The sequence below is a fragment of the Myodes glareolus genome, chromosome 1 (genome assembly GCF_982192425.1).
Source record: "Myodes glareolus chromosome 1, mMyoGla1.1, whole genome shotgun sequence".
Lineage (NCBI taxonomy): Eukaryota > Metazoa > Chordata > Mammalia > Rodentia > Cricetidae > Myodes > Myodes glareolus.
Window position 1 is genome coordinate 48,042,269 of NC_142026.1, and position 71,362 is coordinate 48,113,630.

At 48.3% G+C, this 71,362-nt stretch overlaps 1 protein-coding gene across 3 annotated transcripts; it reads right to left on the reverse strand.

Moving 5' to 3' along the window:
- Positions 1–14,797: 14,797 nt before the first annotated feature.
- On the reverse strand, positions 14,798–46,011 carry Vstm2b (V-set and transmembrane domain containing 2B). Of its 3 annotated transcripts, XM_048442081.3 has the most exons (6): positions 45,496–46,007; positions 44,481–45,091; positions 43,755–43,939; positions 42,707–42,736; positions 41,088–41,565; positions 14,798–15,469 (listed from the first exon to the last, which is right to left on the reverse strand). In XM_048442081.3, the coding sequence occupies exons 2-6, from the start codon at positions 44,560–44,562 to the stop codon at positions 15,381–15,383; spliced, it is 864 nt and encodes a 287-aa protein (XP_048298038.1). In that variant the 5' UTR covers positions 44,563–45,091; positions 45,496–46,007; the 3' UTR covers positions 14,798–15,380. The 3 variants fall into 3 exon arrangements, with proteins under 3 accessions (XP_048298038.1, XP_085551831.1, XP_087762227.1); XM_085695705.2 differs by lacking the exon at positions 42,707–42,736 and having other exon boundaries at positions 45,496–46,011; XM_087906101.1 differs by lacking the exon at positions 45,496–46,007 and having other exon boundaries at positions 44,481–45,160.
- Between the last annotated feature and the right edge of the window lie 25,351 nt (positions 46,012–71,362).

Genomic DNA, 71,362 nt, shown 5'->3' on the forward strand with positions numbered 1-71,362 from the left:
ATGGATAAAATCCGGAAATGGATAAACAGAACTGTTAAATCTTGCCAAGACAGGGTAAGATGGTTTTGAAAAATCTCTTGCCTGTTAAAAATAATCTGTCAGTTATTCTAGGCCTTAGTCAAAGTTGGTTGCTTCAATGCTGCAAACAGGTCTTTGGTGATTGCCCAGGTAGCCAGTTGTCTCTGTGATTTGTTGCATGATTTGGAAGTTCTTTGATTGCACTTCCTAATTACTCAGGTAACATTATTTCCCTTCTCGGATCTTCTATAGGGTTGAAGACTAGATAAATGTAGCTACTTTCCTCTCATGACTTGGCCAAGTTATTTATTATACAAGACTTTAGCTAGTTAGAATAGGATATTTGTACTTATTGTATATAATTGTGTAGGTTTGTACTTACTGTATACAATTTTGTAGTAGGCTTAGAACTCTCTTACTTAAACAAAAGGGGGAGATGCTGCGGGAGTACTTTCTGCTGCTTCAGCCAATAGTCGCTGAAGCAGGAGCCCACAGTGCTGCGGGAGCGTCTTTCGCTCTGTCAGCCAATAGCCGCTGAAATACCAGCTCACTGGGGCGTGGTATATTTCTCTTTAAAAGAAGAGTGGTAAGCCTCGGCTTGGCCTCTTGGTTCCAGCACTTGGTTCCAGCTCCTGCTCCCGGCTCCTGCTCCAGTGACTAGGCTCCCTTGCTGACGGTTTATGGTGTATGTAAGTTTTACCCCCCAAAATAAATACCCCTTTAAAACATAACTGGTGTGGGATTGATTCGCCTTTACCTGCCTTTACTGATACCCTCTTGACCAGACCCGTGAATAAGAGTGCCACAGTTTCATGGCCACTGTGGTTCCGTTTGATACATAAATCAAGTATGATGGTTTGAATGAGAACCGTCCCCCCAGGCTCATGAATTTGAATGTTTGGTTCCAGCTGATGGAGCTGTTTGAGAAGGTTTAGGAGATGTGCTCTTGTTGCACGAGGTGTGCCACCACGGGTGGCTTTGAGGTTTCAGAAGACTCTTGTCAGTTCCATGCTTGGTCTCTGACTCACGACTGTGAATCAAGATTTGAGTTGTCAGGTGTTCCTTTGCCATCACAGACTCCAACCCTCTGAAACCACGAGTCAAATTAAACACTTTCTTTTATAAATGGCCTTGGTCATGATAATTTGTCACTGTGATAGAATAGTAACTAAGACACAGGATAGACTTGAAGGCAGCAGGAACCTGTGGCGGAGGCTTCACCTGCTAAGTCCTTCAATAGCACCATCAGCTGGGGAACAGAGATTCAGAAAGTGAGCCTGGAGGAGACATTTCAAAGTCAAACCATCGCAGACGCCATTTTGTCAGTCACAGGCTTTAGGTCAAGCTTCAGGGAAGAAGTGGCCCCTGGCTGCCTGCTGCCAAACTAATGGGAGGTGATTCTGGAGCCACCTAGGGATGTGCCTATAAGCCATGACTTCCAGGAATGCAAGAGTGGAGATGGAGGAAGAATCACTGTTGATAAAATTGGTTCTGCCTCTATCCAATCATGCCCGAGTTCCTCAGTCATGTGAATTGTATTTCTGTTACTTATTGTTGATCTGGTCCTGGGGAAGGTGCTGAGTTCAGGGGAGGCTCTTCAGGAACACAGGGCTCCCTTCTCAGAAGCTGCACCCCTACTGGATTTTGCAGTGAAGCTACGGAGAAATGTGGCTGCTGAGAAGTTTGGATACTGAGAAGGATGCCACAGTTTGAGGATCAAGCTCATGTAAAAATAAAACTCAGGGACGCCACAGGCTCTGCCTGGGTCCCAGTTCTGAGTCTGGGTGGTATTGTAAGCTTACTTTCCTAGAAGAGATGTGTACAGAGAGGTCCGACAGAAAAGTAGGGTTGAATGACTTGTGGGATAATCAGTATCAGGACCGTCTGCTCTGATGTGACACCCCTTCTCTGAAATAATGCTATGTGGCCCTCCCCAAACCCAGTGTCTGCTTCTGAGGGTGGGAGGAAGTGTCATATTCTCTCTTACCGTTTGCTAGCATCACTCTTTTAAGACTCGACTGAGATTGTACTGGAGCTCCAAATGGGTGCTGCTCATACCTTGAGAGTTGGATTGAGCAGCACCCGCACCCTTGGCTAGTAAGAAGAGAAAAGCTCAGCAGGGTATGACTGGCCACATCCATGAGAGCCCTTGAAATAGGACAGTTTGGGACCTAGGAAAAAACCCATCCTGAGTCAGGTAACCCAGACTCAGAAAGATAAACACAGTATGTACTCACTCATTGAATAAAAGCAAAGGATAACGAAACTACAATCCACAGCTCCAGAGAAGCTAGGTAACGAGGAAGATCATCCTGGGAAGGGAAATTAGAGATCTCCTGGGTAAACTGGGGGTGGGGGGCAGTAAGGGGGAGGGGATGAGGGATGCGATCATGAGGGAAAGAGATGGTCGAACAGGGAGAGGGATGGAGTGGGAGTGCAGTGAAAGGGAGATCTTGATAGGGCCACCATGGGGTTAAGGAAAAACCTGGTGCTAGGGAAATTCCCAAGAATCCACAAGGACGACCCCAGCTAAGACTCCTAGGAGAGGGTGCCTGAACTGACCTTCCTCTATAATCAAATTGGTGAATACTCAGACAGTCATCTTAGAGCCTTCATCCATTAACTGATGGAACCAGATGCAGAAACTCACAAACAAGCACCTGGTCAAGCTCTGGGAATCCAATCAAAGAGAGGGAGAAGGAAATATATGGGCAAGGAAGGTCAAGATCTTGATGGAGAAATCTACAGGACAGCTGAACCAAGGTCATAGAAATTCACGAACTGTAGACCGATAGCTGTGGAGTCTTCATGGGACAGAACTAGGCCCTCTGTATGTGGGAAACAGTGGTGAAGCTGGACTGAGGGGCTCCTGGCAGTAGGACCAGGATCTATCCCTGGTGCAAGAGCTAGCTTGTTGGAGCCCATTCCTTATGGTGGGATGTCATGTTCAGCCTTAATGCAGCGGGGGAGGGGCTTGGTCCTGTTCCAACTTAATATGCTAGACTTTATTGACTCCCCATGGGAGCCCTTACCCATTGGAAGGCATGAATGGGGATGGGCTGGAGGGGAGGAGAAGGAAGAAGGAAGAGGAGTGAAAGGGATAACTGTGGTTGGAATGTAAAATAAAGTAAAATAATAGAAAAGAAAGAAATAGGACAGTCTGGAGCCGATGACAGTTGAGGCAGTGCATAGCACAAGGTATAACAGAACAGGTGAGGAGTAGGGTTCAGGGGAGTATGCAAGGATATCAGGCGTGGGTGTGACTGTGGACCAGAATCCATCACAAGATGCAGGCTGGACAGGGAAGAGGCTAGGAGTCCAGGGTGGAAAACTGATGACCATCTGGGAACGAGGCAAGGAGGGGACAGCTGAAACAGCCCGCTCTGATGCGGCCAACTGAAGTGGTTGAGCCAGAAGTGCTGCGTCAAGATGTAGAAAGGCATCTTTTAATTAACCAGTGATGTTACCATCATGCTCTATGGCAGATGATGGGGCGAGTCTCAGGGCTGGGATCTGATTTGATCGCTGCTTGCTAAAAGCAATTACTTGACTGCAAGTTTAATGGTTTGGTTTGTAGGCTGTGTTAAATGTCCCCGAGTTTAAAAAAAGCCCCATCAAAATGCCATTGACAACTCACTCCTTATCACATCTCAACCAGAGCAAAGTCTTCCTTTTAATCTTTGCTGTTAAACAAATAGGTTCTCTTGTCGGGCAAAGGGAGGGATGGGTGGCTTAGTCAGAAAACCTAAAAGGAGGTTAAGCATGACTTATTAGACAATCTTGTAATTCCCTGCAACTGAGCATCTGCATGACTGTGTTAATATGTCCTGGGAGTCTGTTAGAGATTCAGGTTCTCAAACTTGACCCTGGGAAGCACAACTCAGTGTAATTCTGAGTGGTGCAAGCGTGTATGGAGATGCTTGAGAAGCACTGCTAGGATGGGTGCCCAGGCCAAGTGGATACCACTGGATTCCTTTATGAGTATCACGGTAGTGGAGCTGGCACCTTTGTTATGGTAAAGTGAGTTAGGGAGGGAGAAACAGAGGAGGGGAAGAAGGGAAGGAGAGAGGAAGAAAGAAGTGCTGGAGCGAAAGAGGGAGAGAGGTACAAAGCATGCTTTCCTTAGGCAGCTGGGTATGAGATCAATACCAAGCCTGCTAGACCCCATGGGAAGCAATGAACAGAGAGAGAGGATTTATGGGGAGGGGGGTTAGAATTATAGGAATGGGCCATCAAGATGGCCCCGTGGGTTATGGTGCCTATCACCAAACCTGATGACCAGTCCCTGGGACTTACTTGGTAGACAGAGAGAGCCCACACCCACAAGTTGTTCTCTGATCTCCACAGACTTGTAGTATGTAGCTCCCAAAAAATGAGATAAAAATTGTGCTGAATTTTTTAATAAATCTTTTTAAAGAGTCGTTTTAGTTTTAGTCATGTGTGTATAGCTATGTGGGTGTATGCCCATGAGTGCATCTGCCTAAGGAAGCCAAAGGTGTCAGACCCTTGGAGCTGGAGTTACAATTGGATGTGAGTTGCCCAAGCTGGGTACTGGGAACTGAACTTGGGTCCTTTGGGAGATCAGTAAATATTCATAACTTTAGAGTCATCCCTCCAACTCTCCCTAAAGATACCTTTGAAAGTATAGAAACGATGTTTGAGTCCATCTGAAGAGTTACAGCAAGTGATAGAACTGGAGGGCACCCACCAACTCTGTCCAGCTTATAAAAGCCATTTGCTCACCTTCTAGAGACTGGAAAGCCCAAGGAAAGGGCAGGGGAGGATTTGGTGTCTGGCAAACCTCTTACTGGTTCAGTGGTAGCACCTTCATATGGAGCAAGGATACAAATCTCTCTGGCATCACTGCTACAGGACTAAATATCTGAAGAGAGCCCTCATGATATATTCACTCCACAGGCATCCAATCTAAAACCATCACCTGAAGTCCTAAGATTTCACATTTGAATTTTGGAAGAATGCCAAACACCCAGATCCCACCAGGTAACCAGACTCTCTCTTCGGCTCTCCCTGTCCTATGACAGATGAAATCTCACCCTTGGCTGCCATGAAGGTACCACTGTCCTGATGAAGACCAAGATAACTGTCATTTGTTGGGATGGGGTCCACTGTCCCTGTACAGAGCCTGGCTCTCTGCTAAGCTACGGACAATGTCTATTAACGGGAGTCAGAATCCAGAGCTCATAGGGGTGGCACTGAGGAAGTTGAGTGAGTCAGATTGAAGAAGCCACGGTCGGGGCTGTAGAGAAGAACAGTCTGGTAAATGGGCTATTCTTTACCAGCAAGGCATTCTCTTCATTCTTGCAAACTCCAGCAGTGCCGGGTAACTCGGACTTTTATGATTACTTGTCTCTGAAATGGGAAAAGGGGTATAGTCACACTGGCATCCTGATTGTGGATCCATCTCCGACTTAGCTGAAGAAAACAAAATCATAGTAAATACTCAAGGAAGTTTCTCTTGTGGCCCTCTCTTTGTCTGATGGGGCATATGGCTTAGAGGAGACCCTGAAGAGGAAAGCTGAGAGACAGCAAGTGTATCTGAGTAATCTTTTTCTTATGTACAGAGATTTGCTCTATGCTCTAGAAGCTTCTATTCCCACAAGACTCCAGTCAAAGATGCCGTACACCCACAAGAAACGTCTGTTGCAGCTGCAGCACATCTCAAGGGCGAGTCTCTGCCTTCCAGATTCTGGAGTCTGTAGACTCCCAGGGGTTTAGTGGATGCCTTGAAGGGGTGTCCTTATCTCAAGGTCATTTGTATATGACCTTCTATCAAAATTTCCCCTTTGAATCTTTTTTTGTTATTTTTGTTTTTTGAAGTTTTTGAGACCAGATCTTGGTATGTATTTGTAGTCCATGCTATCCTAGAACTCATAGCAATCCTCCTGCCTTAGGCTCCTGAGTGCTGTAACTGGAGGCATTCGTAACCACACCTAGCCTGCTCTTTTATGCGAGAAATTAATTGAGGTGACTGGACAGCTTAGGCACAAGCTAGGACAGAGGCTTCTGTCTTGATCTGTTCTATGAGTTTCATTCTCTGATTTCTATTTTGTAGCAAGTGTCACTGTAACATTCAGGCACCATACATCTGCTTAATAAAGAATAAACAATTGCTGAAAGTACTTCCCATTTGATAGGCCATTTCCTTGTCATTGGCTAATAAAATTTAGGGAGGAAATGGCAAATATCTCATTTGTTTGACTGATTCTAGTTTTCCACACAATCAATGAAGGCATCCTTGAAACTCAGATTGCTCCGGTTCTTTGCAGAATCTTCATACAGCAGCCTGCCGATGTTCCCTTGTCTCCTGTGAATCTCGGTGCACAGTGCAACCTGGCTTTGACAGGGAGAAGACCTGGTTTGTTTCGGAGCTTTTCTTGTTATTTCTGATCTGTGGTATACACTCCATACCCACACATATGTCTCTGTCCAGCGGGACAGGTGCCCTGTGGTTCAGGTGGCACCATCTCTTCCAGGATGCTGGAACCGCTCAGCACACACAACTCTCCATGGTTGACTCAACTGAGCATATGCTGCATGTCACACCCTTGTCCGGCAGTTTATTCATGTTCTTGATCTGCTTCCTAGACTCCTACACAGGCTGCCTTTGGCTCAGACAACCCAAGATTTTCTGGGCTTTGTCTCCACATTTCAAGACACCTCAGAAAGCAATCCATAAGGCTGCCCCTTCTGGTGACAGCCACTTGTGAAAAAGCATTGGGTTTTGCCCAAGTGACAGCAGCTTTGGTTGTAGGGAAAGCTGGCTGCCTGTGTGTCTAACAGAACTCTCAAAATGGGGAGAGGATGGTGGCTTGTGATGGCACATCATCTCAAATGCCACTTTAGCTAAGTCTCTAGGTGAGCACTGTTGTCCTTTCTCTCCAGGGACCCCATCACAATGAATTAGTTCTCCAGAACTCAATTCTGAACTCGTTACTACATTCACTGCACTTCAGCTTGAATTCCAGAGAACTGCATTTCTTCCTCTTCACAGATCCCCAGCTTCTTCTTTCACAGCAGGGAGGGGAGGTGTCTCACAGTTGCCATGTTTCCTGTTCAGGAAGTCATAATCTGTGGGATGGATGAATGCATATAGCTCTGCCCAGCCCTCCCCAGCCTTGTGTGTCCATGTCTTCCATATTGACACCCCTCCAGTTCTCAGACCACGGTTTGAAAGGATGGTGTTGTCGGGGATCACCAATCACAGATAATACCCCAGCCTCCCCACTTAAGAGATCTGCTTGGTGCTACACTGAGCCACCCAGGAAGTGGAATTCAAAGTGCTGCTCCTAGACAGTGTCTCCCCTAGAGTAAGCATGCTTCTGACAGCAGGTGGAGAGGGGAAGCTTTACAAATTAGATCCTCTATTTGGGGGGATATGAAATGTCCTTTTAGAATTAATTTTATTGTTTTCATATTATTCCAGAAATAGTAAATGCTTTTTACAGAATAGGTAGACCTGAACCAGTCATAAAGTCCATATGACCCCATCTGCCTGCAAAACATAACTTTTTACTTTTCTTTGCAGTGCTGGGACTAGAAGCCAAGGACTTGTATATACTAGGAAGGTGTTCTACCATTGACCAACAATCCTAGTGCAGGACAAAACAGTTTTAACACCTTGGTTATAGACTTGCAAATCTCTCTCTCTCTCTCTCTCTCTCTCTCTCTCTCTCTCTCTCTCCTCTCTGCTTGTGTGTGTGTGTGTGTGTGTGTGTGTGTGTGTGTGTGTGTGGTGTGTGTGTCAGAAGAACTGTGGAGCAAATCCTTTGGGAGAGCAATAAATCTCAGATTTATTTGTGCTATTGGTTCAAGTAAGATCATTAACTATTTGCAGGATTGGCTGGAGCTGAAATTTTCTGTAACTCTGTCTCTTTTTCCTTCTATTCACCCATCTCCCCACCCGTTTGCTCCTATCCATCCCTACCCAACTACCCACCTACTCACCCCACCTATCTACCGATCTCTCCACCCACCCACCCCCACCCATTGATAATGTGCGCATCCATCCATGCCCTCCAGGCATCAATCAGTTGGTCTATCAGCCTACTCATGTGCCCATCAAGCCATGCATTCATCCATCAGTTATCACTTATTAGCTGGTCATGTATTTCCTAATTGAGTATTGAGAGACTGACATGAAAATCCCCCGAGAAAAGGCAGGCTGACTGATTGAGAGCCTCCTCGGGGAGTCTCCCACATGCAGCGTGCATATTTACAGCATTCACCAAGGACCAGATTACACAGTAAAAGATTAACATCCCTGCTACACAAATTAAAAATCCTCTATTATGTGCAGCATGGACTAAGCCAGCGGAAGATCAGGCATCTTCTCTTTGAACAACATAATTGAATACCTCTCAGCCTGAGCCCCTTGCTGTATTGATTTGAATTAATTATTTGTGCATTTGTACTCTCCTGGCTTCCCCTGTTCTGGAGTGTCCCACAGTGCAACAGTGCACAGCCACCACGTCTCCAGCCAACATCCCGAATCTGAAAGTGTTAACACTTCTAACCACAATCAGTCAATCCAATGGAATCTGATTTTCTGATAGAGAGACTTGCTTGTAAAACTGACATTCTATTTGATGGGAATTAGCATTCTGAAACATGAGTGCCTTAGCTAAAAGCACCCATTCATTAGATTAGGGTTTGGAGAAGCTGCAGGAGGTGGCCGTGGGAGGTGCTGAGGGCTGAGGAAGCCAGCTCTGCTAACCACTGCCTAGTCTTTTGCTATTTAGAGAACAGAAATCTGCTGAACTGCACTTGGGAAGTCCACCAGCTCAGTAGATACACTAGCAGATTGTGTTGAAGACACGCTTTCTGCAGTCTTTTTTTTTCAAAGCCAAACAGGAAAAAAAAAATTGTATTCTGTAATTTACCCAAAGAATTATGTAGGGAAAAAAAATAAGTCAATATGTTTAAGGAAAAAGGAAATCTAGGTCATCTGTCATCCAGTTTAATTTTGTTGGTATCTTCTTAAAGGGAAAACAGGACACATGTTATTCTGAAAGCATCAGTTACCTGGTTCGGCCTGGGAGTTAACTTAAACCTTTGACTCCAGCCCTCTTGGAGAACTCTGATTGGCTGCCCTGTCTCCTGACCCTGGAAAGCCACTAGAAGGGCCACAGCCAGCAGGGACTGTGGGGGTGAAAGATGGATTGGAAACGGGTCAAAGTACAAGCTCTCATGCCCACAGGTGCTGGGACCATGTGCCTGAATGAGGCAACTGGGTGTCACCCTGAGTGGCAAGATCTCCGGGAAGCTTGGAGACGGATTTGGGGCGGCTGTGGCTTGGCACTTGTCAGTTGTCACCACGTAGGAGTGTAAACCCCATGTGTTTGTGTATTATAAGCTAGAGAGCTGGGTTTTTAATGCAAGTACCTGGTGTGGTAAGATAGTGATAAAACTCACGATTGCAGGCCAGACCAAATGTGTTGTGTGTTAGGTACAGCATGAGACCACCCAGGTTTCAGATATAGGTGAAGATGGAACTGGAGGTGAGTTTGGCTTGGGCATGTAGAGATGTTATTGTGTGTGACACAAGGGCCCTAGAAGGTTTCTTTCCTCCTCCTTTCCTTTAAGTTCACCTGTACAGACACGATCCATCACTCGCTGTCATGTTTATGATCTCCTGCTGTTGTTCTCTGCCTAGGATCTCATTTATTCACTTGCTAATTTTTGATAATGCAGTAAGTACCCACCTCTCAGGCTAAAAACAGAGGCCTTGATTCTCACCTGCGTCTACCCTATTTTCTTGAAAAATAATTTTATTCTATTTCATGTATTTATTTATTGATTATTCAGTGTGTGTGTGTGTGTGTGTGTGTGTGTGTGTGTGTGTGTGTGTGTGGCTCTGGCACACATTCATATATCAGAGAAGAACTTTTGGGAGTTGATTATTTTCCTTCTACCACAGAACTCTGGTCATCTACCATTATCTATTAGGTATGTTTCATCTGTGTATGATACATATCAATCTTACCGTTTCAATATAGTCAGTCTTATCCTTCTATCCAGCATATATCAGGCATCTGTTGGCTCTGGCTCAGCTTTGACTTTTATCTAAAGGGCGTTGTACTGCATACAGTGTTTGGGACTTTCTTTTTTTCCCAGTTAACAGATGCTGAGACTCTTTGGCTCCTCGTTGTATGTGACTCATTCACTCTGACCCATGTGATATTTCATCATGAGAATATTCTACAACATCTATCCACTGCCCTGCTTACAGGTATTTATTTCTAGTTTATATGAAAAAAAAAACTTCTATAAGATTCTGGTATACATATTCAACCAATGTCTCTGTCACTTAAAAGAGATCACTACTGTTGGTGTTTCTATACCTTTCCTCATGTTGTGTCTGCAGTCACAAAATGGGACAGGTCTCTAGTAAAGGAATAAGGGGAATGGCATTCTCTCTCTTTTTTTTTTTTATCTTATTATGCTTTATTTAGTCATGTTGGGTTGTTACCTTCTAGAAGCATGTTCTTTTCTTTTTTCTTCTTTTTTATTTAATTTTTTTTTCATTTTACATACCAGTCCAAGTTCTCCTTCCCTCCCCTTCTCCTGCCCCTCACCATCTCCCATCACACCCAATCCATTCCTCAGAGGGGTAATGCTTCCCTTAGGGAGTCAACAATGTCTGGTATACCAAGTTGAGGCAGGACTAAGACCCTCCACCCTGCATCAAGGCTGAGCAAAGTGTCCTACCAGGGGACACTTCAAAAAGCCAGTTTATGCACCCAGGATAAGTCCATGTCCCACTGCCAGGTCCCCCCAAAGATCAAGCCAAATAATTGTCACCCACATCCAGAGGGCTTAGTTCAGTCCCATGCAGGATCCCCAGCTGTCACTCCAGAGTCCTTGAACTCCCACTAGCTCAGGTCAGCCGTCTCCGTGGTTTTCCCAGTCATAATCCTGACCCCCTTGCTCATGCGATCCCTCCTCCCCCAGGAGCTCATCCCTGTGCTTGGCTGTAGATGACCACATCTGCTTCCATCAGTTACTGGATGTAGGCTCTATGATGACAATTAGGGTAGTCACTTATCTGATTATAGGGGAAGGCCAGTTCAGACACCCTCTCCTCTACTGCTTGGAGCCTTAGCTAAGGTCATCCTGTAGATTCCTGGGAATTGCCCTAGCATTGGGCTTCTCCCTAATCCCATAACGGCTTCCTTTATCAAGATATGTCTTTTATTGCCCCCCTCTCGGTTCCTCCCCCAACTCAGCCATCTCAATCCCTCATGTTCCCACCTCCCTCCCCTCCCCTTCCCAGTTTTCCCAGGAGATCTTAACTATTTCCCTTCCCTGGGGCCCTCCATGTGTGTCCCCTTAGGACCCTCCTTTTTACCTAGCTTCTCTGTGGTTGTAGATTTTAGCCTGGTTATCCTTTGCTTTGCATCTAATATGAACTACTTAATGAGTGAGTACATACCTTATTTGTCTTTCTGGGTCTGGGTCAGCTCACTCAGGATGGTGTTTTGTTTTTGTTTTTAGTTCCGTCTGAAATGGCATTCTCTTATTCTTAGTGGACTGTCTTGGTTCTTGACTGATGACGGCAGGGACCCCTGGGGTGGGGGGCAGCAGTGTGACTGCACAAAGTCTGGGCATCCAGGCTGGCTGGAGTTTCCCTGTGTAGAAGTGTACATGAGCACAGTGCAGATACATGCATGAACTATGTAGATGTGCTGAGCACCTTGCCATGTTTTGCCCAGGAAAAGTGGAGGCTGAACTCTCAGAAATGCTGGTCGAATGTAAATCATTGTTGTCAGCAAATGTAATGTGGGGAGGGCTCCTAGCAAAGACACAGGGGTTGCACCTCATCCATAAGCATCAGAAGCCCCTTAGCGCTGAGTACAGTAGCCCCCACGTGGCGCTGCTTGTTGTACTGAAACTAAGGGCCACCTTGTACAGGTCAGGCAGACCTTGTGTCCTCTGGCTCAGAGCTGCATCTAGGAGCATGGATTTAGGGTGAGAACAGAATTTTGAATGGTACTGTGTCTGATCATACCACATTCTGTCAAACTCCAAGAATTTCTGTCCTTCTCACCAAGGACAAGTTTTTAAAATTGATTCCTGCCAAAGAACATGAGTAATATGGCCCTTGTAAGGTACTACCAACCAGCATGCAGTCTTTATCAGTACTGCAGAATTCAGGGCTTTCCCCAGGCCTGGGGCATAGAGCCCGCTACGTTCTTCTCCTATTTGCCTCCTCTCCCTCACTCAACCTGTGGATCTTACTCTTCCTCCAGCCCTAATTATAAAGTAATTGTCATTCCAACCTCCAGAGTTCCACTGGGAACCCTGGAATGTAAGCAGATTGGGTGCTGCTCATAGGCTGGGACCAAAGCACCCCACTATTCAATGTGTGCTTATAACACAAAAATAAATTATCTTGTCCTTGGACCTTACACATGCCGGTCTTTGTCTGAAACCAAATATGAAAAGGACATGGAGTTTACATAGTGAGTTTTGCATTTTTCCAGTTTGGGTGTATGCTTTTCTTTTCAGATTTATGTGCTTAATGTCCATATCAGTGCAGGATATACTTCTGTCTTCCCAGAGCGCTGCAGGAGGGGCACAACTCACAAGTTCGCATGGTGATCTGCAGGTGCATACTTCCTCCTTTGTGTCCATGGTGAACTAGCAGCAACCAACACACAGGGTCCAGGGCCAGGGAGTTTCACTCTTGCTTCCTGCTAGCCAGAGCTTCTGTGTGAGCTCTTTTGTCCTGTTATCAGAATGCACTTCTTCCATACTCTTGTCATTTAGTTCTTAGAGCATCTGACAATTGTTCCTGCTGCACACTGACCAGGTGTCCGGGTTGTCCTCCATGCTAGAAGATGAAGTATTTATTCCTCTATTCCAGATGCCATTTTTTATTGTTGTTGTTCTTTATTGGTGTTGTTTTGTTTTGTGTGTATGTGTGTGTGTGTGTTTGGCTTTTTGAGACAGGGTCTCACCATGTGATTCTGGCTGGCCTGGTACTCTCTGTGTAGACCAAGCTGGCCTTGAACTCACAGAGATCCTCCTTCCTCAGCCTCTTAAGTCATGGGATTAAAAGCATGTATCACCACACCCATCTCTAAGGTGCTTTGAGAGCCCAGGAGAGCCGTGTATCCACAGGCCACCTACCTCTTTCTCATGCCCATTTCTTCAGGGTGAGACCCTCAGCATGCACCTGGTTTACTTCACCTGTGCAGCAGGATCTGGCTTTGTTGATGGGGACAGATTTTCTTCACCCTAATCCCTGCACTGGTCACCTGGCACATCACCCTGTCTCTAACACATGTCTCCATTCAACTTGGCATCTGGGAAGTGCCTTTTTCTCTTCCCAAGCAGAGGGCTAAGATACACAGTGACATTAGTCAAGTATAGTGTTGAGTTCACCATAAAAACAGATGATCTTTCTGGACAGAGTCACTATCCACCAGACACAATGGTTAAATCTACAGCTCAATTGATGTTGATCAATAAAAATGGAAGGTGGAACAGCCTACCAGAAACAGTGATCCTGAGGATTTCTTCACATAGCACCCAGTGCACTTGCTTCATGCCAGGGTCTCTGCACATGTGTGACTTTCCAAACATGAGATTCACATTTTCTCTTACATAGGCAATAGATCATCTAAATGCTGAAATAGTCAGAATAGGCAGGGTTGCAGTACAGTAACAAGCAGACCTAGCCCCCAAACTGACTGGGTTGAAATAAGTAAGGCTCATCCCTCATCAAACCATTTCTATCACTGCTACCCAGCAGTAAGGTTACAGAGATGTTGTTTGTCAGTGGGTGGGGTGTGTCTCTTGCTATTTTGAATGTTCCTGTTGTCATATTGGAAGAGAGTGCTTCAGAGAGCCTTGCATCAGCAAACAAATGTCTTGGATGAACGCGATCTTCCTGTGGGTGCTGTGGCCCCCACCTGCCACTGGATGCTAGAAACTGTTGACAACACATGCTGAGTTAGGAGAAAGGAAGCATTTGGTGAGTAACGTTGACAACTGCACATATTTGAACCAGGTTAAGCCAGGCACAGGGCCTTACATCTATATTCCCAACATTTAGGAGGTTGAAGAGGATACAAGTTCAAGGCTACCCTATGCTGCATGGGAATTTCAGGATAACCTAGGTTATAGCGTGAGATCTTCTCATTTAAAGAAAATCATGACATTAAAATAAGCAAACCAATCTAAAACTAAAACAAAACAAACCCCCCAAAAAACAACAGTTGTAAAAGTCTGGCTATATTTTAAACAAACCACAGGCCTGGATATTTAAAAGGAGTCCTAAAATGAAATTAATAGTAGGTAGCTCCCATGGCATATTAGTGTCTCTGAGACGTGCAACCTATCCCCAAACTCACAGATTCAGAGGTCAAAAGCCATCCCTATGGTACAAGGTAAGCGAGTACAGACAACTAGCCACCTCTTATTTTGAGGCTCACTAAAGCTGGGACCAGTGCAGGCTGGCATTTCAGCTCACAGCAGGTAAGTGCACCTCAGCTCTGCTGAAGGCTGGGAAGGAAGGCTGGCTCTCGGCTTGCACAGGAGCTCGCCTTCTCTCAGGATTCATTCTTGCTTCTGGGAAGTCCCCTGTCTCTTGGCAGGCTAGGCAGATACTCTTGTCTGCTTGCTGTGGCCCAGCCAGGTGTCCTGGACTGCCTTCCGCCCTGGGAGACATTCAGCTGGTGTCTGTGAAGAGGAGGTCACAGTGTCTGGCTGCAGCGGGCACTGAAACTGGATGGTCATACATGGCTGTAGAAAGTCTATTTAAAAGGGCTTTTTTTTATTCAACTGTTATTCAGCAATATACAGTGCAGTTTTATAAACAACTATACCCTTGTTTCCAATCTTTATTTAAAAATAAATATTATTGACAGTGAGTTTTAATTATGGTGTTTCTTTTTAATCAAAATGTCTCCAAAGAAATAATTTAATAAAGAAAAGCCCCCAAAGAAAAAGTAAATTCAAAAAAAAAATTTCTAAACACAATAATCTCCTAAAAATATTTTACTTTGTCAGAAAGGCTTTGACCCAACTTTTTTTTACATATTATCCTCAAAGTACCTGCTCAACAGTTCGTGCAAAATGAAGACTCAGAGGGAACGTGAAGGAAAGAAACAGAAACTAGACATTGCTGTGGAGTGCTCAGCGCCCCATGCAGACTGCACGGCCTTCACTCCATCCTATTTGGAAACTCGATGCGTTACTTTAAGTCTTCTAAATTTGTGTTACTGCCCCAAAAATAAGATTTATTTATTTCTGCATGGACTTCTTCATGCTTCCCTTGGTCCTTGTGTCCATGTGGCAAGGTCCTCCCCCGGGTGGCTGCCTAAATTTTATGGCTGTCAGTGTCCCAGCAATGGGTGCAGGAACCTGTGCAGTGCTAACAAGAGCAGAGACAGCAGAGGGTCCGTGCTGTAGGCAGGGCCAGTACCTGCAGGTGAAGAGAAAACACACAGTCAACTGGACTCCTGAGAACCTGGAACCCTGAGGCCGACCAGAGCCGAGGGAGGCTTCCCGAGGCTTCTGAAACCACAATGGCCAGCTGGAGGCTGCCATGGCTGCTTTTGTTTAAAGATGAAGCCAAATGTGGTCAGACACAAGTGCGCTTGTCCTGGGGCAGATGTGCTAGACATTGCTTTATTTCACTAAAGACAACCTGCTTCTTTGGTTCTCAGCACAATTCTTCCAAGTGCCCTCGACATGAAGGCTCACCTCGCCCACATCCTCCACATCTCACCGTTCCAGCTTCCGTGCCACCTCTCCAAGTTCCTGTCTAAATGGCACACACCTCGGCATCCTCACAGGTCCTGTTATGGGTGGTTTCTGGGTGTTAGCCTTCCTTCCATAACCATGCTGTCAAGCTGCTCCTTGAGATGGGGAGCTCAGTAATCACAGGCTGGTGTGGGTGACTACCTGAGATCCCACGCACCTGGCCCCACACTGTCTGTATCATATTCACCGTTTTCTCCAGTGTCTGGTCTGCCTCTGGGCCCTAACCCCATGCATGTCTTCATCCTGCCTCCTCCTGGCCACTGCTTGCCTCCTCCCCTATTCTCAAAGTGTCAAGATGTTACAAAGACCTCTCTGTGTAGCCAGGAAAAGTCTGCCAAAGAGCCCTGGGCTCCTAAGCTGCAAAATGCCCTACTTCTCCTGGGATTCCTTGCTCTTCTGCCTTGGTGCCAGGGGACACCATTGATGAATGGGATACTGGAGGACATCATTGCTGAATGGGATGCTGGGGGACACCACTGCTGAATGCGATGCTGGGGGACAGCACTGCTAAATAGGATGCTGGGGGACACCACTGCTGAATGGGATGCTGGGGGACACCACTGCTGAATGAGATGCTGGAGGACATCACTGCTGAATGGGATGCTGGAGGACATCACTGCTGAATGGGATGCTGGAGGACATCACTACTGAATGAGATGCTGGGGGACATCACTGCTGAATGGGATGCTGGAGGACATCACTGCTGAATGGGATGTGGAGGACACCACTGCTGAATGGGATGCTGGGGGACACCACTGGTGACTTCTCTCCTATACATTTAGCCTGAACTCCCAGCAGGCTGGACTGCAACCCTATACCCAGAAGGACTGTGGGAGACTCTTCATCAACACCAGATTTGCAGAAAATGTGGAGACTTTGCAAAACTAAAACTGTCTGCCCTAGCTACTGCTAGGGCAACTGGATCCCTCGTCTCTATTAGGTCAGATGAGGGCTTTTCCAACAAGGTTGGGACTGAATGTAGTACTATCAATCTCTTCTCCTTTTGCATACTGATCCCAGTTCCCACTCCATCCCCTTCTCTAGTTCCTTCTACCTCCCACCCACCACATCCCCCCATTCACTCCTCAGAGAGCATAAGGCTTCCCAAGGGGAGTCAACAACATCTAGCAAGTCTCTTTGAGGTGGGACCAAGGCCCTGCCCACTATATCTAGGCTGAGCAAGGTATCCTTCCAAAGAGAATGGGTTACAAAAGGGTAGTTCAAGCACTATGGATAAATCCTGGTCCCACTGCCAGTGGCATCACAGACTGCCCCAGTCACACAACTGTCACCCACATTCAGAGGGTCCAGTTTGGTCCTATGCATGTTCCCCTGCTGTCAGTCTTGAGTCCGTGAATTCCCACTAGCTCAGGTAAGCTGTTTCAGTGGGGGTCCCCATCGTGGTCTTGACCCCTTTGCTCATCCCTCTCTTCGAATGGACTCTGGGAACTCGGCCTAGTGCTAGCTATGGATCGCTGCATCTGCTTCCATCAGTTGCTGGATGAAGTTTCTATGATGACTGGCTTTCCCCTGTAATCAGATTAACTATTATCAATCTTAATAGTAGAAGTACTGTCAATCCTTTTCTTTCCTTTTAAGTTTTGATATTAGTCTTTATTTAGAATTTATGAGATTTGCATTTATATCATTTCCACCCTTCTCTTCACCCCCTCCAACTCCTCTAGTATAGGCCACTCACTTACTCTTCTCAAATTCATGATTTCTTTCATTATTATCTCTCTCTCTCTCTCTCTCTCTCTCTCTCTCTCTCTCTCTCTCTGTGTGTGTGTGTGTGTGTGTGTGTGTGTGAGAGAGAGAGAGAGAGAGAGAGAGAGAGAGAGAGAGAGAGCGAGCTGACCACTTGGGATTGGATAGCTGTCAGTGGGCTCATCCTTGGTAAAGACTTATTCTCCCCCTCTGTAACTTTTTATCTAGGGTTTAGATCTTGTGAGTTCTTTCCTATCTCTGTTAGCATGTCATTTGGTGTTGCCATTGTGCAGATCTTGTTGAGGCAGCCATGTTGTTGAGGTTTTATGAGCATAGTTCCTTATCATATATAGAAGACACACTACTGTCAAGCAGACATTCTGGTCCTCTGATTCCTGCAATCTTTCTTCCTTCTTTCCGAGATCTTCCCTGATCCTTGTGTTGCAGTTAGTTTATTTTTTAAATTTGTTCTTTTAATTAGCATTCAAAATAACAGATTTCATTAAGACATCTCCATCCATGTCTTTATCAGACTTTGTTCATGTACAACCTGGTTATCACGTCTCACCCTAGTCTCCACTCCTGCTGGTCTCCTCTCCAAATAGTACTCCTTCTATTTTCATCACACAAGGAGACACACACACACACACACACAAACACACACACACACACACACAAACACACACACACACACACATACACACACAGAGAGAAGAGAGAGAGTTTAAAGGCATAATACTTATCTTTCTGAATCTGGCTTATTTTGCTTAACACAATAGCTGCTAATTTCATCCACTTTCCTGATCTGAATAAAATTCTAATGTGTATATATAACCCCATTTTCTTTATACAGTCTGAGAACTTCAGCTAGTTCTGTATCTTGGTAATCGTGGCTCGTGCAGCAGTAAACACGGATGCCTGGGTGTGGTACACTGGCCTCCAGGTGTATACTTAGGCATGATGTAACTGGATCTAGCCATTATTCTTTTTGTCCAAAGAATTTTCCCATAATCTAGCTTTCTCCACCTGCAACTGTGTATGTGATAGAACTCATGCTCCATGCCTACTCCTCTCCTTTATGAAAACGGAGCTGAGCAGATGATCCATTCAGAATCTCCATGACTCCAGCTGCCCACGTGTGGACTGGTGCTGGCTCACACTGTGGAGTGAGGAGGCAGATCTCCTGTGTCCAGTCTTTCCAGAGATGCTATTTCTCTGCAGAGCGCTGGCCCCAGTTAAGAAGTCCATCCAGGACCCCATCCAGACCCACTAGCCTTCAGATCTTAATTTCACAGTCTTTCCTCCTGCCCATCCACAATCTGGCCACTCTGCTTTGGCCATCGCCAGCAGAGAGAATCGCAGCAGAGAGAGATTGCTACAAGGACTACAGTCCTCTTTTGCACCTCCTCATTGTCACAGATTGCTAGGAAGATGGATGCAGTGATAGGTGAGTTGATGGACGGCTAGAGGTCCGGGTAGAATTCACAGGGGCTCTTGGGCACATGGAAAAAACAGTCTAGAAAAAAGGATAAGGGATAACGGTGTTTCTTGAGCACCTATAGCTTTGAGACTAGACGCCCAATGCCTAGACTTTGATGGCTACATTCTTGCAAATCATAGCACTGAGGTAGGCTCAGGCGACAGAAACAAGCATGAGAGGTATCTAAAAGCAGTTGTGGAAAGAATTTCAGACCATCAAGATATGCAGCAGTCAGAGAAGTGGTCAATGGACATGTAAACCAGGCAGGGGATGGCTGACCAGGTGGTACTGCAAGCACAGGAGAGGTAAAGCAAGATTTAACCTTGCCTTCAAGTACCCCCTTGACTTACTCACTTGCTTAATGTTAAAAGACTGAAGACTGAGGACATAGCTCAGTGGTCCTTAGTGTGCACAAAGTCCTGTGTTCAATCCCTACTTTGGAAAAAGCAGCTCGATTCTCTGTGCTGGGCCAGAGGTGGAAGTACCAGGAACAGAAGGACCACATGATGCTGTCTAAGGTAATGAGCATGGAAGGGAGAGATCAACATCTGTGGGGTCTTCAATGTTGGATGTCTGCTTGATGGCCACAGGGGTTCCTAAACCTAGTCCTGTTACTAACAGCCCCTTCACCTCTCTGGGTCTTGTGGCGTACACCATAAAATTACTGAGTGTCTTGCCAGTGTCAGTAGGCTGGAGTTTAAGCAGTTTCACAGAGGCAGGCCATGTGCAGCCTTCCTCCTCACCAATATACACATTCTGTGATAGCACCTCCCTTACATGACCTGTTGTAGATAGTGGACCAGAGTGAGGCAAAGTTTACAGAGGGCTGTGAACTTTCAGAATGAACTGTCTAAGCCCGAGTCAGCCTTCTGAAGCATTGGGGTCATGAGATGTCCTAGATAAGGTCCCTCTAGACCAATCAATCCCTAAGTGAATTGGCACCAAATACCTAACTGAGCCCAGCAGAGACCAAGTGAGAAACTTCCCAGGTGAGCCGAGAGAAATCACTGTGTTGAGTAAGTGACTGTGTTGGTTTGAATGGCACTATTAGGGAGTGGCTTTGTTGGAGTAACTGTAGTTCTGTTGGAGGACGTGTGTCACTGTGGAAGCAGGCTTTGAAGTCTCATATATGGTCAAGCTGCCGCCCGGTACCTCAGTTCACTTCCTGTTGCCTTTGGTTCAAGATGTAGAATTCTCCAGCACCATGTCTGCTTCCACACTGCCACACTTCCAGTCACCATGCTCCCTGCCGTGACGACAATGAACTAAACCTCTGAAAATGTAAGCTGCCACCTCAACAAATATTTCCCTTTATAAGAGCTGGCATGGTTATTCCCTGCAATAGAAACCTAAGACAACGACCATAATGTCACACGAAAGTCACTGAGTTGTAAGGTCCTCTGTCACACAGCAAAAGACATTCCATAAAACATACAAACAAAAGCAGCCCAGACAGTCAATGCCATGCAAGCAGTGGTTTCAGAAAAGACCAGTGTGAGCCAGGTGTGTTAGACACACTTGCAATTCCAGTACTTAGAAAGTTGAGACAGGAGGATCTACCTGGGCTACATAGTGAGACCTTCTTTCAAAAACAAAGCAAAACAAATAAACAAAAACGGGATCTAGGAATATATCTCAGAGAGACAGCATTTATCCAAATGTACTGGGCCTTGGATTTGACCCCCAGAACCACACTGATAAACGTATACACAACATTTTAGGGCTGATTGGATGCTCAACATGCAGAGGCACTTGCTTCAAAGCCTGGCAACCGGTGTTCAATCCCCAGAGTCCCTGTAAAAGCGGCAGGGGAGCACCAACTCATGAACAAAACTTTAAAAGGACCATCTTGTCTGAACAGGGCCGAAGAGCTAATTTTGCGAATGCTCTCCCAAGAGGGAACTTTTCCAATGTGCATGAACTGTCTCCTCATTTACTTCTTTTTAAAACACCCCTAGAACTTAATGACCAAGGGGTCACATTCTTGAGGAAGAGCTCCTGTTGTGATGTCTAGCATCTGGGGCCCGAGTCCCTACCTCCCTGTCTCCCAGAGGCAGTAGCCAGGACTGTTCACTGCAATCCAGACAGGTGCAACTCAGCTTGACCCTGTATAGGGCACAGGTGGACAATGGCTGAGTGGGTGTAGCTGGGATGGGCTCAATCACCTACCTTGGGGCCTCTTTTCTGACACTCCTAGAATATGGGGCTGAAGAGACAGGCTGGTGTGCTGAACTGATCAGATGCTCACAGTCTCTTTATCTATTTCCTCCCTTCCGAAGGTGAATCAAGAATAGTGCCAGAGTGCACACCAGTGTGTTAGTCATGATGAAGCTGGAGATTCAGGCAGCCCAGGAGGTGAGGGAAGCCCCGGAAAGAGGAATGGCTGGTTCATCTTCACCTCAAACCAGCACTGCTGCTTTGTTGATCATTCTTAATGAAACCGAAGCCTGTGAGACTGCTAATCAGGTGTGGTGTCATATAATTATAGCCCTTAGGCAGAAGGATTGCAAGTGTCAGGGCAGCCTGGCTGCATACTGAGACCACATCTTGGGAAGGGAATGGGAGTGAAAGGAGGAGGGGGTGGGGGAGTAAAAGGAAGTAGGGAAACAGGACAGTTGGGAGTGCAGATAAATAAAACATAATAACTAAGAACTAGGAAAGATACAATGGACATGGATGTGTGTGTGCTTACATGCACACTCCTACACATACACACATCTCAGTCCAAGTAGCTTCTGCCTGGGAAATTCACCATTTCCATTTATCCAGCAACAAAAGAATTACAAAACCCTGTCAGAAAAGAGCATGGAATTGTTAAACCCATTTAATGTTTTGATAAAGAAATGAAGGAGGGTGTGTCCGGGCTTCCTCTTGGGTAGAGTCCAAGCCTGTGAACGAAGCTCCCAAGGTGGTTTACAGTTGAGAGCTGAGTTCTCCCCATCAGGGACTCACAGAAAGAAAGCACTGGTCCCAGGTAGAAGTGTCACTTGGGGGAGGTCTTGGAAACGTTAGGTGGGCCTGGTTGGCGGGAATAGGTCACCTGTGATGTGTCTTGTGCTCTCTCTTTCCTGTCCACCATGCGTTTGAACAGTCTCACACCATCTCGTGCTCACACCATGATATTGTGCCTCACTGTAGGCCCCACGCAACAGAGTCAGAGACAGAAGCCTCGTGAAATGGAGCAGAAACGCAAATTCCTCCTTTTACGTTACTTGCGTTGGCTGTTGTGACACAAGTCTGACTGACACAGAGATCCCTGTGAGGGTGGCATTGCTGCTCACACATGGGCCTGGGGTATCGGGTCTGTGTGGAGAGCTGAGGAACCTCTGACCCAACCCCTGAGAGCTGCAGCAGGGCTGGGGAAGGCTGGCTCAGCAGCTAACACACACACACACACACACACACACACACACACACACACACACACACACACACCACTCAGCCAGAGACTTTTCAGGGTTGCTCGCAGACTGCAGTTTTGTTTTTGTTTGTTTGTTTGTTTGTTTGTTTGTTTGTTTCAGGCATGAGAAGTGTAACTACGGTTCTGATATTTTGGGGTCAGTAACCTGGTTCTGGCTCTGGTAGCCTGAGTGGGTTGGAGCTCATTTGCAGGTTGGCACTGCAGGCTTTGCCTATTTGTGCCTTCCTCTGCAGAACTGTGCAGAACGGGGACACATAACGTGCAGGCAGGTTGTTACTGCCCCATCTCTCATGGACAAAGCCATTCCACCCTTGAGCTCGGCTGTGATGGAGGATTCCTGGAGGGTGTGCCTGCAGCCGGCCCCCTTTCTACTGAGCGCCCTGTGGTCACGAAAAGCTGCTGTGTTCTTTGTGAAGTTCTAACCCTGTCTTTTGAACAAAGACTTCTTGGCTAAAAAAAATTAAAGACCCAAACCATGCACACAGGATGGTGGTCCTTTGGGTACCCATACTCAGTTGTATTGCTTTCTTCTTCTGCAGCCTCAGTGAATGAGACAAAAAGGGCTGCCCCAGGAGCGAGCTTGAGCTAGAACCTCCACTCAAGGCTGGATAGAACCCTCCTTTTTTAAGACAGCGTTTACCCACCGTTCCTCCTCACATGCTCTGAGGACCCTGCCATTCCAGCTGCACCTCTGCTCTCTCTGGAAGCAGCAGACCCACCCGCCCTCCCACCTCCAGAGGAGAACAAAAAGGACACGGGCAGCATCTTGGCCAAGGTCAATGTCACACATCATGTTTTCTCTACACATCATCCAGAGGCCCCAGCAGCACCACAGCAGAGTCTGTCACTTCAGGGAACTGTCCTTCACCCTTCATCGCCATTTCACACCTCCCCCACTTCCTGCCTCTCTAGTTACAACCCTTTCTTCTGCAGAACCTATCTGCAAGCAACACACAAAGTGGCCACCCGAGGGTGGAGCCAGAGTTGCAGAAGGGTGAAAAAAAAAAGTAAATTCTAATCCGACACACTAAAAATTAGGAGACTCCACGCATAGATTGTGAAAGACCCAGGCATTAGCACCCTGCCTTGCCTTTGCCACTAATGCTGTGTGTCCTTCTCAGCAGGAGTCTCCAAGTCCTTGCCCTCCTGACCCCCAACCCAGACCCAGGCTAGCTGCCAGCCACCACCCTGGCCTCTGTGCAGTGGATTCCGGTACAGCCTTTCTTGGTCACACGCATCCCCACACCCTGCCATTTGCCGATGTCCGAGTTCACAGCGTCTGAGCCAGCTCTGACTCAGGACTGAGGAGGAGTCTGGCTTAGATCCCACTAGGTCTGCGCTCAGCTGCGCAGTGGGCAGGGGCAGGTCCCTTCCCTGACATGGGACTGCCCCTCCTGGCACGCTCAGTTCTCATTTCCCCCCTTGGATTCTACCCGGGTCCAACTTGCTGCTGAGTGTGAAGATGGCAACATGCAAGGCTGCCTCCCCTGTTGTCATTTTAATTAAAGCCTCTTCATGGATATTTATCTAAAGGGAGCCAATGAGGAATAATTGTGCACTAAGGGAGTTTGTTTGGGTGGAATTCATTTCTGCCATAAAATTAACGTGTGCTGGTAAGTGGGGCAAAAACTAACTGATGCTGTTGGGTTTTAAAGGAAACAGATATCTCTTATAGAAAAGGCTGGCATAGGACCTGGATGCATGGACTGGGGACCTGTGCCTCGCTGATGGCTTCCTACTCATGCATCCTAGCTAGGGCCATGAGGCTTCTTGCTTCAGCCAGTTCCCCTCGCTCCCCACCATACTCAGAGGGAGGAGCCTGGAGAATCTGAGTCACTTTGTATTTATTAATGCGACAAAATGCCTGAATGAATCAACTCACAGGAGGGACTCCCTTTGGCTCACGTTTTCAGGGGTGTCAGACCACGGTCCCGGCCCACTGTTCTGAGGCTGCGGGGAGTTAGAACATCATGGCAGAAGGGTGTGATCGGCAATGCTGCTCACCTCCTGGCAGCTAGGAACGGAAGCGGGGGAAGAGGAGGGCTAGGTGAGATACACCCTTCAAAGCCACACAGCCAATGACCAACTTCCTCCAGCCTTGCTCCTCCTCTTCCTAACAAACCATCCAACTAAGAATTCAGCAATGGGTTAACCCAGCAGTGGAGCTGTCGACCTCTCAACAAGACCACTATCTGGAAATTAACTTATGAGCCTTTTTATGTCATATCCAAATCTATCATAGGTGAGTAAAGCACATCCAGTTCAGTCATGGGTTGAGACAGTCCTCTATCGTAGCTTAATGCTGGTCTCAGTATTTTGAAACATTTTCCTTCCTCCATTGCCACCGATGCCCAAACTGCTTCTTGCATATACTTGGAGATATAAGGTACAGAGCCTTGGATAGATCCCCACTGCAGAGGAAAGAGCCACCACCTCGATGCTTCCATGAGAACCTTTCTTAATCGTCTCAATAGTTCCCCACTCCCAGCCTTGTATGATGGTCGACTCTCCTCTCCAGCACCCGGGGTGAGCCGGTAGAATGACTAACCAATGCCTCTGTTTCCCTTGACCTGATCCATCCCTTATGTCTTAACTGCCTGTTGACTCCTCCAGGCAGACTGCCTCAATCACCAAGGCACAGAAAACCAGGTACTCATATCTCTGGTGGCCTGGAGCTTGTTGGGTAGCCCAGATTAGTCTGGTAATCCTCCTGCCTCAGGCAACTGAGTGCTGGAATTACAGATGTGTATAGCACCACACCTTCCTTAAAAACAAATCAAAACTAAAACCACAATTCATTTAGAATGCAGAAACTGAGATCCAATGAGAAATAACTTGCCTGAGGCCCAAGGTTTACAGATAGACCACGCAGTTAGTTTTGAGCTTCAGATTAACAGTGGCCAACCTACCCCAAATAGCTCATGGGCAATACTTACTTCAAGGTACCATTAACTGTCTATCTGAATCCCAAGCTTAATGGGAAATCCCCTGTTTTTATTTGATACAGATAAAGGTCAGACTGAGGTCAGCTGTACTGACTTGCACGCAGCCTGGCTTCTGTGCACACAGTGGGCTATAGTCATCACTTATGCCTCTCCTAGGACCAAAGAACAAGAAGTCATCTTTTTTCCCCTCTGGTCACAGGTGGAGCCCTGCCCTAGGTTGCTTCCAAAGAGAGAGTGAAGAGGATTTTCCTCCTGAATTTTAATATTCACAATCACTTATTTTCATTGTTTTGTTTGTTTGTGCCAATTGTACAGAATAGGTTTCATTTGACATGTACTGCATTTCTGGGGTTGGAACCCAGGAGCTTGTTACAAGTAGATGCTCTACCATTGAGCACATTCCCAGCCCCTCACTGGGGATCCTGGGAAGCTGTTCTACCACTGAACCACACTCCAGCCTCTCTCTCACTGGTGGAGTCTATCACTGAGTCATGTTCTCCATGTACACTGCGGCATTTCCACATATGCATATAACACACTTTCTTGGGTGGCCAACTTAGTTGATGGGGCCTTGCCAGCCTATTTATTTCAAAACGGGATCTTGCCCCAAAGGCTCCTTTCATGGAATCAATTATAGTGGTGAGTGATAAGGCCCTTTCTTGGCGATAGAGGACTGGAGGCAGCGGGCCACCAGAGGCCCTAACTACAGTGAGCAGGGGAGTGCTCAGCAGCTGAGCTCTGTGTCCTCATCCAGGGGATCCTACACTCGGCTTGCTTTGGTTTAATTATCTTTGGGGCCATGGAGTATTAGTAGGCATCTGAAATAGTCTCCGTACCTAGAAACGTACTCTGCCTTTTGTGAGAATTCTCTCCTGTGACCTTAGGAAGTGGAAGTCATTTTTCCCTTTCATGGATACGTCCTAGAGTTAGTAACATGCCTACTATTGCACAGCTGTGGGGTGCTGGTAGAGGGTTACGGCCAGCGGCTTCCTGGTATCTGAATTTTTCAGGCTTCCTGGCTGCTGGAACCGCTCTCAAACCCTCTCCAGTACTGGGTTTTCACTTGCCTCCTCCTTCCTTTGAGTGGAGCAAGTTCCAGATGAAGCAGACTCCCACATGGAGACTAGTTGTATGCATTCATTTCCCCATGCCTTCAGGAGGGCCATTTTCATTGGCAGGTCTCTGGAGTATACCAACCTTCCCCTGCTGAGCCCAGAGGTCTACATAGATGACTCCAAGCTAGCGCTGCCTCTGTTGGATATTGCCCCTGGTCTGCCCCCTTGCACAGCTTCTCATGCTATCAAGTCTCATCTGGGCACAGCCTCATTCAGTTTCATCCTCCGTGCCCCTCCCCCACTTGTCTGCCTGCTCCCAGGGGTTCCCTTCTAGCCTCTGGTTAGAGAACCCTCCCCCCCCTTGTCCCAAGGATGCAAGAGCAAATTCAGTTTCCTCCAGGTTGTGTGTGGGCAGCTGTGGGTGTGTTTGCTTTCTGACACCCTTGTCTTATGCCAGAGGGTGAGCCAACGCCAGGGGAAACTGTGACTCATCTGTGTGCCTCCCTGTTTCTGTGTGCTGCCAGTGCCGTGATACTCACTGTTGGTGGGGTGAATGGTTGGACACTCTCATAAGCCCCAGATGACCACTGTGCAGCAGTGGCCAGATGCTCCATACACAGCCTCCACCTGGGGCTAAGAACCTGTCCTAGATTCCTAGGGAGCTGGGCTTAGTAACCTGACCTTCCAACTCACTATGACGCAGATGCATCTCTCATGCACATTTCCTCAGACTCGTTTCAACTTTTTCTTTCATTTCTCCCTGAATGTGCTCTATCATGAAGCATGCATTTTTCCAAGCTGTTCCAAATCCCTTTCACAGAAGGTAGGGCATTGATGTATGTGCAAAATATTTGTGGATTTTGTATATTTCCAAATATAAATGTACATATGTACATTATATATATATATAAACATATATTTTCCATGTAATTTGGACCATATCAACTATGTTTGGATATATTTAAATTGTAGAATTGTTTTCTCAAACTAATAACTACGTGAACCCAAAATATAACCACCAGAAATCTAGCAAGGGACCAATGCATCTCAGTGTTAGAACACCCATCTAGAATCCACCAGTAAAGGGTTAGTGGTGTAGTTCAGTGGTACAAAGCTTGCCCAGAAAGTGCAAGGCTACAATAAATAATCCCCAGCACTATAGTAAATAAGCATGCAAACATAAACGCAGTTTTTCAAAATAGAACCAAATGAAGCTAGCAGTGCTTCGCAGTTTACAGGGTTTCAAGGAACATGGCTTGGGAACATTTGCTCTAGGTTACCCAAGTCTACTTCCCAACATGAAACATGGACTTGAGGATTGTGTAGGGCTCATGTGACCATTACACTGACTGGGAAGTGGAGCTAGAGTGGTGGATAAGTGAATCCGGCCCTCCCTGAAGTCTCCCAATCAGCCCATTATCATTCAAGTAATCTGATGTTCTTTTCTCCTGTTCTGTATTCATGGTCTGTGAGCCAGAGTTCCCAAGATTTCCCTGGATTAGGCACATAATGAATGGGCTCTCAATGGTTGCCCATTGCAGTGTGCTAAATAGCGGAGGTATGGGCCCCAGCCTCCGTATACCTCTCCTCAGAGGCAGGCCTGACAAGCACTTATGTGTATAGTATGTGGTGTTGGTCCCAGGGCAGAGAAGAGGATTAGCCCTGTGACCAGGCCTGTATTTCCATTTATAAACCCCTGCCCCCTCTTCTATTGCTGTGGGATAATGCTCTTGCACACTGTAAAGATTTGTAGGTCTTATTGGTTTAATCAAATAATGATTGGCCAGTAGCCAGTCAGAAAGTATATATGGGACAACCAGACTAAGAGAAGTCTGGAAAGAGGAAAGGCAAACAGTCATCAGCCAGATGCAGAGGAAGCAAGATGAGAATGCCTCATTGAGAAAAGGTACCAAGCCACGTGGCTATACATAGAGAAGAATTGTGGGTTAATTTAAGTTGTAAGAGCTAGTTAATAATAAGCCTGAACTAATAGGCTTATTATATTGTATTATAATTAATACAAGCCTCTGTATGTTTGTTTAGGACTGAATGGCTGTGGGACCAGGCAGGACAGAAACTTCTGCACACATTCTGTTTTGGGCATACCTGCATGTTGTTTCTCACTGAGAACTTTCCTTTAGAAATATAATTTAGCCCAATAGTTAATGCATTTTAATTGCCCAGGGATAGTGCTTGGGAAATTCTATAACACGTGCTCATGAAATAAAATTAGTGTCAAGGAACTGCCCAGGGTGTGTAACGCATTAAAATATGACTCTAGAATGGAGCACATCAGGAAACAGCCTTGTGTATTTTCTTGTTACATTAATCTTTAAAGCAAATACAGTTAGTTACACATTCACGCACCTGGAGACTGTGTATCTTTTAATATCTGAGGAGACAAACCTACATCGTTTGAGTTTCCTGACTATACGCTATACCACAGGGCATTTGCACATGTTATCTCTCCCTTCCTAGAGGTGACTACCCTCTCTCTTTACGTGGTCAACTTAAAAAAAGTTTCTTTTCTTGATGGGAGGTAATCTCAGAGATGCATCCCATGGATTTTGTGTCTCCTTTGTCCCTAAAGTTATATTTTTTTGACTTATTGGCAGTAATTACCAGGGCATGTCCTGGAATGGGATTCAGTTAGACCATACAACACTCAGAGTATGCACCCTCCACAACTAATCTACAAGACTAAGCCATAAAATAATCTCTCTTCACCAGCAACGGCTACATGCGAGGTGGGGCCTTCAGTCCCCCACCTACACGACCTCACCGTAAACCGCAGTGGTGTGCAGATCTCCTATCCCTATTTCAAGTTCTCCTTCTTCACCCAGATGACCCCAAGCAAATATTGAGACAGTTGCCAGAGGCTCGGTGCTGCTGGAGGTGGAGTACGGGTGTAACACACCTCTAAGATCTCCGTTTGTAACTGATGTGATAAATGACACAAATCCAGAGTGCTGACGAGTTTGGTAATTTTTAAATATGTAAGCTCCAAAATAGAAAACAGAGAAAAACAGAGTTGTTTTGATTGGAGAAGGATAAGGTACTGCCATGTTCTGGGTTGTGCCTTTCTGTTCCTTCTCAATTCTCATATAAGGTACCAGAGACATCTATACAAGGATTCCTTAATCTCCTAGAATCCATTTCTCCCTCTCTTTACCTCCTTCCCTTTCCTTCATCTTATGGTGTAGTCTTCTCTAGCTTTGAATACGAAATCCTCCTGCTTCAGCTTCCCCAGTGATGGGATTATATGCATGTACACCACTATGCCTTGTAAGGGTTCCTCAATTTAAATATTACCAATCAGACCGACATGGTGGCTCACATCTTCACCAAGGAGGATGAGGCCTGCCTATACTCACAATGAGACCTTGGCTTAAACCGTATTATATCCCCCCAAACAAGAAACAGAATCCTACTGCTCTGCACACCCCTCATCTTACATGTTTGAAGGCAAAGGTCAAAGGGGGAAGTGACTGACCAGGCCACGCAATAATGGTAACAAGGTCCCAGCAATCTCCCTATCTAATCTACCCTCTAGGCCAGTGCTGTGCCCACGAAGAGGTCTCACTCTCTTGGAGCTCTGAGTTCCATGATGTCAATACACCCAAGATGTTGGGCAAAGGGAAGAAGTACTTGCCCTCCCTATTTATGTCCTGGCTGCACTTTCCACACCTACTCTATGGACTCTCAATGGTTTGGTCTTTTTGGGTAAGCCTAGAGTGAGTTTTAGGTGGCTAATGAAAGACCCAGGCGGAAAGGAGGGGGACCGAGAAGACTCTGGAGTAGAACGGGATGGAATGAGGACGAGGAATAGTAGAATTAGGGGTCTGATGCTGTCCTCCCCACTTCCCCTTTCCCCTTTCCTCTTTCTTTGAGCTCTAGCATCCCTCTAATGAGTTTCTTGGATGCAGGGGACCACAAAAGTCTGACCTCTAACTCCAGGGCTCCGCCTCCCCTTTCTACTTTCTACTTTCCAGGGCCTAGTCAGGTACCCCCTCCAAACAATTGCTGACTTTCCAAAAGTCAAGTATTAGCTTCAAACACAACAGACACTGCCATGTGTTTGAAAGGATAATGCCTACAGAGAAGAGGAGCTGAACTTCCTTCTGGCTCACAAAGCTCTTTATGGCACTATTCTCAGCTACTGCTCCTTGGGTGTCTTCAAAGGTCAGCAGGGCAAGAGCCACCATCCCACTCTGCAGATGACAGACTGGGTATCCTGCAGCAGCCAGTTCACTGCACTGCCGTGTCCCCCTTTGGGACAGAGACCCCTTATCTCTGCATCTATGAAGCCCTCTAACTTTAACCGTCCCTCTGACGATCAAGCCCTCCTCCAACATTCCTAGCTACCTACCTTCCTCTGGGTCTTCCTCTAACATGACACCCAGAACAGTGGATTTTAACTTTGGCTGCACTGGTTAGTTTCCCCTGTAGGACTCTCAGGCCTCAATGCCTATATTCAAACTGTGATCACAGGGTACACAGCTGTCTCTGCATATAAACGATGTCTGGTGCACACTGGTTGACGAATGAATGAGTGAACTAGCTCCAGACATAATGAATACAGGGATGTGGACACATAGAAGCAATGTACTCCGTTGCTCTTGCTAGAACAGGTACTTGGTTAGGCTTGCACTCCAAAACAGAGACAGGAAGTACCATGCTATGGAGCCCAGAGACTGCATCAGTGAACTTTGAGAAATTCAAGTTTCAGGTGAGGCCTTTGGTTACTAGGTCTTGAACACCATTCTCCCAACTACCACCTTTACAGTTATCTGAACATTAGACCAAAACTTTCCCCTCAGGTGGGGTGTCTCTCCCTTGACCCTGCCCAGTGCATGTCTGGAGGCATTGGGCAGATCAGGAACCCATCTTCAGCCCTGCTATTGCATTAGTTCCCCTCCCTGGGCTTACTGAAGAGCTTTCCTCTGGGCTAAGAGGTCCTTTATACAGAATCAACTATAGTACGTTTCTATAAAGAACTGGCATTACAGTCAGGTGGTGGTGGCACACACCTTTATTCCCAGCACTCAGAAGGCAGAGGCAGGTGGATATCTGTGAGTACAAGGCCAGCCTGGTGGTCTACAGAGCGAGTTTCAGAACAGCCAGGGCTGTTTTTATGCAGTGAAAACCTTTGAGGGGGGGAGGGGAAGGATTGACATTACAGCTATGGTGATGGACAGGAGTCAGCTGAAGGAGGGGCTCTCTATCGAGCACTGTCCAGCACCAGGAAGTAGACTGTGCTGTGTGTGTCTGCAGTGGCTTTCTGTGCCACTCAGAGGCAGGTTGATGTGGGACAGGGGTCAGGGGCCTGCCCTGTGGTTCCTCATGTAGTCCATTCGTGCTCCCAGTACCTCCTGGCAGTAGCATATTTTTCTCTGCTTCCTCACTTGTCCCTGGGAGCCATGTGACTCTTTATTGGCAATCTCTGGGCACAGATGCCACATTGAGAAAGATGGGCAGATTCCTGTACTAAAAACAGGATACAGGAATACAAAGCAGGCCTGTGCCTGTGAAGGTGACTGGGAGCCCGTCCATCACCACGAACCGCAAGGTGTGGCGCTTTCCAACACAAAAGTGTTTTTGTACTGCTCTCCGGGGGGATGTCAAGTCTCTCCCATCCCAATAATCCAGGTCTTCCCCAAGGCTCTGTGGCTACGTGGCACCATGAAGGGCCTTCTTCCTTCTGTTTCCATCTGCCATGGAGAGACAGTCATCTCCTGCTGCACAATCCAGTTGTTCCACCAAGCTTGGCTTCCTTGCTCCTCGGTCCTGCCTTTTACCATCACAATGGTACCCCACAAATGGCAGCTTGGATAGCAAAGCACAGCCAAACACAAACAGCTACAGTGCAGGCAAGGCTTTCCCAAGGATCTACTTTGGCACAGTCAGCCCTACAATGAACCTGCTAGAACTGGGATTCAGTTTTCTAGAGGAGCATGAAAAACTGTGGCAAAGCTGTTCTTGCTCACTAGAAAGTTCAATTCATGGAAAACAGCCCTAGACAGGCAGTGATGATTGCACAGTGCCCACTCTTCACAAATGGCAGAGGGAACATACACAACTTCCTGAGCCATTTGCAAATGCTCCGTACTGTCTGTACTGAAGCTTCCCCTACCTTCTTTTTACCACCATTAGGTTCACTGGTGGATAGGAGGGAGACGGCACTCATAAGTCGCACATTGAGATTCCTAGCTTGTTGGATGATCTAGACACTTAACGCCATTCCCACATAAACTTTAGATGGCATCCCCTCGTGTTTCCTAGACACTGGGCTCTATGCTCTGTGAACATCCCGTGATGACTGATCTTCACGTTGACTTTAGTGCATTTGGAAGTTCCTGGGAAACTGGTGAGTCTAACTTCTGGGTGTGTCAGTGAGGGCCCTCCAAAAATGAGTAATTAGGGGAAGAAGACTCACTGTGCTTGTGGGTGACACTATGCATGGGCTAAAGGACTCAATGGGACAAACAGAGAAGAAGGGCTGCTGAGTACAAGAATGTCCTTTTTTTTTTTTCTGTTTCTCCACCCACCATGAAGAACTGTATTAGTAACCTTTTTAGTGCTGTAATGAAACACCATAATCAAGGTAATTTATAGAAGAGTTTATGTGGGCTTATGGTTCTAGAGGATTAGAGTCCATGATGGTGGGGTGGAGGCAGCAAAGCAGCGGCAACTAGATGCTGAGAGCAGAAGCCGAGAGTCCACATCTCAATCCAGAAGGAGAAAACAGACAGCGAACTGAGAATGGAGCATGGCTTTGAAACCTCAAAGTCCAGCATGGCCACACCTCCTAAACCTACCCAAAACAGCGCTACCCATTGGAGACCAAGTATTTAAGTATTTGTGTCTCTGGGGAGTTATTCTCGTTCAAACCACCACATGAACCAATGCCTCTGAAATTGAGCCAAAAATAAATCCTTCCTTGTTCTGCCAGGTGTTTCATTCATCTAATTTTGAAAATTAACAGATGACCTCCAGCCTGGGACCTGGTTCCACACAGAGGAGAGTACTCGCTTACGGCTAATGACGAAGCCAAGACTCCAAGGCACTAAGGTGGACAGTCTCGGGAGGAAATGAGGTGCTTATGAAAGGAAGGTTCTATACTGTGATTCTGGGTGATTGGAGCTCCAAGGCCCAGACATAGAATTTGTTGACACTCAAACCTGGGTTTACCTGCCGTTGAGCTAGCTGAACTGTGGGAATGACTAAAATGCCACAGGGACCAATGAGGTGGTCATGCGTGATGGTGGCTGCCTCTCTCTCCCAAGCTATCCTGGCATTTACTGGGTTTGTGCTTTAAGGCTACAAGGATGGGCAGCACAAGAGGCATGCCAGGGATTGACCCAGGTCCTTCCCCTGCCCTTACTCACTAACAGCAGGGGGTGGACAGTTTGGTATTGGTAAGATTTGTCCTGCTGACAATCAGCCTTCAAAGTCTCTTGAGTGCTCGAAACACTGGGGCATTCCTCTAACAGGATGACCCTTCTGAGAAGGATCCTTGAGTTTGGAGTGGAAAAGAGCTTCTGAAATGTCCACTTTGACCTCTGTTGTGGCTTCATGCAAATAGTTCTCAACTTGGTTGTCAATTGGTGACACTGTCCCAAAGTTAAGGAATGGAACCTTTGGGATGGGAGGCATGGTTGGAGGAGGTGGGTCAAAGGAAGCAAGCCTCGGAGGCTTATAGCCCTTCTTCCAACCTGAGCTCTCTCTTTCCTGTGTGAGAAGTCACTGGATCACAAAACATAGTGTTCTCCTGCCACAGATTCCCTGCCCATGATTGGCTGTACCCTCTGAAGCCCTGGACATAAATACATATGATACTTCTATCAGGTAGTTTGTCACAGTGCTGTGAAAAGTCACTGACACAGCTTCTTGTTTTGAACAGACACCTGGCACCAAGGAAAAATCTACTAACAGAACAGAACAGCAGCAGAAACCCCTTTAAGCCAGTGTAAAGTACCTGATGTTTCATCCTAGATGGTGGTAAAGACAGAACAGAAAATCTAATCATTTCTGACTACTCTCCATCTGAGCATGTTTTGGGGGAAGCCTGTGTCTCAAGGGTTGTTGCATGAAGGACATAGGCAAGCTCCAGTCTTCTACTTCAACAAGTTACTGAGGACTTGCCCCTTTGCCAACTGCTTCCCTTAGTCAGTGCTCCACATCAGCCTAACCCTAGCCTTGGAGGAGCCCAAGGGAGTAATCCTCTTTGGTATTTACATGAGCCTCTTTCTTTAAACTACCAAATCCACCAGACTCATTTCCCTGGAAGCACCACTCTGAGGAAGGTCCTCCCTAGGGATAGGGAGGAAGTACAAGACTGGCTCACTCTCAACTTCCTTGCAGCTTTTGTGGAAGACAAAGTGAGACTTTTTGCTTCTCTAGATGAGTTTGCAAGAGATACCTGGGAAGCTTCATCAAGCACAGGGGAATAAAACAGATAATACGCTTTCCCCCTGTGCTGCAAAAATGTCTTAAAACCTTGCTAGCATCTCCATAAAGCTCCGAGGTTTAGACCACAGGCAAGCCCTCACCACTGTCCACATGGAGCAGGACTAATCAATATCATATTACAGAAGCACTTGACCCCGTTTTATCCCTGAGGATGCTTAGGGAATCTTTAACATTCAGAACTTTAAAAATGTGCTCCTGGTGTATTTAATGAGACGCTCCTTAGTGGTTTGGCTCCTGGTGACATTTAGAAAGTCTGGCACTGGGCTCTTCTCTTGGGGGCTGCCATTACTGTGGATGAAAGGGTCTGGGTTTCAGGAACAAACTGGAGAAGGGACCGTGTGCTTGGGAATAAAGGGAAGCAGCCTGAGTTAGGGAGAACTGCTGTGGACGGTAGAGGTGACAGTGGCAGGCATATGTGCTCCGTAAAAGCAGGCATAACTATGAATAATCAGTACACTGCAGGAGCAGCTAGTATTTATTGGGGATCTCTAATGCAAGAAGACTAGGCTGTGAGCTGCCTGGCCACTCGTGGGTAGATATAAAGCGCAAACCCATTCCATTTCATGCAGCCTTCGTAGCACATCATAGAGAGGGAGCTACAGGAGAATCCAGAGCCTCTCTGGGCATCAGCTACGCTAAGAGGACATCATCCCTAACCGACTCTTTCAAGCCTGGAAACAGTCTGCCTGCAGGAAGCCTCCCGTGATTACATCAATAGCCCATGGCTGCCATTTCTGGTCCTCACTCGTGGGAATCATGAGGCTGGTCTGGACAGAATCCCAGTGGTTGGCTGAGAGGGAGAGCCTCCTATCACTGATAAGACACCATTTTGCCGCTATTCAGGAAGACGCAGCTGTCTCTTACCAGCTGTGAGCCTCCAAAACTCCTTTCACAAAGTCCTTTTTTTTCTCCCTCGGGATGCTGAGTCGCTCCCTCTTCTGAGGACATCCTTTACTAGACTTTTTTCCTCCTTCCTAAAATGAGGTCCTTAATGTCACATCAGAACTTGAGGGAAGAACAGATTTACAATGGTCGACAAGTCCTTCTGAACCCAGGGTCCCTAGCCTTGCTGTTGTGACTGGGGATTCTGCAGCATTTTGACTCTCCAGCACCACCCTGGTACCACTGTGCCAGCTTTGTCGTCTACCCAGGGCACAGGTTAAGGCAGAGTTGAGCGTTTTTACTTCAGTCACAGTCCCATTTGGTTATGGTTTATGGTTGCCATGGCAACACCCAAGGATGTCCCCACCCCCAATGGCTCCCAGCAGAAATAGCCTGTCCACCACAGAACACCATAGTCACACCCATGGTCTTAACTGTCTTCTCACCATTAATTGAAATATTGGGAAAAAAGAGAGAAATACTGGAAGTATCTAGTTTTCTGCATCCAGGTACACCCATTCTGGGGTTGTGGCGCTTCTCCTTGCTACTGGAGCCCTGAGGTTAGTTAGAGGTTCACTCTCCACAATCAGATCCCAAGTTCCCTACAGAAGGAAACCTCTTGCCAACCTGGAAGTCTTTCTGCTGTCAACTATATTCTTTTATGAGGCTGGGATGAATTCCTTGGTGCCCTTCCTCCATTAGAAGTGTTTGGAAGATGTTCTGTCACCCCCAATGGCAACCAGCAGCTAAGTATTCATGACAGTGGATCAGCATTCACATGAGTAGCCAGGCTGGCTCACACTGTGAGAACAGACACAGCCTTCTCTGCCTGCTCTGCTTTGCTGACTCAACCCATGATTACTTTTAAGTATATGTATTAAAATGTCTCTTGACGAATGAGACATGAAACGAATGAGTTTTTTAAACACACGTTTAGTGTAAATACACACATAGCCACGCTGGGCACAGGTGAGTAGAGAAGAGATTTCCTTTCCTGGCTGATGAGTAGGAAACGGGCAATGTGGCAATGCTTTGAGCAAGCTGCCCTGTATCTTCTTCCTGGCAGTGTTGAAATAGCTCACTTCACAAATGCAGACATGGAAGGTCTTTTAGGATCAATTGTGCGTGACACCTTGTGGAGAGGGGGCTGGGACCACTCTTGAAGTTGTTGATCTGAAAGGGTTAGGATGTACTACACCAAGGCTGGGGTGACACTTCCAGTCCCCTGGGTCCTCCATTTGACCTTCTTCACTGTGCTCTAAGATCTGGGGCTTACAACTCTAGACAGCTTCCCCGGATGCCCTTGTCTTTGGCTTTCAAAAGGGTTTGGCTAAGAGGAGGCCAAATCAGAAACATGCAAGAGGGGAATCAGGTCCTTGTTGGGTCATAGAAAGTTAACTGAGACCCTCCATTGAGACCTTGAGACTACAGAATTGATCGTGGAACATTGTCCCCCAGCTGCTCTAACTTCTGCCAATCTCATCCCGGCTCCCCCTCCCTACCAGCTGCCCCCAGTCTGTATTGCATGGACACTAACAGTTCCTGTTGCTGCCAGTTCTGGGGACTTACAACCGTCCTCTGCTGGCTGGCCTAACCCTGCTTCTGTCTTCATAACTACCCTGTGCCAATGCCCCTCAGTGACTCTGCTTGACTGTGCCATCTGCTCTGCCAGCATCCTGACTGAGAAGCACTATAAACATGTCTGCCTGTTAACCAAGAGCAATGGGCCTCTCTGGCTTAGATCTGCGCACTGGAAAGGAGCTGAGGAGAGACAGGCTCAAAACATGCTGTGGTCTCCTGCTGTTAGAAGTTCTGAGATATCTCCGAACCTGTTGCCTCCCTGGAGACCCAGAGCTGGCCATGAGCCCAGGAAAGTCTTGCAGAAAGGTTAATACCCACCCTGCAAACATTCTAAATGTTTCGACCTCACCCACTGGGAGTGGTTCCCTCCTTGGAACCAAAGCTGTTAGGTGCGTTTGCATATTAGAGGTCTCCTGTACCACTTCTCTAGACTCCAAGTGGGATACCTGGGAGCCTACAACTAAGTGATTCTCCCAAGACCTTCCTGGAGAGGGCACAAGGATGGGGGAAGTGCCCAGGCTTACTGACTTCATCTGACCATGTTTCATCTTCAATAGGGAGCTGGAGAGAAACCAGGGCCTGGTCTGAGATATGTCTCTTCCTGGCCTGTGTAGAAGCTGGCAGAGGTTACTGGATGATAGAAATAACAAGAGCCAGACAGTGCAATGGTGCTGCACTATCTGGCCTGCAGGGAGCCCAGCTGCCTGTGCTTTCTGGATGGTACTGAAAACGGCTGTCCCTACCAGAAAGACAAACAGAAATCCCACCCTGGTTGCTACATCCAACTCCAGTGGATGAGCTCATCCAACACAGACTGGCCATGCTTGGTTCTCAAGACCAGTGTAGTAACTCTCAAGGGCCAGGTACGAACAAAAGAAAAGGGGTTTCAAACAGGAATGAGCTCACAACCTTGGTCTCATTACAATTTTATGGGTGTGGCCAAGATCACTCTCAGGAATCTCTAGTACATGGTACTTCCTGGGTCAAAGCCTCCAATCAACCCTGTTGGTGCCGCCCATCTCTTAAGGTCCCTCTACAGCTTGGTCTCCAGCTGCCAGCTTGTTCATTTACTCCTCCTCTTCTCTCCACCCAGAGCAGTTAAGGCCACAGTGATGATGGTGAACATGTACGCACAGAAGTTCCCGCAGTGATCTCCCTCTCTATGTGCCTAGCCATGGTGGTCTGCCTCACTGTGGTCCAGAAGCAACAGAGCATCTGAACCGAAAAGTCTGAAATCATGAGCTAAGTTTTTTCTTAATGGTCCCATTTGCACAGCAACTGAAAAGTCAAACTAAAACACTGTCCATTTTACAGAGATACTAAACCACTTACCAAAAGACACAACACACGAAACTTAGATGGCATAAACGTAACTCTTATCTGGACTTTCATATTATCTGTTTTGTCACGGCTCTGGGGAACATTCCAGAGGTTTTCTCCAGTCTACCACATGTACTTATTTCCTACTTTCTGAGGGGAAAGGGTAGAAGGGTCTTTTAATCAGCAGCAATTAAGCCAATCACAGCATGAGCCAAAGAACACTTTCTTAAGATACCCAGTGTATGCTACATCGAGACTTTTAGCTCTTTGTGTCCTCTTATGCTGCAGGGAGATGAAGCTGGAAAGTAGCTGTCAAGACAACCAGTACATTTCCCCCAAAGACTTGCATCTATGTGGTCAGTGAATTGGGGGGAGATGTGATGTCTACCACCTCTAGGCCTGGTCCTTAGAAACCCAACTTGCCATTCCTGAATGATTTTTCTCAGAAAAAAAAATGGAGCACTACAGAATGGGTTGAGAGACACCTTCCTCAGTTTCTCACAAATGCTGCACACAAAGAAGCATCCTAAAAGCACAGGAAATAAGTGAATTCATTGTGCACCATGCACACCTCATAGCCTTAGGGTTCCATTCTCTCCCACAACTGGGTCAAAGGGACATTTCTATCTCTAGTTCCTTACATGCTTATATACTGCTGTATGGTGCTTCCCAGAGAGATTTTAGAGCTACTTGCTGGAGCTAATACAGTCTGTCAGCCAAGGTTTCTGAATGATTGAACAGAATATGCCATTCCCAACCCAGAACAAGATACGATACAACAAAAGCCACGAATTTGGATTGTGTTTGAGCGACTGACATTTTGGTATTTTTGTCATAGCAACTTAAATTAGTACAGACGGTACAGCGTCCCAAGTTAAACAGGAGAGCTGGAAGTTCTTTGAAGATGACCCATCTTTCCCAGGGCTTGGAGGGGGATCTTATAGGTCCCTGGAGCTAAAAGTGACAAAATTCTTCACAAATAATGGGGACACGGTTAAGTCTCCCAGAGGAGAGGCACAGTAGATTCACACAGGGAAGATGAGACACAGAACAGAATAAGCTACTGTGTGTGTGTGTGTGTGTGTGTGTGTGTGTGTGTGTATGTCTGTGTCACAGAACAGAATCCCTTGGGGGGGATACAGAACAGTCATAGCAAGGCTTTCAGAAGGGACACACACACACACACACACACACACACACACACACACGCACACACACAGCAGTTTCCCAAGGAAGGGAGAGACACAGAACAGTCTCCCACAGGAGCAATAACTAAGGGAAAACAAGGCTGAACTGATGCTCAGAACGGACCAGATGCTTCCAAATGTTCAAGGGCTTAAGGATCAGCAAGAGGGTAGGATCAAAAGTGATGTGAGGCCTGTCGCCTCAGATTCAGTGAAGACAGTCCAGGAGCTTAGAATAGCCAACCTGGAGCACGACAGTGTGTCCCAACCCATCAGAGCTCTATGACTCCTCCTAGACTTTCGGGTTGTAATACCAGTGGCGGTTCCCTTCATGGGAATATGCACTGCAACGACTGAGAAGAGGGGTTCAGGCCTGGGGTGAATTATTTAAAATCCGACACTAGGAGTGAGCATTGGAGCACCAGCTGAGTTGGGTTGGAGAAGAAGGCATCTTGGGAGAAGAGGTTCTTGGCACAATAGTTACAGCTTTTCTGGGCATCCTAAACCCTCACTACCGCTATCCAACATCCCCCAGGGGCCCAATACCAGGGCAGCAGTTCCTTTTCCTGATTTCTGTTTTGACAATGCCTAACTTCAGCTCCTCCCCAGACTTTAGCTCCCTAAGAAAGTGGGTAACAGCCTCTGTAGGCTTTTTATAACAGGTACAGCGCTCCATCTTCAACTCTCTCCCTCTGGAGCCAAGGAGATCTGGAAGTCTTGTGTACATACAGAATTTACAGCCGGGTATAAGGCCACACCTAGAAACCACTGAGCAAAGGCTACACAGACGAACTTCCTGGACTTTAAAGGACAGTTCAATGCCACCAATCAGCAAAGACAGACAGCTGCCTGCTTGTACCACTTTTTTTTTTTCCTCTCTCAAAAGGAGCCAGTACCCCACCTGGGAAATATCTTTCAAAACCTGAGGGTCTGAGTGTACAGCTCCCAACGCTGACCAAGACAGGATGTCTTACAACCCAGCTACAGTCCCAGACAGGGCAGCCTGCACAGTCATGGATATACTTGGTAGGATGTTCCAACAGGCTAAGAATCAGGACTGGGAAAATGCCCAGAGAGCACAAGAGAGGAGCCGCCCCCCGCCATCCGCCTGCCCCCGCCGCACACACAACTGTCGCTGCAATAAGAGTATCTGACTATGTCCTGGGCGGTCCCCTTTCCCCTCTCCCCTCTCTCCCGAGTGTACACGACCCCCCTGGGGCCCGCCCTTACCGGAACCGTGCCTCTGGCGCAGAAGGAAAGCCTGGCCTGATGGTGGTGAAGCTGATGAAGCAGCAGCAGCTGCTGCAGCAGTGGTGGTGACTGTGTGGGTTGCGGAGGCGGCGGCAGCAGCCGCGGCTGCCTCCGGAACTTCTGGTCTAGAGGGAGGGCTCCCGGGAGGTGGGTTCTTGTCGCTGTACCCGGGTTCAGAGGTGGTGCGGACAGCGGCGCCTGCATTGCTGGAGCTGACAGCGCTAGGGGCTCCCTGTCGCCGCGGGCCACTGCTCTGGATGTGGGACACTGCCTCAGCAGCCTGCATGTTGGGCGGTGCGAACCGCGACAGCACACGCAGCAACGCCTGGGCCTTGTGTTCCTGAGTGTCGTCGTCGCTGTAGTCCGACACACGGCACTCGTAAACTCCTTCGTCCTGCAGTCGTACAGCAGACAACCGAAGGCGGTGCGAGATGTCATTGCCCTGGACACGCACGGTCTGTAAGACAGCCCGGTTAGCGGCCTGACCAGTTAGCTCCACATCTGCTTTGGTGACTGGGGATCTTGGTTCCCCTATCACGGTATCAATACCATCGCAATTGCCACAACATCCCAATATTTCCTAAACACCTCAATACATCTCAACTGGTGGCAATGGGCTCTCAGTTCTGCCTAGACACCGCATTGCTTGTGCGCTGTGTTGGTCTCTAATTCCTAGCTGTCTCACCTCACATTTACTCTTTCTTAGGGGTTCCCACATTTCCCCTTCAGAACGTATAACTCTCCGTAACTTGCAAGAAATTTCAGACTGGGGCTCTCCGTGGCTAACGATTCACATCCTTCCTGCACCTTAATGCCCAAACTAATTGCTCTGGGACATCCTACATATACCTGAAATCAAGCTCACTTTTACTTAGAATACAGAGAGCCTGGGGTGTGTCCATCTTGCCCGTAGCATGCACAACTACACATCCCCTGTCCTGTAATTTACAGTTAGCCCTTGCCTTGCTTAAGACTGGCCACTTGTTAAGATCCCTGAAAAAATCCTCTTGGCTGGGTGGAAGTCTTAAGACTCATCAAACACAGGCACAACCCCTCACCTCTCAACTGGGCCTGCAAAGAGGCTTGGACTGTTTTCAGGCCCTGCTACTTCCATACTCCAGCGCCACAAACCCTACACACCCTTGCTGCATAAGAAACAGCTCCTAGGAGCCCACAACTATGCTGTCCGCAGAAGAGGAGATGGTTGAGCAGAGGGTCCTCCTAGAGAGCCTGGTGCATGTGCAGGGCGAGGCAGAAGGGGATGGGAAGTTGGAGCAGCAAGCAGTCTGAGCAAAGAGCCACACTCGAGGTCTTGGTCCAGCCAAGAGCAGGTGCATGCCAGGAGCCTACGCAAAGGGTGAGTTTACTGTTGCGGGGTTTGGGGACTCGGATTTGGACCCTTGATTTACACAAAAGACAACCTAATTCCTCTACTAGCGACAGATGGCGCCCAGATACGCCAAGTAGCCCACAGTGCTTCCCTGTGGTAGCAAAGCTCGCATTGATTGTCCGCAAAGGTTTTCTAAAGGGGAGGGAGCTGCGGAGCGCAAAGCGACCAGAAGGGGTCTCCCGCGGCCCATGCTGGGCTCCACACTTACGCTGATTTTAGTTGCATCCTTATTTGTTACCTAAAATGCAGAGAAAGGGGAGGAAGTAAGGAAGGAGAAGAGGAGGGAGAGAGAGAGGAGGGAGAGGGAGGGGGGAGAGAGAGAGATTGATTAAGCAGGTGACATTTGTGCACGGGGAAACTCTGATCTGTCTTTGACAATGAGACTTTCTGCAGGTGGGCTGGGAGCTTAACTGCCTGGGGTGTGGCATGGTGAAGGGCGCCAGATACATTAGGATCCCCGCAGTGTACCAGAGAGAAGCAGGTTTGGGGCTAACACCTTGTTTGGCTAAGCAGTGGCTGCCCTGACACACGCCTGTCTGCTGTCCAGAGTGGGTACTGGATGGCCAGGAGCGTGCAAAGGAGGGAGTCTTATCTCCTACTCATTTCCCCTAAATCCTCCACTTAATTTGGAACTGTGACAAACTGGATGGAGGGTCCAGCATCACTGAGGCCTTGGCAGCCTGGTATGTGTGGATACATGCCAGAGGAAGATGAGAACAGGAACTCTGAGTGTGATTCCGGGGACACTGTGGGTATGAGTGAGTATCGGAGTGCCAGTGTGGGTTATGGGGCAGACTGCAAGATTTTCCAGCCACTGAGGGTGGGGCAGCTCCCCAGATACCTGTTCTCAGATACCATGTTCTCTCTACCATGTAAATGCAATCTGGAGAGCTGAACCCTCTGGCCTTGAGCCCTAACGCCTTGGGGTGGCAAAGGAAAGACTGATAGAACCAAGTGATCTTTCTTCAGCCAGCACCCATCAGAGTACAGTCCCAGAGCTAGGGAGCCTGAGCCGCCAAACTGGATCAGGTGTGGGTTTTCAAGGGCTGGGTGTGAAGGGAGTTCCCTGAGGTTACAGAGAAGGAAGCAATGTTAAGAACAGACAGACTCTGGGGACAGCCTCCGACTTTGACAATGCCTTGGAGATGCAGAGGATGGGAGGTGGCTGCGCGACAGGGCGGCGCCCTATGAGGGTAACCCTCACGTCCCCTGGAGGGAGCAGGGTAAGCACGGGTGCCTCTTGGGCAACGGATTACCTTGCTCCGGGCTCCTGGCACGCTGAGTGCCAGCTCGTGTAACAGCTCCCGGGGAGGCTCCTTAAGGTACCACCACTGAATCTCCAGCGAGTATGAGGTGGCTCCGCTGGCCCGGAACGCGCAGGGCATTTCGATATCGTCTCCCTCCCGCACGGTTACATCTTTGGGGACTTCGGTGAATGTTGCTGGGGGCGGAAGAGAGAGGCGTGACCAGCTGAAAGGCGGGGGCTTGGGACAACCCGAGGTTGAGGAGGTCGATCTCCTGCTCTCCGGCCTTGGGCTGCCCCCACTCCTGTCCCCAGCTACTATGCGGCCCAGCGCGGGAGGCGCCAGCAAAGTTCAGGGAGCAGCTGCAAGGCGGAAGCAGAGCCCCGCCACTTGCTGCAGGCTGCTTTGCTTCGGGTCGTGCAAGGTGCAGGGCAGATAGGGCCGCAGCACTGTAGCCCGGGCTGCGGCGCGCCAACTTTCGCTCTCTGCAGGCCTCCTCTGCTTAGTGGGGGGCCCACCGAAAGACTCCCTAAGCGGACGCCACAGCCGCGGTGACCCTCATCTGCTCTCGTGCCCCCTACCCACTCCCAGCCTAGGTTGCACACCGGGGATCGCTGGAGACCGTGAAGCCTGCCGCTTCCTTTTCTCCTCCGCTGTGGCCAAGCCGGCAGGCAGACTTTCGTGGCCTCAGCAAAGATACCCCTGAACCCATCGCGGTCGCGAAGTTCCCGCGCTCACCGTCGGCGACGAAGAGCAGCAGGCCGTGAAGCAGCAGAGGCGGCAGGTATCCGAGGGCACCGAGCCGGTTCCGCTGTTCCATCTCCCGCAGGGTTGCGGCGGCGGCGGGGGCCCGGCGCGGAGAGGCGGCGGCAGCAGCAGCTTGGGCTCGGCTCCGGCTCGAGCTCCGGCTAGGACTCCACGGAGCCTGCCATGGCCCCGCACCGCGCCCCCTCCCCTGGCCGCCGCCTGCCGCCAATCAACCCGGCTTTCTAGCCGGCTGGCAAGGCGCGGGTCTGGCGGGGGGCGCTGCGCGGGGGAGCGCAGGAGACGAAGTCCAGCCAGGAGGGTCTTTTAGTCGGTACCTCCTTCGGTCCGGTGGTTCACGGAAAATGGGGATCAGCAGTTCAGTCTCTGCCCGGCGGGCCGGGCAGTGGCCGGGCTGCGCCAGGACCCATCCTTGGAGAACGGGATGAGTGCCTGAAAGCCACCAGCTTCTGCCTCCCGGTCTCCTGGCTGGCCTCCCGACTGCCACCTCCTCCGGCTCCCGCCGAGCTCCCCCGTCGCCGCCCCCGCCGGTTTCTCAGCGGCTCTCCGCAAAGCGAGTGTGCGCTCAACCGCGGCGCGCAGACCTGGCGTCCGACCCAGTGCAGCGTGGAGAGAGCCGGTCCGGTGTGACCGACCCGCAGCCAGAGAGAGGCGGGGAGAGGGGGAGGGGAGAAAAAGGGAGGGGGCGGTCAGTAGCTGGGCTGCGAGCAGCCTCCTTGGCGGCATTACCCCCGCCCTCCCCTCCGAGTCCGCCCCGCCCCCACTCATTGCCCCCCCCCCATCCCTACGCGGGGTCACTAGGAGCGACCACTGTCCTTTCTATCTGTGGTGCAGCCCCACCCGCCTCTGTTTTGCTTACGGGGTCCTCCCACCCAAACTCCTGGCTTCTTCCCAGTGTGTCCATCCTTGGAGAGAGCTGCTCCACCCTGCTTTCCGTGTGCCCCCCTCCCACCAGCCTCTCCGCAGCCCCAGGGCCTCAACTCCTTACCCAGGTTTGGGCCATGAGCCACACCACTCTTTGGCCCAGACCCGGGCCATGGTGGGTGGATGGGCGCCAGAAGACTGCGAGAAGGGAGGAGCACTGTGTCCGGCCAGAAGCAAGGCCAGGTGACAGTGAAGTCCGCAGTGTGAGAGACAGAAGTGAGCGCCCAGCGCGGGGCTAGCAGGTGCCTGTGGCGCGGAGCGCACCAGAGAGCCAGCAAGCAGCGGCCGTGAGTGACGGCAGAGGCGGTGCAGGTGGGGTGGAATGGGAAGCGCCGGGCACGACTCAAGGCTCCGGAGGTTTCTGGGTGGGGGCGGTCTTTTTGCCCGTAGAGATCCGGGCCCTGTGTCCTTGCAAGCTCTTCCCAGCCATTGCCCTATCTGTAGCCATTGCACCCACCCCCCATACACCCCAGGAGGCAGAGGTGGTTTACACAGTTGGGTTCACAGCCCATCCCCCCACTTTTGTAGCCTGTGTGTCCCCGAACATTCCCTGGCCATCTCCATAGCCGCCTAGAGAGTGCAGTCTCCCTTCCTCAGGGGTGTGTGGGTGGATGAGCTGTTCAGTCCAGGCACAATGGCTTAGGGGGGAGCCCTGGAGCTCTCCTTGGGCCTCTTCTCTTTCTTTTCCCCAGAACTTGGGATTTCCCCAGCCAATGGTCTGGTCTGGGCTGGTCTCTTAGCTTTACCTGAAGTTATGCTGGCACATCCCAGTAAACTTTCCCTGCAGGCTGGAGCCAGTCTCCTCGCGTCTCTGCCAGTGGGCTAACCTTTAGTGAAAACGTGAACCCAGAAGGGAAATAATTTCTCAATGGCCATCTTCGTTTAAGACAAGAGGGTCACGATCCCAGAGAAGAGGCTGCTAGCCCTTTCTAAAGTTTGTCCTCACTAATGAAGACCATGGGTACTACATCCCTCTGCCCCTCCTCTTCCTCGTATGACCAATGGGTCATTTCCAACCTCTGGTCACTCACTGATGCGCTTGCAGACAGAAGAGCTTGTAGACCGGTCCTCCAGGGTCCCCATTGCCTACTCTCTCTATACCATTGGCTTGCCTCCCCCTGGTCATTCCTCCAGTCCTCAGAAACCAGGATAGGTCTGTGAATGCAAGACCTTGCAGGCCCCTTGCTGTCCTCAGCTTTTGAAGGGAGGGGGCAGACTTGTATCACTCTACACAGATGCAGGACCACAGCAGAGTTCTGAGGGAGCCGTTGGGGAATTTATTCCAAGCAGGGATCTGATGGCATGAGCTAGCTCTCTATGCCTAGGCTTGTTTGGTGAGGTCGTAAGCTTCTTTCCCAGTACCAGGGCCAGTCCAGGACTGTGGTCTGTTACCAGGCTTCCTGGAGGGAATTCCTGCAGCAAGGAGTGACCTTGGTCACTCTGAAGTTTTGTGGATTCTTTCCACCTATTCCCCCTGGTGGATTTTTTTTTTTTTTTGCCTATGACAAATTGGTGTTACTACAATAGTAGAATAATAGTAATAGCTGCTTGCCATTCTGTGCTTTTGTCGTACAGCAGACACGGGCTGCATTTTCAACGCTTCAGGTCTCAGGATGACGACGGAGGGGTCCTTCTCAAACATAAATCAGATCATTCTTCCCCTCCTCAGAAATCTGCAGGCTCCCACTCCACCCGGCACAAATACCAGTGGCCTCCCAAGATCAAACGATTGCCTTCTCAACCTCTACCTTCCCCTCCCTCTGCCTTCTCCTCCTTGCTGTCCTTCCCCTGACCCACTCTTCCCTGGACAAGGTCCTTTCTCCTGCAATGCAACATACTCAGCCCACCCCAAGGCCTTTGCATCAACTGTCCCAGGTCCAGCTGGGATGCGAAGGGAATGAAAATGAAATTTATGCCCTGACAATGCTGAAGCATGCCTGGGCAGCCCGTATATGGCGGTTCTGTTGAACTTGTCCATACTGGGTTTCATGGTCTAAGTTGAGGAGACCGATTGACCAGGTCTCTTCCTCAAGAGGGCACCAGATCTCATTATAGGTGGTTGTGAGTCACCATGTGGTTGCTGGGAATTTGAACTCAGGTCCTTTGGAAGAGCAGGCAGTGCTCCTAACCACTGAGCCATCTCTGCAGCCCTTCCCAAATACGCATGCTCTGGTTTCTGTCCAGAAGTCCCAAACACTCCTTTGTCCTTTCATTCCTTTTTTTTTTAAATAATCATTTTTCATTATAGGACTCAGTGTCTTTACTTATTGTCTTTCCAGCTTAAAGTCTGTAAAGCTTTTGCCTGCTTTGGTCTCTGGGGCATCTCTGACTTTCAGCACAGGGGTCTAGCACAGAGTCTGAGTTATACAATGTGGTTTCAGTTCATATTATAGATGAGGTGGTTGAGGCTCAGAGAACTTCTCAAACTTCCCTAAGGTTGCACAGCCAGTAGGTGGCCGAGGGAGGCTTTTGCACAGGTCTGTCTTAATTTAGGTTCTTTATTTAAACAACAACAAAACAAAAGCTTACACAACTCTCTTCCAAGCCAAGAAAACTTGGAGCTTCTGAGAAGGGCAGAACCACTTATTTAGCTCTATGTCGATAGGAGCTACTTGTCTGCCCATGTAGACTAGAGGGGAGAGCAGGACCTTCCTCATTGCCTTTAGCACCCAGCTGTGCTAGGGCAAAGTAATGAACTAGGAACACATTTGAAAGTATCGGGGAGGGCTCTTGGCCACTTTGCTAGGATTTCCTGGTGGTAAGCAGAGACTCTGGGACTCCTACTTTGTTCTGGCCTGGGTACTACCTCTGCAAAGGGAGTCAGATTCCCCCTGGTACCTGTGGTAGTGTGTGTGTGTGTGTGTGTGTGTGTCTTCTTTAAGGGGTTGATTCTCTCTAGGAGCACAGCCACTCAGATATTCCTACCCATTGCAAACATCCCTCCAGCACCTGCAGAGATGACTTGCTGGCACGCATCCTGTTTGTGTGAAGGAAGCAGTTTCCCGTGATGGATGTGTGAGAGTGTTTGGTTCCCCTCCATGATTGCTCCTGGTGAAGAAATGCAGGGTTTCCCTCCCTCCCTCTCTCTGTAGTCACTGATCTGAAGTGCCTGGGACAGTGTGCAGGAACCTTCCATAATGTGCCTGGTGGCCTTTGAACTGGCTGTGTCCAGGGGCTTTTTCCTGCTAGACCTGGCCACGGTGCCTTGAGTCCCTTTCACACATGCGTGGATTATCTCTGTTGTAGCTAGGCTGTGAGCTGGGCAAAAGCCCTCGCCAGTGCTGCTCTGGCGATGGTGATCTCTGAAAACATCTTTAACACAGCCTCAGCTGTACCTCCTGGAGTCACTTGCGAGGTTTATTTATTTTAATGTTCCATCTTGGAGTTGAGGTTTCGAGATTCTTGTCTTGGCTGACCTTTCTTGTCCTTTCCCCGCCACGTGCAGCAACATTGATTTTGGGTAATGTGTTTTGATTTTAAGATGCAGCCCATCCATAAACTTTTCTATCAATAACCCCAGCACCCTGGGTACCATACAGCTTAAAGTGAAATACCAGATTTATAGGGACTTTTATTTTTGGGAAATGTAGTCATTCCTTTACCATCAGCGTCAGGGGATAAAGGCTTGGAGTCTGGCCCAGGGGGGACCCCACTGCAAGGACACACATCAGGTCAGGAACCACAAAGATTACGAGTGAGGGAAAGGGTGGGGAGGTTGCTTCTGAGCCAGGAGAAGGGCAAGTGAAAAAGCTTTCATTTTGTGTTCCTTTTGCCCTCTTCTGCCCAGCCTCATGACTAGCTCGGAGTGTCAGATTCCAGGAGGAGGACAACCCCTGCATTGCATGGGGTCAAGAGAGGCTCTTGGATGCTCATCAGACCTTAGGCTGTCACAGGGACTGCCTGGCCCTGTCCTTGTATCTCCTGCAAAGCAGGCACAGCATTCAGCCTGGGCTCAGCTGATTTGTAGAAGGGACACACAGCTGTCAGGCCCCAGGGTCTGGCCTGCCATTGCCACTGCAGTAGCCGTGGTCCCTCACCGGGTCTGCGGAGCTGGGATTGTGTGTGAGTCTATCGGGAACATAGTTTAGTGGGTTTAGCAACTATCTAGAGAAGGGGTATGAAGAGGGAAAAGCCTCAAGCAGGATCTGCTTCTTTACTTTGCAGCACTGGGGACACTTCAGAGAACAAGATATAGGGATGTCCTGCACAAGGCCCCTGCACTTAAGTGAAGAGTCAGGGGGAAGCTGGTCCAAATTTTAAATTCAGAATCTCATAGCTAGGGTTGGCCTGGAACTTGCCATTCTTCTGCCTCATTTTCCCGAGTTCTGGGTCCCCAGGCTTTGCACCTCCCTCCCTGGTGAGGACTTTTGTGCCTAGAATAGAGAGGCTGAGAGCTGCACATGGTGTCTGGGCTGAGTCTGACAGGAAACAGGTCAGCATGGGATGGAATGGCTCCCCTAGATGGGGACAGTCCTGAGGGGAAAGTTAGAGACCCCTTGGGCAGGCTTCCTGACAGAACTGAGCCTGTGTGCAGAGATGAGTGAGATGGTCTTTCATGCGGCCTGCTTAGGGTGTGTTCCCGACTAGAATGCTGCCCTGAAGAGCAGGCTGGGCCAGCAGACAACTCCTTATGACTGAGACAGAAAGAAGTCCAGCGAAAGATCGTGGGTGGAGCTGAGAGACAGGGCAGGCTTTGGACTTAGGACAAAGAGGTGGCCAGGACTCTGGTGACTTGTCTGTTGGGTTAGCTATGAGCAGGGATATTGGCAATCTGTTCACATTTGGAGGCAGAGGCAAGGTCATTGCTGTAGACAGCTCTCTTCGACTGATCTCTCAGGTGAGTCCTCAGCTTGCCACCTTCCTCTGCTCCCCACTCTTCTTACCTTTGAGAACGGGTCCTGGCAAGCAGAAGTACCTCCAGCATACTCAGGTGTGAAAGCCCCACCATGCCCAAATCGGGACAAGGGGGGGGGGGCGACCATGAGAGCTGATGACTCAGCTGCTGAGGCAGAAGTGACAGTAACAGTCTACATTGTCAAGGCATACCTGCTGGCTTTTGGTGCTGCAGGGAAGTAGGGTGGGGCATTGCAGTCATTACCTGGTGGGTCTTGAACCTGGATGCTGGGGAGAGGCAGAATCAGAACAGGAAGTGACCTAATGAATTTTAGTTCCCCTCACTCTGTGTGTGTGTGTTGTTTAATCATTTGCCAAAATAAATCTTTAGACCTACAGAGAGTTTATTTTTTTTTATTTTTAATATTCTCAGTGCACTTGGGGTTTTATTTCCCACTAGATCTATTAGTTTAATTTAGTAGGGGACAGACTGTGTACTTAACCAAAAATTGCTTTGACATTATGGAGAATTAAGAGGCTCAGGCCAGATAGATGAAGCTGATCGATTTGTTTGAGATAAACTCTATTATTTCCCCCTCACGCTCTCTTCACCTTAATGGTGAAGACAGTGATTGGAAAACACAGCACTGTCTGATCATAACTAGGCCAGAAAGTCAGGGCTCTCACTCCTGTGTCTTTTACAGGCACTTGGAGACACCTCCTTGGCAAGGTGTTGGAACATGGTGGCAGCAGTGCTTTGAGGGGCTATAAGTCCCCTGTGGCATGCCCAAGTGTCCAGTCCTGCCATCTGTGGTCTCCATGGGAGTGACCAGCCTTCTGAAGAGTTAGTTTCATATCAGGCAACCAGTGTGACTATAGAACTCAAGGCACAGAGCTGGGAATCCAGGGATGGGCAAATCCAGGCCTGTAAGCAGATCAGCCAGGAATTCTTACCTCAGGAGTAGTGGCTGAGTCTCTCTTCTTGTTAGAAGAAGCTGGAATCCTGCCTCAGTTGCTGTGGAATGGATGAACTGACACCTGGGCAGTAGCTTTGTAAATTGCTAGGATGGATGCACACTACAAGGTTATGGTCTTGTTTCTCCATCACGGTGACCTCAGGACAAGTTTTGGTGTGCCAGTTCCATTAAAGGACAGCCTCTGATCTAGGACCTCAAGCTTGTAGCATCCTCCTACAACTGTTTGGACCTCCACTACAAGCTCTGACCAGAGCATCTCCATAGGGTGCTGGGCCAATAGGAGACACTCTGGTGGTTTTAGACAGCTCTTTGCAATTCTCCCTTGAAGAGTCCATGTCTACATTTGGGTATGCCTTTCTGTCTGCGTACATCTAATTCTCCTGCCCCAGCGGTAGCTCTGAATAGTGCAATAAAGCAGAAGGTCCCTCTGTCCCATCGACACTGTCTCCCTCTCCATCTCTTAAGGGTCTGGTGATTTCTGGGGCTCGACCTTGAGTACTCGGAGGCCTCATCTGGGCTGAGCAGGGAGGTATGGTGATTAGTGCTGTTGGCACGGATTCTCCACATCTGCGTGGATTTCTGGGCCGTTTTGACTAATGCACAGAGTTTCTGTCTTTTCACACTTACCACAGCTCTGCTTGCCTGTGTGGGTCTGTGCCTGGAGCTGGCAGACCTGAGGAAACTTACCGCCTACCTATCAAGTAGAGACAGCTGTTATTGAAAGACCTGTGGCTGGTCTGAACCTTTGCAGGGTGGGAGCTATGCCCAGGCTATCCTTCCACCTGCCCAGACACATTGCTCAGCGTGTGGCAGGTACTCAATGGGTGATGGGTGGCCGGAAGCCAAAGCCATTGTGTGACCCTTTTTGAGTTCCCAGGCTGCTCAAAGGAGCTTGGGCTTTCATGGTCTCATTCTGGGAACTGGCCCATCTCTACTGTGAGACTAGAGCATGGGGCACGTCTCTAGCTTCAAGGCCTTGCTGGATACAGCTGTGCCCGTTTTACCGCTATACTTGAGTGGTCACAGGCAAAGGCACAGAAGGAGCACAGGATGGACAGAAGTGTTGCGTAAGGGTACTTGCCCTGGTGTGAGTGGCCAGACTCTGGCCATTTTGACTGCTGTACTGGTGCTTATGCCGAGGTCTTGGAGGAGCTCCCAGGCACTGCTGTGACCTTCACGCCTGAATCACCCCCTCAGATTTTGTCCTGCTGGTAGACTGGCAGCTGCCAATGCTGCGCGGTTTGTGAAATGTCAGTGGTTTAATATCAATTCTGGAGGTTTTATTGCCTATCCCCTCCCCCCATTTTCTGATGGGATTTGATCCAATCAAGGCTGATCCAGATGATGGTAGATTTGTGTTCCCATCAGAAGTTGACAAAAGGTCACCCTGCTGGGGAAAGGGGCTGCCTTGACCCAGCACTTCTGTCTTTGCTCTTCCTGTAGGCTGTTTCCTACAGCACGGTTAGATGAACACAGTGCTTGGCCGTGGGGAGCCATTGTCAAGGCCAAGGTATGTAGAGGGTTTAAGATATGCAGCTGTCAACAACGAAAGAGCCTGACTTCATCTGCAGAATTCAAGCTTCAGATCTGACTTGATTTTTCTCAACAGTGTTTTCAAATACAATTTTCCTCTCTCTGGGAAACAAAACAAAGATACCAAATAAGATTCACTTTGGGGTGAAAGCCTAGCCCCAGGCCATCCTGACTTGTGCCTCAATTCTCTCTCTGGCTCAACATTGGGGCGGCAGGAACTACACACAGATCTAGACCACATGGGTCAGTGGGCTCAGACTTTACTTTTCCTTGCTAGGGAGAGGCCAGCCCACATGATTGCGACATCTTCTCCTGGTCTGCTCAGTGGCAGATGGTCATGTATGAGGCACAACTTTCAGAGTATACCTGGGCCAGGTATGATCAGAAAGAGAAAAGAATGGGGATTGAGGTAAGGTAGGAAGTCAAGGAACATTATGGGGACATGAGGAGGAAGGGGAGCCCCTCACCCAAGAATCTGGATGTTCTCACTAACAGTGTAGCAAGAATTCCAGTTCAGTTAACAACTAACTGCTTCAGGCCTTTCTCTCTTTACAAATATAAATTTACAGTTCAGTGGGAATCTCACCAAATACTCCGTGTTCAGAGAAGATATATGTACTAAACCCTCTGTGCAACCTTAGTGGCTCCTGGTCTCAGTAGATTATAATTCCGTCCAAGGCATCTTCAGACACACCCTATAATTTCACTTACCAAAAGAGCGAGATTTCTTATCAACCTTTAAGGTATAACTTGAGAGCCACCAAAGTGGTATATATGGCAATTACTAAGACAATTAACGTCCACTCTCCCTCAGGAAGCTCGGATCTACATTTAGGTGGTGTAGTCTCTGGGTCTTCTTCCCTCTTGGCCTTCATTATGCAGATTCACGCTGGGTTGACCATGGGGGTGAGGATAGTGGATGGTAACCCTAGGCTCAGGTGGCTTAGTGATCTGTACCAAGGCCCTTTCCTAGGCGCAGAAGAAGGCTCAAATTCCCCATGACTGTTGGGGGGCTATGTCCCCTCCAGATGCCTGGAAGGCTGTCTGAGATATTCCAGAAGTTAGTGCACAGTGTAGATTCCAAGATCTGCAAAGACCTGATAGCAAAGAGGTGGGGCTTATTGCAGAGATAATGGGAGTGCCAAGAAATCAGTGGTGTTTGTCTGCAGATACCCCCTGAACTCTGACAGAAAGTGCCAGAAGGATATACCCTTCAAATGAGGAGCTGTCTTCCAACCACTATTTTAGTGGGGGGAGGTAGGGAAATTCTATTATTTACTTATTTTTGAGACAAGATCTTGCTCTAGAGTCCAGGCTGGATCCCATCTCATGAATCCTGAATGTTGGGGTTGTAAGCATGTGCCACCATACCTGGCAACCCTGGCCCCCTTCCAAACCCGGTGCACTGCCAACATGACTGTTTTCTATGTCTCACTAAGTTGCTTGACACCCATGAGGCGAGCAGGAGGAAATGCTGCCCCTCCCCTGGGCCCGCTGCCACAAGCTGTGATTAACCTTTGGGTTGTCCCCAGCTCTGTGCTTTTCTCTTTACTGCTCAGTGACCATCCCAGCGCCAGCCTCCATCGTCTTCCGGTTGATGCACAGGGATTCCACTGACCCAGCACTGGGTACTGAGACTTCCTGCTTAAAAGGCACTCCAGGGGTCGGTTGGAGTGATGAGGTCCATGCTGAAGGGCAGGAGTCTTTGTAATATTTTCCCTCTGGGATTTGGCTGTGACTACGGATGGACATCTCTGATTTCTCTGCCTCTGCTGCTGCTAGCGTCTTCTAGTGCCTAGATACTTTGTCACTTGGGACCAGAGCACCTCACTGACCTGATGCGTTGAAGTCATGTTGCATTTTCTCCTTTTCGTTCCTCAGAATAATCAGTCATGGAGCATCTACAGTGTGCCCGACAGAGTTGGACCACAACAAGCATTTCTTGAATTAATAAAAAGTATGGACATACGGGTCTTCGCTTGTTCACTTTTCTCATTACTGGGATGGAATAGCTGACAGAAGCAGCTTGGGAGTGTTATTTGGGGCTCACAGTTTGACTGCAGGAAGACCTGGCGGCTGAAGCCACACAGTCCTCAGTGGCAGGAATGTTTGGTCTGGTTTGTTCACATCTTGGCAGAGAAGACACAGAAGGGAAATCATCTCCCAGGCACGCCCTCAGTGACACTTCCTCTAGCTAGGCAGCAGTCCCAAAGGTTTCACATTCTCCCCCAAACAGCCCTGCAGGCTGGGGAGCATGTGCTCAAATGCTTGAACCCACTGAAGCACATTTTTAAACTTTAATCCTTGCTTGTGAGAGAGTCACAATCTTTCCTTCCTCACGGGTAGAGTACATGAACCCCAGACCCACATCGTCTCTGGAGGACACAGGAGTGGTACAGAGCGAAGGCTAAGTTTGCCTGCCAAGTGAAGCTGCCCTCCAGACATGCCTCGGTGTACCTGTCTCTTCTTTCCTTTCTTCCAAAGGAGGCGTTTTCCCTTTCAGCATCTCGAGTTGGGTACTGTGTAGACACAGCCACTGGGTTAGTCAGTGCCGTCTCTGGTGAGCAACTGGGTAATTATTTCCAAAAATATTGACTTGTAATGTGAAGAAAGCTCTTCTCCAGGCCACCCGTCAGCAGAAAATTGCCTCTGGTATTAACATTTCATCAACCACATAATGTGAATTGATGTAAATGCATAATTAGAAATAATAGCCTGGGAAAATTCACTCTTATTTATAAAATTGGGCTTGTTAAATTAAAATGGGAGCTAACGACTTCCATTTCCCCAGTAAAACACGGCCTGGGTTTTGCCGGCTTTGCAGAGGTCCTGACTCATGTCTCTGGGAGCTTCTGTGCACTCACAACTTGAAGGAGATGAGGGAGGGAGAGAGAGAGAGAGAGAGAGAGAGAGAGAGAGAGAGAGAGAGAGAGAGAGACAGCACCACGCAGGCACAGATACCACCTATCCTAAAGGTGGCTCTGCAGTCACATGAATGGGCCTCTCTGAAACATCTCAATCATAATGCAACAAATAGCAGTCTTGAAGGAAAATGGCTGGAGGTAAAATCCTTGGCTTTCATTCTCTTAGAGACAGAGGATAGCTCAACCACTCACCTGGGTCCCAGGAATGACAAGGCACTATATGGTTATGATAAGCAGTGCCTCCACCTTGTTCCTGCTGGGCAAGTCTGCCTGTTCTCCATGCCCCAGCCTGTGACACAGGAGAGGTGGCCTGGTCCTCTCCTGCCTGGCCACAGTAGGAGCATGGCATTGAAGAGTCTGTCCTGAGTCACCAGCAAAACGGGGCTTGAGACCAGGAGGACAAAGCAGGTGTGCAGATGACTGGAGCCACCTTTTCTCTATGATCCCCCGCCCATCCTTTCTGCTTCTACACCCCAGTTGGGCTGTGATTTCTCATCAGTTACAGTCTGTCCAGGTTTAAAGCCTTGATTTTAAAAATGCCCATTAAATAGGAACCATAGCTATTGTTGTTTATTGTTTTTGTTGCTATTTGACACTAGGAATTGAACCTGGAGCCTCACCCTTGCTCATATATATATATATATATATATATATAATTTTTTCTTTCTTTTTTCATTTTGAGACAAGGTCTCAGTGAAGTAACCCACGCTGGGCTTCAATTTATTGAGTAGCTCAGGCAAGTGTTGAAATTATGTTCCTTCTGCCTTAGCCTCCTGAGTAACCCTGGTGAGTCACGTATCCTGATGCTGAAGGAAATCGGCCTTGTATATGCTAGGGAAGCACTCTCCCACTGAGCAACACAGCAACCCAAACTGAATTCAGTACTTTGAATACTCCCTTCTAGAACCCCTGGATCCCTTCAGATAGCTTTACCTTGGCTTGTGATCTGTCCCACTTTTGCAGCCATGAACTCGGGCATCTTAGGAATCAGGTCCTTCATACTCTGAAGCTAGGTTCCTAAGGGCCTGTGATTCAGGAGGCTCTTCTTGTTTTATTCAGTTGCAGAGCCTGAGGTGAAGTCAGCAGAGAGGGGAATGTACTGTGGCATCTCCCTCCCTCCCTCTCTCTCTCTCTGTAGCGTGATTAATAAAAACCCAGAGACAGAAATCGGGTTTCAACCTGAAGGTTAGAAAAGCACAACAGCCAGCCACTGGCTCTTCCTACCTCTGCCTCAGTCCAAAAATGTCGTTCCTGCCTCCAGGAATCTCAGAATGGACTGTGTGTGAGAGCCGTCTCCTCCTGTCTTATATTCCTCTCTAGGGCTGGAGTTAAAGATGTGCACCACTACCGCCTGGTTTCTATGGCAAACTAGTGTGGCTGCTAGAATTAAAAGTGTGTGTCACCACTGTCTGGTTTGTAAGGTTGGTCAGTACGGCTGTTTTACTCTCTGAACTTCAGGCATGCTTTATCTATTAAAATACAAATGAAATATCACTACCTCTCTCTCTCTCTCTCTCTCTCTCTCTCTCTCTCTCTCTCTCATACACACACACACACACACATACACATGCACACACATGTGAATAAGCAGATGTCTTCTTTATAAGGACAGGTGTATAGCTCTGATGAAGAGGAGATATGAATGAGGAAGGTCCTTTAGTCTAGTTTGTGGTCTTGGTAGCCATCAGAAGAGAGATCCCAAAGCCTCCTCTCTGGTGATTATGCACTTGGGATCCATTGGGTGGAGGTCTCCCTGAGCTAGAGAGGGCATACAGAATGATACCTCAAGGGCCAATGGCTGGGCCTACTATGCCTTCTTCCTTGTGTTAGTTAGTAGGGGTCCCACCTTCCCAGGAAGTGGCCCGTCTCTTTCTTTCAACCTGACTTTCTGTAGGGATGAGAGTAAAATTCTCCATCTGTCACTTTCGCAGTAGACAAGTCTATAACCACACAAGGAGTGGGCTAGCCAAAGGTCACACAGAGGTCAGGGACCGAGACCTGGTTTCAAACTTCCTCCAGCCTGAGTCCTTGGTGTGGCTGGTGTCCAGCTGAGCCTAAGTGGTTTGCTTGGTAACCAGAGCTGCCTGCTGGCTCCCAGCCCCACCTGGCTACCCAGGGCATTGTGTTGGGGGGTGGTGGGGTGACAAGGAAGGATGCTTACAGTCCTACATGCAGCTCCCCTGGCCTTTCCCTCTTCCTCCCACTCTTCTCGGCCACACAGGTTCCCTTTTCATGTGGAAAGAAAGCTGATCACTTGTCCCCAGGAACAGCCGGGCCTTGTCCGCTCAGCTGTGGCTCCGTGGTCCAGACAATCCCGGCTATGTCCAAAGAGCCCAGAGGCTGACGGAAGTGCCTTGGCTGCAACCCAGGAACTGCAGGGGGTGGTGGGCTTTGAAGCTTGAGGCTGCAGGGCGCCTATCCTCCTGGGCCTCTGAATTTCACAGCCTACCAGAGGTTGTGAGAGTGAGGGCTGTCAGGGAGTCCAGAGTTCCAGGTCTGGCTTCTTTCTCACAGGCTTCCAGGCTCCTGAGAGGCCAGAGGATTCATTCCAGCAGCTATAGTGGGGCAGGGTAGCATAGGCCTGAGGTCTCAGAACTCCAGAGACTGAGACAGGAGCATCACTGAGCTGCATAGTGAGACCCTGTCTCAGAACCAAATTAACTTAAAATGGAAAGAAAACACAGCTGCCCTGTCCACCAAGCGGAGCTCCCAGAGGGACGGAGGCTTTTTCTTCATGCTAAGGAAGGCTGTGGAGAATGTCACACCAGGCGAGTGTGTTTGTCTCCGGCTATTTGTCTCTTTTCTCCTTAAGGATGTGACTCTTCCCACTGTGCTATTATGAGATGCAGAGACCTCCACCAATCAAGGCTACCGGACCTCCCCTCGCCCCCCTCCACCACTGGAACTAGCCTCTTCTCTGCAGCAGTCAGCCCTGTGCTCTGACCTGTAGCCATCAAGGAAGGTTAAGGTTTGTCCTTAACCGGCCATCATTCCCAGCTCCCTTGCAAATCCCATCTTTATCAAGATCAGCTGGCATGAGCTCTGATTGCGCCCAGCTTTGCAGCTGAGTCTCAGGGTGGTCAAGTAACTGGCCCAGGGCTGCACAGCTCGCCACCTGCCTCGGTTACACCAAAGCCTGTCCTCAAAGCCAGCAGGTTCCATGGCATTTCTGGGCATCTTGGCTCCTGCTGCCGTTTCCTCTGCCTGACAAATGGTTTTCTTTATTAAGATGACAAACATGTATTGGGCCTCTGTTGTGCACATGGTCTCAGCTTTACATTGGTGAAGGGGAAATAGCCACAAAGCAGATGAAACGGAAACCAGTGCTAAAGTCTGTATAGAAAGTTGCAAAAGGAGTGGGCTGTGGCCTGTCTTGGGCTACTCTAGCAGTAATACCGGGGAATACCACCCTGAGGACCTTGCATCTACGTGACACGGTAGAGGTACAGATGTAGAGAAAACAGAGAAAAGCATCCCAGGCAAATGGAAAGGTCATGCAAAGGTCCTAGAACGCCGACAAGTACAGCATTCAGGGATGGTGAGCTGTGGGTTTTGGAACTACAGGAGTGGGTACAGAGTTAGGAGGTGCTGAGCACTGAGCACATGGTTATGCAAAGCTGTTGCCACAAATGAGTCTCAGGCGCAGCTGGATATCACTAGCCCCAGGTTCCAACACAGCCCCTCCTCCCCAGGAGCCAAGACTTGGAAAGAAGCTGTGGAGGCTAGCCAGTAGGTGAAGGGCCCTTACACGTGAAAGCTGGCCGACATGTGACCATGTGTTGGAAGCGCTGAGAAGTCAGGATGCAAAGTCACTCGGGGCAGTAGGGTCCACAGCTGAAGGCTTTCAAGTTGCTATGACTAAGTCCTACAGAAATGCAAGTTAAAGGAACAAAGGTGTTAGTTTCAATTCTTGTAAGTTTATCCCCATGCCCTTGCCAAGATGTTCCGGCAAAACGTCTTGGAGGTGGGAGGCTGTGGTAGAGAGCTAGGAGCAAAAGGGGACTGTAGAGGGAGATGGGGGAGGAGGGAGAGGGAGGGGAGGCAGGGAAAAGATACCCGAAGGGCACATATGGCTACTTACTTCTTCCTGCTGAGTCTCCTTTCCGAGACTTTCTACCAACAGAAACAAGCCTGTGCTTTTTTGTTTTGTTTTTCAATGTGACACAAGGTTAGAATCATCTGGGAAGAGGGAATCTGAACTGAGGGATTGCTTCCATCATATTGCTTATAGGAAAGTCTGTGGGGCATACTATTGATTAATGATTGACGTAGGAGAGCCCAGACCACTGTATATGGTACCACTCCTGGGCAGGTGGTCCTGAATTGTATAAAAAAGCAAGCTGGGCAACCCAGTAAGCAGCAGCGCAGTGTTCTTTTGTGGTCTCCGCATCAGTTCCTGCCTCTTTGTTCCTGTTCTGAGTTACTGCCTTGACTTCCCTCAGTGACTGACCTGAGAGTTGTAAGATGAAATAAATGCTTTCCCCTTCCGAGTAGGAGTCAGTACTCATGAGAGCAATAGACACCTAATCAGGACAAATACTCAACGCAGGAGCGTGTGGGAATGTTCATGGTGAAGCCATAGCAGAATATGTAGGAGCTGTTCGTGGAGCCAGAGCTGGGGATAGTTCAGAGGAGGCTGGGCAGTGCAGGGCTGGGTCAGGCTGATGCTTTGATTTCTCCACGGTCTCTGGTCTCTAAAATGTAGAAGGAGGTTTGTCCTGAAAAAGGATGCATACTTCTTGTGGTCTGGACCCCTTTTGAACCTGGGATGAACTACAGAGTGGTCTCTTATCTTGGGGTAGAAATGTACTGAGCCTGTACCTCTGAATGTCCTGGACCTCACTCTGTAGATCAGGTTCACCTTGAGCTCACAGAGATCCACCTGCTTCTGCCTTCCAAGTGCTGGGACTAAAGCGTGTGCCACCATCACCTGACCACAGAGACTTTCATAATTTGAAGACCACATGTTTTTTCGAGTTATTAGCAGGCATTGGGGGAACAATGAACTGTGAGTTTACTAGTGACTACACGGCGCCTTTCAATTCCCATGGGAGAGGACCCGATTCTGGCTGGCCTTGAGAAGCCCTTGGGACATACAGGGTGTCGACTCACAGGCCCAAGTCATCCTTTAATTCTTCAACATTGAAGTCTGGAGCGGGGCTTTCAGGCAAATGAATGTAAACTGCCAGGAGCTCTCCACAGCATTGACAGTATTATTCCCCTCACAACTGTTGAAAATTAAAATTGTCCATAGCTTGTGTGTGCTTTCCCCTTTCATTGCAATTTAAGAACTAACACCATTTAGCTCATCAAAAATAATACTAGCGAGGAAAATGGCTTTTCTTTTTTTAAAAGCCCCCAACATTTTGCCTTAATGCATTCCTTGGAAGAAGTAATTTACAATGCAGACAAGACAATTATCTGACTTGATATAACATTGTGGATCATATTGGTGCCCCCTCCCCCGCCCTTGCCTGTGGGGACCTGTAGGGGGAGAATTCTATTCTGGGACAATTATTTGGAACAACTCTCTTGGACCTGTAGCTTCTCACATTTCCAGCAGATTGGAAGGAGCCTGGTAGGACGTTCCTGGTGACTTTTCGTCATTTTGGACTTGGGCTTAGGCTTCTTCATGCAGACTAAAACTTACAACTGGGAACTTATGCTCACTCCCATCCGTCCTACTTGGAGTCTGAAGCCTAAAACTCATCATTCACAAGTTACCTCACCCAAGATTGCCTCTTAGGCCCTTTTCCTGGGGACTATCTAGCTGCGGAGCATTGACCTGGAGATTTGTAGGAGTCCTTCTGCTCAGCAGCAGCCCAGAGCTGAACTAGTTGAATTGAGGCTAAATACCCAGTTTGCTTCCCTCTTGGGTGGGCAGTTCCCAAACCTGTTTGGTACAGTGGCTCAGAGGTATCCATGAGCTGTGATCCCTCTTCTCCCAAAAGTAATGGCTCAGGACCACGTTTTATGTTTTTCTTTACCTGTCTCATTGCCTTTTTTACCCTGGAAAGACTACTTGAGGGCAGGTGTGGTGGTATAAACCTGCAATCTCAGCTATGGGAGGAGGGCTGTGGCAGGAGAATTGACAGTTCTAGGTTAGCCTGGGTTACAAAGCAAGACCCTGTCTCAAAAAAAAAAAATCAAAGCACCTACAACCAGAAAAAAGAGTGAGTGAGCGAGAGAGAAATAGAGGTAGAGACAGAAAGACAGAGAGAGACACACACAGAAAGATGGAGAGAAACCGAAACCAAACCAAACAAACCTGTTTTTTCATTCTCAGACTTTGCTCTTATATAGACAAGTCTCTGCCCACCCAGCTAGCATAACACGTACAGGTATACGTCATCAATGACAGGCCAAAGTAAAGATTCACCTAAGTGAAGCTTAGTGAATGAGAGATTTTATTAGGAACATTCTTGACTTTAGGCAGCTGCATCACTGAGAAGTCTCACTCCAGCATGGGTAAGGATTCACAAAAACTGCACCCCGTATGCCCTCCCTTAATTCACATCCACATCCTACTACATACCCAAGTGTTTCCCAGGACTATGTGCAGCTGAGACAGGGCAGGAGTAGTTGATGTAATGCCGGGTGAGTGTTTGATCAACCCCAGGATGGAATGTCAACAGCCCTGTCTGTATTACTATAGATAGGACTGTCAGCTTGTGGGCTTGTTTTTTCATTACTTGACTTCAAGCCAGGGTCTTCTGTAGGCTACCACGGCTCCATGGTGGCCTATGGTCATGTCAGGCCATAGGAAATGGCTCTACCTATGAGGATTGCTGTGGTAGGGATGGGCTGGCCCAAATGCAATCAGCACACAATTGTCCTGGAGGAAGGAGCCAGGAGACCAGTTGGCAACTGTGTGGCTGTGTGAAGGAATGTTGGGGTGGCCAGGGCTATGTAGCACCCATCATCTGTAGGCATCCGTGGTGGTTCCCATTGCAGTGCCTGGCATGTTCTGAGGGCCCCACTCTGGATTTATGTCATGGGAGTGGGTCTGCAGCTACCCCTCGTCCTTGCTCCTCAGCCTTTCTCTAGTGTAGGACATGGCCAAGAAACCATGTATTCAAACCTGGGCCATTCAGCCCAAGTTCAACTATTTGGCTACAAAGAAGCCACAGAGTAAAGAGGATTCCCAGTGTGCTGTGGAGGCTGCAGAAGTCAGAGGCCAAGGCACCATCTTTGGCAACCTCCCTTTGCCTCTCTGCTCTTTTGGGAAGGTTTCTCCTTGCTTGCTATTGCAGTTCCTTGTTTGGGACTTGGCTGATGTCACTGACAGTTTTCCATGTCAGTGACTTTTCTCATCCTGATGGCAAAATGCCTGCCAGAAGTGACTTAAAGGAGGCATGTTTGATTTTGACCCACTTTTAGAAGTTATCATGGTGAGGAAGGCATGGGACAGTTGATGGAGACAGGAGCAGGGGGCTGGGCTCCTCACATCACCTCTGGCAGACAGGAAGCAGAGAACAAAACTAGAAGTGAGGCTTAGACTGTAGCCCTCAAGACCTGTCCCTAGTGACCTGTCTGACAGCATGTCCAAACATTCCATAGTCTCTAGACAGCACCTCCTATAGAGAACCTTTCACATTCAACCTATAATGGTACATGGGGCACATGCAGTATAGGGCTTTCCCATTTGGGTCCACAGGAGACTCCATTCCCCACTGCCACTACCATCAACAGGGAGTTAGAGACTTGTGAGCCTGGAGCTGCAGTTGCCCAGTCTGGCCACAGAGGAGCAGCCCTGAGAGTTCTGCTGGCTGTTGGGAAGAATGGACAGGAGGGACAAAATCATTGCTGACCACCATTATCCACACAGGACTACTGTCCCTCCTGTGGTTTGGCCTTTTGATCTACCAATCCTCCCTCTTTGATGAACGAGTTCCCTTTGTTTCTGTCACTTGTCAACAAGGGTCCTGTCTGTCATATCCACATTAAGATGTATTTGTACAGACACAGAGGCCCTTGCTTTTGTAACCCTAGTGATGGCAGTGGCAAGGAAGCATATCCTTCTGCAGATCTGCTTCAATGCAATGGATGTCACTTGTCACCAATGTCCTTCAAGGCCGTCCCAGCCTGATCAAGAGACTGAAGCAGTCTTTAGGGAATGCAGATGGAAGAGAGAGTGGGAAGAGCCAGAGCTATGGCCCCCTCAACTGCAGTTAACACAAGCTGATCAGAGGAGGTAGGGCTATAGGAAGCAGTATGAAGGCCAATTCTGTGTGTTGGAGAGGAGGAATTGGGTTGTAGCTGAGCAACCCATGTACCAGAGAGCTAGGACTGTCCACAGAAGTGACAAGAAACACCCCAATAGCTTGAGTTCTTTACATATAAGCCTGTTACTTGTACATGCATGCGTACACACACACACACACACACACACACACACACACACACACACACCTGATCAGACATCCTGCCCTGGCAGTGTTTGGGGGAAGAGGTCACCAAGTGATCTGCTACCAAGTGTAAAAAGGGTGCTTGCTTCAGGAGCTCATGGGATTTCCAGGGTGACAGAGCTAGAAGGGCCATGGCCTTGGGAATTGGGAGTGGATGTTGGACTCTACTCCATGCTTCCTGGAGTCCTCTGGGGTGGACACCCCAAGACATGGACTTTTAGAGCTGGCTTCCAGTTGACTCAGCCTGGCGGGCTCCCTGCCTGCCTGGGTTTGTGAGGCCTTGACATCCAACATGGTTCAGATCTTACATTTTGAATTCTGAATTTTCAGTTCTCGGGCTATTGTGAAACCTTCAGGAGGTGGGGCCTGGCAGGCAAGACTGAGTCTCCAAGAGCAGATGATGAAGGATATTTTTCCCTGATTCTGATTGTGCTGTCTGCTTCCTGATCTGCTGAGAAGTGAGGAGTCTCCTCCACATACTGACAGCACCTTCAACATGCCTTCCCTCCCCTGAAGCGGTGGCCAAACCAGCCCTTCTTCCCTTCAGTTGCTTCCGTGGTCACAGTTACTGTGGTCACAGCTTCTCAAAAGGAATGAATGCTTCCCATTCTCTGCAGTGGGTCCCCAGACCTGGCTTCTTCTTCTCTGCAGTGGGTCCCCAGAGCTGGCTTCTCACAAGGAAACTGGCTGAGTCCTGCTAAGACCCCCTGGCCCGTGAGAAACTTTGGGGGATGCCTTATTGTCCAACCCAAGACAGGGACATGTGAACAGTCCTCATAGACATCCATGTAAGCCAGGCTTGCTGCTCAGCCTCTTCCTGAGTTCCGCGTCTCTTATGCAGGAAGTTCTTAATGCTGTCCTACCCCAGGCTGTCTCACAGGCGAGTATAGATGGCAGAACGGTAAACTTATGTTTGGATGAGGGTTTCAAAGAGGGAATAATCGTTCAGAAATGACCCAGTCACTGATTTAGGGGTTTGACAATCAAAAATGGATTTCTTCAGACCAGAAATGGATCTTTCCATTTCCTCTCTTCCTCTGCTTCTGTGGGGGCTGTCACTCCCAAATCTGCTTGCATCAGGGCTCAGTGATGTTTGGAATCCAGAGTAGTTTTCTGGAGACAGATGGCATTGATTTTGCATTTGTTCCACTATGTCTGCCCCTCACAATGTATTAGCATCAGCTCCTGACACACAACTACAGAAGACATCAGAAACGATTTGATCTGTCACTTTAAAAAAATATATATTTGTACTGGAACTAGTGGGCCAGGCCTGTAGTCCCAGTTATGTTGGAAGCTGAAGCAGGAGGTTCATACGTTTAAGGCCTGCCTGGGCTACTGAGTATAGGAGCAACCTGGGTAATACAGTGAGACCCTGTGTCAAAATAATAAGCAAAAGAATGTTAGGGGTCTTGCCCTGCACACAACACCCTGAATTCCACCCAATAGGAAAGATGCATCCTCTACATGAAAAGGGCTGGGAGAAATGGAGTCTTGTGGACTTCAGAGGGCCCATCTCTACTCCTTTCTGCGGGATCTTTTTTCTTGTCCTGGTATTTCTGACAATTGCTTCAGTAACTCAGGATGAGAGGGAGGTATTGTGTGTCTGTTATGTCTCAGCGTGATGTGAAGGACATGCTGGGCTGGGGGTTCACAGGGTAATTGCTGTAGGTCCCTGTGACCTTGGGAAGTCATTGCTCCTCTTTGAGCCTCAGTTTCTCCATTGGTTAAAAAGGAGAGGCATCTTTCGTCCTTACTTTTTCTCACGGTCCAGGAAAGGGTTGTAGAGTATCTGGTACTCAGATGCACATGAATCAGGCTTTTCATTTGGTAGTGGTAGGCACTGGATCTCATATAAGCAAGCATGTACTCTACCAATCAGCCACACCCCTCACCTTTTTTCCCCTAGTGTTGAAAATTCATCCCAGGACCTGGTGTTTGCAAATTAGATGCTCTGCTACTGGGCTACACCTCTGGCTCAATTTTACTATAAATCTCAGGCTGGTTTTGAACTCACAGTAGTTGAGACTGGCTTAGAAGTTGCTTTTCTCATGTTTTAGCCTTCTCAGTCTTGGTACCTTACCACACTGTAACTCCTTTAAAGTCAGCTAGAACAGGAAGTTGCTTGGAGTCATGTGACCTGGAGCACCTGAGTAATCAAGGTACAGAAATCAAGGTGGTCCATGGCCAGTGGAAGGTCTTTCAAGACATCCTGGTACAATACACAGAGTCCCAGAGTTAACAGCAGGGTAGGAGGGAACTTATTAACACATGACACCCCCAGACTGTAGGCCCTGAGTTGTCACACCCAAGTCTGTCCATAATAATAGGGTCTAGGTTCCCAGAGAATGATTCATGATACCAAGCTGCACAGGACAACTGGGAATACCCATTGTGGAGGACAGATGGGGGCCAGGCTGAATTCAGTCACTGTGTGAACTCAGGGGAGGGGTTGTTCCCTCCCCTAGGCTCTTCATCTAGGTGACCTCTCGCTGCTCCTTCTGTCAGTTCTGCTCAGAGAAATCCGCAAATGCCATGCCAGGCAGACACTGGAGGAAATCAGCCCAGACAGCAGACACTTAGTCCTGCTTAGAAGGTCATGCAGTTCTAGCTGGCCGGCTTGCCTGAGATGCAGGATGCTGCTGATGTAACAGCCTCTACCAGGATGGCATCTCCTTTCCCTCACTTAAAGACTGATTTGGAATACTGAGCACCACCAGAGTGGGAATCCCACCTATCCTAAGCTCCCCAGCGCTCCAGAGTCAATACCCATGCTAGGCACACAGCAGAGGCATCATCTGTCCAACCAAGTATCCAGTTTTTGTTACCCAACACAAAGCCTGCTGGACCACATTGAGCCCATCTCCCTGAACTTGCAAGGGATTCTGAGAATGGACTAATAATTCCAACAGGGATTTTCAGGGTTCCAAGTAACTCTTACCCTCTTAGTCATATCACTTCCTAGGGCCTCTAAGAACCTCTAGTGCCCTCTAGCCTGGCATAAGTCTTCACCAAGAACAGCCTTTTGAATGAGCTCACAGCCCCACACAGAACTACTTCCATTAATCGATGCTTGAACAAAACCCCTCCTGTTTTCCACTAAAAATGTCCTACCAGGAAATTAGAGGCAAGTCAGAGTTTTGTCTTGTGAAGTCCTAGAAATTGTCTTGGTCTCCAAGACAGGAGTAACATCTCCAAAAGATGAGACCGGAGATGGACACACGGCAATTGGCCCTCCTTGTCATGGGGCTGTTCTGTATGTCAATGTAGGGACCTTCCCCGTGTGGTGTCTGCTGTACCCAGCTATCACTTGTTGGGATGGAGATGTGCACCTAGCAAAAGAAAACTCTAGGATGAAAGTGTCCCAAAACCACACCTGGAAAGCCATGAAAACTGTTTTGGCTCGAATGGCACAGTTGGTAGAGAATTAAAATACACTTATATCAAGCAATAGGGCAGATGATTCCGTGAGTGACCAAAAGACTAAGGATTCATCTATGATGTGGTCCAAGAGTTGTACCCCTGGGGAATTTTCTGTGTCATTCCTCTGGGCTTACTTCGCCCCCTCCAGTAGTTGGCATCTGCTGTATGGATGTCATTTTTGTCCACAGGCAATTGTCCAGTCACATTAGTTATCCAATCACAGATGGAGAGTCCCCTTCACCAACATTTGTCAGGAAACACCTAAAGTGTGAATGCCATCAACCAAATGAAGTGATGTGTCTGTGCTGGACTCTCTTGTGGGGTGAGTTATGTGAGGAATGTCCCCCCTAGGCTCCTGGGTCTGAACCTTTGAGCACATGGTCTTCAGTAGGTGGTGCTTTTGGGAGAGGTTATGAAACCATAAATATGTGGGTGCTAGAAATGCAAACCCTGGTCCCCACACTGGCACAGCAAGAACTTTACACACTGAGACTATCCCCAGCCCCAAACAGTCATTGTTATTAAAAGAGGCTACAGATTAAAAGAGACAAAAGAAGTTGAAATCCACCCTGTACTAGGAGCCCTTTATCTTCAACCCATTTTCAGGGTAGAATTTCAACATGCAGGGGATAGTGCATGGCAGGCAATTGGTTCTTTTCTTTAAAAAAAATTATTTTCTTTAATTTTTAAAACAATCTTATTTTACATACCAATCTCAGTTCCCTCTCCCTCCCCTCCTTCCTCTCCCCCCATCTTTCCCCGACTCTATATCCCATCAGTTCCTATGGGGAGTCAATGAAGCCTAACACATCACTTGAAGCAGAACCAAGGCCCTCTTTCCCTTCCCCTCCCCCCATATGTAGGCTGAGCAAACTATCCCTCCATAGGGAATGGGCCTCCAAAAGCCAGGTCATGCACTAGGGATAAATACTGGTTCCACTACTAGTGGTCTGACAAACTTCCTAAGACACACAACTGTCACCCACATACAGAAGGCCTAGTTTGGTCCTATACAGGTTTTCCAGCTTTCAGTCTGGAGTCAGTGAGTTCCAACTTGTTCAGGTCAGCTGTTTCTGTTTCTTGACCCCTTTGCTCATATTACTGCTCCTCCCTCTCTTAACTGGACTCCAGGAGCTTGGCCCAGTGCTTAGCTGTGAATCTCTACATCTGCTTCCATCAGTTACTGGGTGTAGGTTCTATAATGATAATTAAGGTAGTCATCAGTCTGCTTAGACTCTTAGCTGGGGTCATTCTTGTGGATTCCCGGGAATTTCTCTAGTACCAGGTTTCTTGCTAATGCCATAATGACTCCCTCTATCAAGATATCTCTTTTCTTGCTCTCCCTCTCTGTCCTTCCCCCAACTCAACCTTCCAGATCCCTCATGTTCTCTCCCTCCACTCGTCTCCCCTCCCTGTTCCTCTTCCACCTTCTACACTTCCCCCATACTCCTAGTTTACTCAAGATCCTTCCCAGGGGGGGATCCATATGTCTCTCTTAGGGTCTTCCTTGCTATCTGGCTTCTTTGTAGACTGTAGACTGGTTATCCTTTGCTTTATGTCTAATACCCACTTATGAGTGAGTACATACCGTATTTGTCTTTCATGAACTGGGTTAGCTCACCCAGGATGGTTTTTTCTGGTTCCATCTGCAGGCAATTTGTTCTTGATGAAGGGTCCTCTCCAGGTTTTATTTTCTAGGTGATTGGGTCTCCTTGCACTTTGTGGATTCAGGATACTAGGACCGCCTTCTGCAGGGCCTCCTTTATTTCTGTATTTTCTTGCATCCAATGCTTACCTTTCGTCCCCCTCCCAGTAGATTTTCCTTGTCAAGCTTTTCTTCTCTGATGCTCTACTTTACTGTACAATAGCTTTCTTTTTTAAGAAGCAGGGGCTACTACATTGCCTGAATTTTTTGTGATAAAGGATGCTATTTCTTGATTTTTCTATTTTAAAGAATTCTTGAACCACATGTAGCTTTCCCTTTGAGCTGTTTTCCACAGGATTTAGCATGAGGCATTATGTGGCCCTTCCTCCTGCCCTCCCTCTTTCCCATTGCTTCTCCCTTTCCCTTCCTCATTCTCTCCCTCTCCCTCCTTTCCCATTCCTTTCCCCTCCCCTGTCTTCCCCTCTACCCTGCTTTGACCTCTTCATCCCCTTTCCCCTCCCATATTTCATCACCTCCCCTTCCTCCTCTTTCCTTCACCTTCCATCTTTCCTTTAATGTGTGCCCCACCTACCATCTCCTACCCCCTGCATTCTCTCAACTTCTCTCAGTTTCATTTCGTTTCTTTATACTTCTGGAATGAACTGGTGGTCAGATTGTCTTTAAAGACACACTCGACTCAAGTGTTTCTCATGTTCCCTATGTTCATTCACAGTCTAAGACTGTCAGCCTGGTGAATGGCTCAAATGTAGAAGTGGGTGGTTTAAATTTCAGCTTTCCATTTCCAGTGCCCTCAATGGTTCAGTTATTCCCTGAACTGGAGCGGGCTGAGCAGGAGTCTGGATCCAGGTAGCTCATGAGTCCTCCCTGCTTTCCTCTAAGAGTGTGTGGAATCATTTTCCTACAGGCTGGAGGTCACATGTACAGAACAGAGGGATAGGCAGCCAGGGCCACAAAAGAATGAAAGGAGGGAGAGGTTCTTCAAAGGAGTAAGATTCTGTTGCTGTGACTATCCCCAGGGAGAGAGGGAGGAAAAAGGTTAGGGACAGAGGATATACAGAGGGAAGAGCCAGGGAGTCAAGATGGGGTCAAGGAGAGTGAGGGCACTGTGAGGTGCTGGCAAAGGACACCCTTGGAAACAGGGTGTGGGATGCTCAGGAGATGATGAGATTTTCCATGGAAACAGTGTCTCCTCCCCTAGGGGGAGTCTTGGCCAGACCCCACTCTGCAGACTGCTTGCTACTGATGCCCAAAGAGTTCGCTGGAGCCCCTTTCCTGGAACATTGCCTGAAGCTAATTACATCTCCTGTTCTCCACAGCCCAAGATTGGCTCGAGGCAGGATCCAAAGGAGGGAACGTTTGGGAAACACAGGAAGGAAAAAGAGCCCCTCATCCAGCCTGCTGGCTGGCAGGCAGGAACTCCTAGCCTGTCCTCATGGCACAGGCCTGGAGTCCCAGGTGAAGGCTGAGGCAAAGGTGCCACAAGGTCAAGCCCAGCTTGGGCTACTTAGCTAGATCCCGTCTTAAAAGTGAAAACTAAGTAAATAAATTACAAAGAGAGCTGGGGGCACAGCTTAGGTAGCAGTGCCTTTGTCTAGCTGTGCTGGGCCCTAGGTTCAAGCCCCAGGACAGAAAACACACAACAAAAAAATAATTTCAACACAACTAACAAAAGCAACAAAAATCATTGTGAAGGTTTTTTTTTTTTGAAGTACCTTTTGTGAGTCATGTCGAGAAAAAAAAAATGTTAAAATTGCAACCAGCCACGTTTAAGGTCAAAACACAGGATGGCCCTTGAATTTGACCTTGCTCCCTTTTCATCTATAAACTATGTATCATTTTCTGAGAGGCTAATCAACAAGATTTTAAACCAAGATTGTAGGCTAACCATGCCTTGACCTCCTTCTGACCTATGGAAAGTAAGAATTCCTTTGACCCTGGGTTTTCTTTTTAATGTTTATGTTTTGATTTTTATTAATACACACATGAGTGCAATGCTATCTGTATGCAGGTACACACAGACATCAGAAGAGGGCACCATATCCCCAGGGACTGGAGTTACAGTTGTGAGCTCCCTGACATGGGTGCTGGGAACCAAACTCTCTTACCTACTGAGCCCATCTTTCCAGTCCTGATCTAGGTTTTTTACTTAATCTTGTCAGCCTGTAAA

Excerpts from the sequence above, each read along its gene's own strand:
- Vstm2b (XM_048442081.3), bottom strand. The coding sequence starts at position 44,562 with ATGGAACAGCGGAACCGGCTCGGTGCCCTCGGATACCTGCCGCCTCTG. Across the intron at positions 43,940-44,480 it reads GCTGCTCTTCGTCGCCGACG|CAACATTCACCGAAGTCCCC; the intron begins GTGAGCGCGGGA and ends TTCCGCCCCCAG. Across the intron at positions 42,737-43,754 it reads TGCCAGGAGCCCGGAGCAAG|GTAACAAATAAGGATGCAAC; the intron begins GTAATCCGTTGC and ends TCTGCATTTTAG.